The following is a 60,156-nucleotide window of genomic DNA, read 5'->3' as shown; positions in this document are numbered from 1 at the left end:
AGCGGTAGATGGGACTAATACTAAATTATCAACAAAGCCAATTAAAAGCGATGCTTAAGAACTGAAGTAGCAAATATATTAGCCAAAGAGATAATAAATAATGACATGTTCGTCAAGTAAAACTTGTATATCATTATACAGTACCATATATAGGAATCTTATATACCATTTTTTGCCACCAATATGAATAACGAAATCAAATCTAAGCCAAACTTAGTTGCCACAAAATGTGCCGGTCAAGCACTCAGGCCTTAAAGAAAGTTGTTGTTTACAAATTACTATTGATCGACCCTGAGACTTTTTAATTTTCTACATCTGCAACAATGGTATATTTGGTATTACTGAAAGAAACACTTGGATGTCTCAAGCAGCAGCTCCAGCCTAATTAAATTGAGATCCGGTTATCTTGGTTGTCAGTTTGAACACAGACCCCCCCTGATCTAATGTGTCGAAAGGCATATTCTGATTTGTTCTCTCCAACAACAAATCATCATTTTGCAAGCTCTTTTCATCTTGCTTGGAGCTTCCAAGGCAGTACATGCCAGATTGCTTGCATATTAATTTGTCTCAATACTACATTACAATGTTTCTCCCTTTGTTGCTTGCATCATCCATCCATTTCTAAGTGAACACGCCACTATCCTCAATATGTTTTCTCAAATGCCTGTAGCAATTTGGTATGGCTACGCTACTTTACTCTCTCAACTATCTAATGCTAATGCTAATGCAACAATTATCTAATGCTAATGCAAGTCATAGTATAAACGCAAAACCAAAAATATAAGCAAAGAGTCTTAATAAATAAATAAATAAATAAATAATAAAATAAAAAATAAAATAAAAAAATAAAAAAACTGGAAACAGTAGCTTGTCTAAGAAGTTGTGAGTGAATAAATATTCATACTTCCTTTTCAAGTACAAAAAGATAACTAACCGTTTGTTGAACAACATTTGTTATGGCAACAATTTCATCTCATGGCATACGTAGAACACACAGATTGTTCTTTTGTGACTGCAGCATCAATGTTTTAGGCTAACAACCAACCTTTGGATGTCACAAAGCCAATTTTTCCGTTGCTCCAATTTATAAATCCCCATATCGAATCTAATAAAGCATATTCAGTCGATCAATGATAGTTGATGTATGTTGCAAATGGTGTTATTACGAATTTGGGAAGTGTTTTTTATGAAGGATTCTTAAAAGAAAGTGATTTGTGGCCGGCAAGATCTCAGCCCAAAGCAAAACTGCTTTTTCCTTCAATATAAATTTGGGAACGTCTAATCTAAATTTGGGAAGATTTTTTGGGGTTTTTTCTAGCCGTGAAAGTCTATTTTGTTTTCGGCAAGTTTTTTTTATAGTAAGTAGGTCTCTCAGAAGAAAGTGATTTGATCACCGTAGGATCTCCCAAAACTGTTTTCTCCACAACCACTTGATATATAATTACCATTTTTTTTTCTTTGACATTTAAATTGAACTTGTTAGTGTCATTGTAATACCCTTAACTGAATATGCCTTAGAAACCCATCTTAGCCGAGTATGTATTGAGAACAATTTGTTCATCCATAAACAGAGTGTACGTAGACAACTTTAACTGTTCATTCCTTGTGTAATCCATATTCAATTTATACACGTTTCTCAAATAGTAGGAGAAGCTATAGGGGTATTTAAACAATGAAACAATTATATATATAATTTAATATGTGAAATAATTACACCTGTTTGTGTGAAGAAAATGGGTTTTGGAGGTTTTTAGTCGGAGTTTTGGAGGTTTAGTATGTTTTAGAGTATTATGTAAATATGACTCTTTAAGCAGATACTTTAGTATTAGGTAAATAGGTTTTGGAGGTTTTTGTCTATTTTAGAGTATTAGGTAAATAGGACTTTTCAAGCAGACTCTTTAGTATTAGGTAAATAGGACTCTTCAAGCATTAGCACAGATCCCGAGGAAATCAGGACCACCACTTAATCCCTTTTAACTTGTTTAAAAACTGAACTGTTTTATTATATAGATATGTAATTGTATAAATAGCAAAATAAATGGTATGTTTTACATAAGTTAGTACTTTGTGTATGCTCCTCTAACATTACATAAAAAATTTAGTTCAAAAAAACAAACTATTCCATTGTCGGGATATGAACCCGGGTCACTTCTCTATGTATAAGCAAAAATAAAATATAAATCAGAGTGATGTGATATGATCATTTATTATTTATTATTTTTTTTTCATTGGTATATGATAATGAAGTTTTTAATCAATTTCAACTAATCAAACACAAGGTATTCTACAACCTACAACACCACATCATATTTTTTTATATCATATACATTTCTTATTGATTCATGGAATACATCGTACATAAAACTTAATAATGAAACTATTGAATTTTATTATCTTACAAATTTTAGCAAAATTATTAATTAAGTACATTAACCAAAATCAGATTGAGAAAACCTATTATTTAAACGTGATAATTAATTTATCACGTAATAATTTAGCAAAAGTATACTGTAAATAAAGAGTTTAAGAGAGTAATCAAACTTGGCCCTCAAACCCGACCCTCAATTCTCTAAAGAGAGGGCTGATATGAGAGTTAGGACTTCACAATTTTAGCATTGGCCCTCATAGGCCCGCCTCTCACTACATACCCATCCCTCAAGTTATACGGGATTAATGGTTGCCCGCCCTGACCTATTTTACACCCCTACTCTTAAGGGTGGAATTTGAGCCGAGGGCTCGGAGCTCGGCTTGGGCTTGGCTCGTTTAAGCTCGGCTCGAGCTCGCTCGTTTACTATATGAGCCGAGCTCGAGCTCAAATAAAAGCTCGTGTAACAAATGAGTTTGATGAAGCTCGGCTCGTTTAGTTCAAATAGCATATTTATAGTGTAAAATAACCGAGGGCTCGGAGCTCGGCTTGGGCTTGGCTCGTTTAAGCTCGGCTCGAGCTCGCTCGTTTACTATATGAGCCGAGCTCGAGCTCAATTTAAAGCTCGTGTAATTAGCAAGCTGAGCTTGAGCATGGTAAAGCTCGGCTTGTTTAGCTCGAATTCCACCCTTACCTACTCTAGCCCCCTCAAACTTCACCATTGGGCATTGGCGTCCAAGCTAGCCTACATGTTGAGTAGTGAAACAAGAAAATGTCCAAAGTAAGTGTGTATACATTTCGTGCCACAATTCAACCGAAAATTCCAAAGTATGAAGTTTCACGAAATTTTGTATTCGTACCAATTCCCCCGGAAAGCCAAACGTTTCCCGATATTTCAGACTTCTCCCACGAAATTTGGATCTATGTTTGTTCTCACCCACAACAAGGGTTTAAGGAAAAACCAACTTTTGAGGCTACAACTAAAACACAACAACAAGAAATGAGTTAAACCCTGCCAACAACACCACAACCCACCTTTCTCCCCATGAACATCAGAAGAACTCTTCTTCTCATCATCAACAACAACAACAACCTTAAAAAAAACTATACTACTTCAATACCCAATAACCATAATCATCAAAACAAACTAATCTCAATTCTTTCTAAACCAGTTTTCAACCATACCCAATGCAAAGAAACTTTATTTAAATTAACACCAAGTCAATTTGATTCACTGTTTTTAGATATTTTTAACCATTCTAATCATATTAATCCAAAGACTACATTAAATTTATTTTCTTTTGCTTCTAATACATTGAACTATAAGTTTAGTGTTAAGTCTTATTGTTTATTAATTCGTTTCCTTATTGGTTCGAACCTCGTTTCCCCAGCTCGGTTGGTTTTAATTCGAGTAATTGACGATAGGGGTTTAGTTATTTTTTATAATAGTTTGGAGAATAGGCATTTGGAGATTGTGAATGCAGTTGCGGAGATTGGTGGTGGGAGAGATGGCGGCGTTGGGAATGCGGTATGTGATTTATTGGTTCATGTTTATTGTACTCAGTTTAAGATATTAGGATTACATTTAGCCTTTGATGTTTTTAAGTTTTTGACTAGTCAAGATTTGTTTCCGTCTTTGAAGACTTGTAATTTTTTGTTGAATTCTTTGGTGAGAGGGGGTGAACTTGAGAGGAGTTATGAGGTTTTTGATACAATGTGTCGTGGTGGTGTTGAACCGGATGTTTATACTTTTGGTACTGCAATTAATGCATTTTGTAAAGGAGGGAAGGTTGGGGATGCGGCGCGTTTGTTTTTGAAAATGGAGGAAATGGGAATTGCTCCTAGCATCGTAACTTATAATACACTTATTGATGGGTATTTTAGAAGTGGGGATTCAGTAGAACCTTACAGGCTTAAAGACAAAATGATAAAAAATGGTTTGATACCTAGTGTTGTTACATATAGTATTCTTATAAATGGTTTGGTGAAATTGGGAAAATTCGACGATGCAGATTGTGTTTTGAAGGAAATGCTTGATAAGGGGATTGTTCCAAATGTAGTCATTTATAACACACTGATTGATGGTTACTGTAAAGTAGGAGAAATTGGCAATGCGACCAGAATGAGGGACTGCATGGTGTCCGAGGGAGTCAATCCCAATTCAGTTACTTACAATTCACTTGTCCAGGGATTTTGCAAGGTTGGTCAGATGGAAGAAGCTCAGTATCTCTTGGAAGAGATGTTATCAAGAGGTTTTTCTATAAATCCCTGGACGTTTAATTCAATAATTCAGTGGCTATGTACGAAACTTAAGTTTGATTCCGCTGTTAGACTCTTTAGGGAAATGATGTTAAGAAACTTAAGGCCCAATGATGGGGTTTTGACCACGCTAGTGTGTGGTCTCTGCAAGGCGGAACATCATTCAGAGGCAATGGATATATGGTTTAGGCTGTTGGAGAAAGGTTTTGCAGCTAATATGATAACTTCAAATGCACTAATACATGGGCTTTGTGAGTCTGGAAATAGGCCGGAGGCATTTAGGATTCTCGAGGTGATGGTTCAGAAAGGGTTACAACTGGATCGTATCACATACAACACACTTATATCTAGATTCTGCAAAGATGGTAAAGTGGAAGAAGGATTTAAGTTGAGAAATAAAATGATTAGCCAGGGACTTAAACCGGACATCTTCACGTACAATGCACTAATGCATGGATTGTGTAGTGTATGTAAAATGGAGGAAGCTGTTGGTCTGTGGAATGAGTTGAAAAGAGAGGGTCTGATTCCTGATGTTTTTACCTATAGTGTGATGATAGATGGATATTGCAAGGATAAAAGACTTGAAGAGGGAGTGAATCTTTTCAATGAGATGGTCAGCCATGGAATGGAGCCAAATATAGTTCTCTATAATGCCCTCATTGGAGGGTACTGTAGACAGGGCAATCTGCCAAAAGCATTCTCGCTCTGTGATGAAATGAGAACCAAGGGTATTGCACCAACTGTTGTTACATATTCTACACTGATACATGGCATGTGTGGCATTGGCCATGCTGAGGAGGCAAATAACCTCTTGGGAACAATGAGAAGGGAGGGCTTGGTCCCGAATGTTGTTTGTTATACTTCTATAGTTGGTGGGTTCTGTAAGCTAGGTTTAATGGAGGAAGCAAGACGTATCTTGCAGGAAATGATTGAGCAAGTTGTGGCTCCAAATAAATTTACATACACCATCATGATAGATGGGTACTGTAAAATGGGTCATGTGAAAGAAGCGGAAGAGCTGCTAAAAGAAATGTTGGAGGAAGGTATTGCACCTGATGTTGTTACCTACAATGCTTTGACATATGGGTTATGCAAGGAAGGGAAGATGGAAAAAGCTTTTAAGCTTTGTGATCAAATGTCTCAAAGAGGTTTGGTATTTGATGAAATTACATACACAACATTGGTTGATGGATTGACTAGTTCAGGCTTTTCAAGAGAAGCTACTTTATTATCAGAATGCATTGTCAAGAGTGGTATGGTTACTCCTCGTGTTAAGGCAGTGGATTCGTTGGTTGATCCCTCCAAGGCTAAACTGGAGTGTTTGGAGAAAAGCTAGGATCGCTGGTGAAATCATAGCACTGTGCCTGTTTTCCTTATGGCCCGGTGGTTTCCTAATGAAACCAACGCTATGACCTGAATTGGAACCTCGCAGGAAGCAGTGGTGAAGCTGGTTGCTTGAAACAAGTTTAGCTATGGTAAGACAGCTAATCGTTATATATATAATTATCTATCCAATAGATCATTGAACATTGAAAAGTTTCTCATCTTAGGTTGCTCGCACATGGAAGCCGAGGACTGCATTGGATGATTGATGAACATCTTCTGACAGGTTGGACTCTTCAATGTATGTTTTCTTTTACTGCATTTCTGGTACTTGACATTGCGTGTGGTATTTTTCATTACTTATTTTATTTGATATTCATGCTACTGTCAATGGCTATCATATCTAGCTACTGGATTTCCTTGAAGATAACATTATCACATGCAGAAATCTTAAGCTTCTCACTTCAGGCAATTTTAGTGCCGTCCCAAAATATATATAAAGCTTGCATTAGTTAGTGACTTTTTAGCTAATAAATTATTGCTGTTGTAGAAATTTGTGACGCTTTTGTCTGTCTCCCATGATTGTGAACTGGTCCACCGTTTTTTTTCCCTTATATCTTCATATATATAAAGCTTGGCCTTGAGACCCTTTCTTCGTTTTTTTTCAGACTGTGCGGTTTAAGCATGAGCTGGAGCGCAACATTACTATCAAACTTGGATATGCCAATGCAAAAATATACAAATGTGAAGATGAACGGTGCCCTAGACCAGCATGCTACAAGTATAGTCATATGCAATCTCAATAACTTACTGGTGAGATCTTTGTTTCACTTCAAATCATCATAATTTCTGTTGGAAAATTTGTTTAGGGCATATGGTAGTGGAAAAGAAGATAGCCCTCTTTGCGATGTTCCAGGATTCGAGAATGCAAGAATGAAGCTGCTGAGACATGTCTCTTTTGTTGATTGCCCGGTAAGGTCACTGACTTTCATGTTCTAAAATTTGCTACATGGACAAATATTTTTGTTTATGTTGCTCGTAAGTGGTTCTTAGATTAAAACTTAAATCCTTCTTGTTTGTATTTGAATACAAAATTATAGCGAGAGTAATCTGCCTGAGATGCATTTATAATAATTTGTTATTATTTGAAAAAGGTTGGTGTTTGGATTGTTATATTCTTTATAGTTTTTCCAAATTCAGAATAGGCACCATTGGAATACCCTTTTTACGTATTTTCTTTTTAGGCAGTCGAAATTAAATGACTTGGTTGAGAACTCAAGTCAATGGTGTGTAAACTGACAATTTTATCCCCATGAAAAGACATTTTCTGTTTTTTTCTGTTTGCTACTGGTTTGGTAGTGCTAAAGTAGGAAAAACCTGTGACAACCAATACGAACAGCACTACTGTAGGTCGCATGTGCCTTTCAAAAATAGTTAAGATGAAAACTTTTGTGATTACTTGTGCATGGGTGGGTGTTGATTAGTGCTAATGCTAATGGTTTGGATATAAACAGCAAGTCTGTTATTTGCAACAATACGTGAAGAGTGTGTATCATTGTGAAATTCCCGCTATTTAATCGGGTTTGGGAGCTATTCTTTTCATTCTTCAACAAGTCTTTGTGACCATCTGACAACAATGAGTAGGAACTTTGTATATATCATATTATCATAGCTTTTATATCACCTTCCTAACCTGTCATCAAAGAGTATTCCGTGCGGACTTAGGGACTCCATGTCATCAGAGAGTATTCCGTATGGACTAGATTCATAAAACTTAATTACCTGTGTCCTATTCGTATAACCGATTTGAAAAGGAGGATGCATTCTACATTTTCTTTGCGTAAGCTGCAGATTTGCTCCTTACTGTTTCTTTTTGTTTTTTGGTTAACAGGGCCACGATATTCTCATGGCTACAATGCTCAATGGGGCAGCCATCATGGATGGAGCGTTGCTTCTTATTGCTGCCAATGAGAGCTGTCCCCAACCTCAGACTTCTGAGCATTTGGCTGCTTTTGAAATTATGCGCCTCCAGCACATTATAATTCTTCAAAATAAAGTTGATCTTATTCAGGAGAATGTTGCCATCAATCAGCATGAAGCTATTCAGAAATTTATTCAGGTCACTTAATTGAAATCAATTTCTGATTCAAATCCTTGTTTACAAACTCTCAGTCCAGTGGGTTAAATGTCAAATTTCTATTTTGCAGAAAACTGTTGCTGATGGTGCTCCAGTAATACCAATTTCTGCACAGTTGAAGTACAATATTGACGTTGTCTGCGAGAACATTGTGAAAATGATCCCCATCCCAGAAAGGAACTTTATCTCACCACCGAATACGATTGTAATAAGATCCTTTGACGTGAATAAGCCTGGGTATGAGGTCGGTGATATAAGAGGTGGTGTTGCTGGTGGAAGCATCCTGAGAGTAAGTCATATTCTTAATTCTCTCTATAGAAGAATGAGGTTGCATGATAAGTACATCCTTCCCAAATGCATATCGGTGGGAATGATGCATGTCCATATTTAAAGTATATGTGATTGGGGCATTTGTGAGATATTTTGACCTGAGCAATTTTCTAGCTTATCATCTTAACCATATGTGGAGTCAACATTTCTCTAAACTATTTGCTATTTCCTTTGATGATACACGAAATTGCAAATGGCATGTCACGTGGTTTTAACGTTTCAGTGTTGGATGCCTATGTTGTTCCACCAAAATACTTCCGTGGCACATCTGCAAACTAGATAGCATATGTAGGTCCCACCAACATAAACTTGTGGCATGTTTAGTCGTTTACAACACACTAATGAATTCTGAGCCTTATGATTTATTCTGCTCTGCGGGTTATAGTTTCTGTTCTATATGTAACAAGTTGTTTGCATCTCACTTTGTGCCTGATAAATCTTTTCTCCATTGTGTTTTAAAGGTCAATCAATTTATTGAAGTCCGCCCGGGCATAGTAGTAAAGGATGAAAATGGCAACATCAAGTGCACCCCAATATATTCTAGAATCGTTTCACTATATGCAGAGCAGAATGAACTGCAGTTTGCTGTGCCTGGTGGTCTCATTGGAGTTGGAACCACAATGGACCCCACGTTGACACGTGCTGATAGGCTTGTCGGTCAGGTTCTTGGGGAAGTGGGTTCGCTTCCTGAAGTATTTGTTGAACTTGAGGTATGTAGCCTGAACCACCTGAATTTGCCTACAGCCTAGAATGGGCATCATGCTTGAAATTGGATATGAAGTTTCTGATTAACCATTTCTTTTAACTGTAGATTCTTTACACCATGAGATCTTGGGTTTCATGTTAGGAATGTGGATTTGGATATTAAGTGTCCGAATAACCATTTTGTTTTACTATACTTTACACCTATGAGTTCTTGGGTTTCATGTTTGGAATTTGGATAGTAACTGCTGGGAACCACTTTATTGTAGATCCTTTATACATAGGAGATTAAATCCATATGCAATATAGAGCTTATTCTATCACTCACTGCTTTGATTATTAACTAAGATACATTGACAGGGATACATGTGTCCGCATCTCCGCATCTGACACGGATACGAAGTGTCGGACACGGAAAAATGCCAAAAATTAAGTATATCATGTACAATATGTGCGTGTCGTGTCCGATATGGAAGCATCCGACACAGATTATTTTTAAAATATGGCGTGTCCATGGAACATAGATTATTAACTTCTTTCTCCCATGTTTTTAGGTGAATTTTTTCCTTCTTCATCTGCTCTTGGGAGTCAGAACAAAGGATACAGAGAGGCAAGGGAAAGTTGCAAAGCTGACAAAGGGTGAGATATTGATGCTGAATATTGGATCTATGTCTACTGGGGCCTGAGTGATTGCAGTTAAGAATGATCTTGCTAAGCTACAACTTACCTCTCCTGTGTGCACTAGCAAAGGGGAGAAGGTTGCCCTCAGTAGGAGAGTCGAGAAGCACTGGCGACTCATAGGTTGGGGCCAGATTCAAGCTGGAAGCACTCTTGAAGTCCCACAATCCCCTATCTGAATACACCCCACATAAAAGAAGAAGACAACAGTAACACAGCAGAAAGAATTTGGGAAAAAATGGGGGGGAGGCAATTGTTAGGTACTATTTTTGTGCGGTGGAGAAGAAAACATCACCTGTCTTTTATTTTGTGCTTTTTCCTGTTTGATATACCTGTTTTTAATTGTACTTTCTTCTTTTCGATATTTTTCACTACTAAATTCAATGATCCTTTATTTTGGAGTTTGCAATTCATTTTTTCAGAATGGGGCATACTTGTGATATGTTTGACAGCCCAGACCTATGTGTAATTTGCATTCTTATTTGTTTCTCAGCCTAGGTTGTTTTGTTTATTGTCAAACATGCATTCTACCGAGGGTACCGTCTTATGGGGATATCGGTGTGTGGTCAAGAAATTGTTCATTTTCTATTATTGTGAATTCCGCAACATGCACAATCTATCCTTGAGTTTCATTTTTAGTTCAGTGTGCAGAAATTGTACTTTCTGAAAATTCTAGTTTTCCCCTATCTTTTGTAAGTTATGTCGGGTCTCAGTATCTTAGAGCAAGTCCAATGGAGGACTATATAGGCTGTTAAAGGAATGTCATTCCAATGGGGTTGCTAAAAGGATTTTAAATTTGGAAGGAGTCAAAAACTCAGCCAAAGTAAGACTTGGTAGCAGCTGTTATAATAAGTTCAGGAGAGGGACGGTATAGTTTCTGCCGTTCGTGTGTTAAATTTCAACGGACGGCAAAAACTATGTCGTCCGTCTAAAAAAAATTCAACTTTAAGTTACAAAATAATAGACGAATGACAGAAACTATGTCATCCGTATCATTTAGCACTTCAAAACAGAAAATGCGATTGGATTGGTTTTTTGATTTTGGGGTGCCAAATTTGGCTAAGCAAATTAAAATGCTTATATGGCACCTTTTAAGAGCCCAATTTAACAACTCTCTATTGGACTTTGTCTTATGAAGTTTAGCAATGGGTCTTAAAAAATAGAAAGATCGCCATAATACATAGTGAAAAAATCTTTTTCGGAAGGTTAGAGTCGTTTTCTTTTGGGCATGGTGGTATCCGTCCGGCGATCAATTTCTTTTCCAAAATTCACAAGGTTGTAAATTGAGTCAGCATAGGTTCACGGGAGCTTGCTTTTCACTTCGATCTGATTGGCGAGCTTATTACCGTATTGTATGTCTAGTGTTGCTGTATGCAATAAATTTAGAAGCAGATCGTCATCAGTAAAATACGTAAATATCATTTTGTGATTTCTAGAAACTAGTCTTTCTTAATTATTGTCTATGATTTCGATGATTAGAATGGACGCCACGATTCTGCATACGGCAACTTTCTTTGCCGACACAACCTGACAATATATAATTTGTTATATATTTATTAAACAAGACATGATCACATGAAATTTGTATTGTACATCATATAATATGAAATTTATTAAGTTTTAAACGAATAAACTGAGAATTACTTAATCAGTGTAGCAATCTTCCCTTGCAAGTAGGAACAAATACAAGTGACATGTACATAACAATCACCCTACAAATTCCAATTGTCACTCTTAGAGAGTTCAGTTATTAATTAATAATTGGTTGGGTTGTTCTTATGTACCCTAAAATTTCCTGTATATATACTGTGATTCCATACCATTGCCGTCAACAAATAGACATTCATGTAGGTGGTCGTCAATGAGTGAGTCATATATCATCATCCAATAATTGAGCACAGATTCTTTAGAAACAAAAAATCAATTTTGTACATTAGTCATTTTATTATGTAGATAGATGTCTGGTTTTAAAATCTTTAGGTGAAGATGGCTTAATAATCATTCTTGCTATTCTGGACAACCTTTAAAATAGGCCATGTAACTATGTAAGTGCAACTCATTATAGATTGATATGAAACTGTGTTGGCAGGTACGAGACTGTGACATTCTCCCACTGGAGTTTATTTTGTCTTTGAAATTAGATCTATAATTGGCATCAATGAGAGTACCGGAGACTCTAATTAAGAAAAAGAGAAAGTGACCCAAATGTTGTGGCAGATCACCAAACTAATTGAGGTAGCAACAAAAGTTTACACCATGTGAGTCACTAACTTAATTGCAATCATACTTTGTTACCCCGTCAAGCAAGACTTTGTGTCGGAAAACCAAGGAGGATAAGCTGACATTTTTCCCTATCAGGAAGCTATAGTTATATATATATACACACACACGGGAAGAATAGACCCACTCTATTCATGGGCCGTTGATCTCACTAGATCTAACCATCAGATTTTGCTCTAAATTTAAAACCAAGTGGGAGAGGTAAATTCGTCATTTTGAATTAAACAAAACAAAAATCCAATACAAAAAAATATATCTTCTACAAAATCCAAAATTTGGATCGACTCTCCAGCTCCAACAACCCAACCCTTCTTATCCAATCAATTAGTACGACTCTCTCTCTCTACCCAAATAATTGGGTTAAGGTGACTTTATTATTATTATGTAGTTGTAATTAATTGGTGAAAAGGGAAGGGTTGTGTTTGGATCTAAATGCAAAAGGGTTTAATTTTTAGTGGGGATATTTTAAGGTGGAGATGATGCTGCATTGTTTTGTCAGTAAAGGACAGGCTTTTTTGCCTTGTAGATGGTAGCATAGTACAAAATATCCTGATATATCGTGATATTTGGGGATATCTATCCAGATTTCAGAGAAAGATATATAAATATCACGATATGTTTAGAGATATATACAACTGCAAATATCGGTGATATTTTTATGATATTTGCGATATTTTGTGATATTTGGAGATATTTAACGATATTTTGTATATATAACAATTTTATTTAATATTTACTATTATATTTTAAATAAATATAAATAATGTATCATGATATATCAAGAAATATCAACGATATTTGTCGATATTTTGAATATATACACGATATTTGTATGTGAAACAATATCAAATATCCCCAAAGAGAGGAATATATCCACGATACATATCCAGAAATTGAGTATCGATAAATACCTATATCCTGATATTTTGTACTATGGATGGTAGTAAGCGGGGATAAGTGGATATAATATTGGTAGTGACTTCCAATGGTTGGACACAATGCGCACCAACGTGATCGAATGAAATTTCAACCCCAGCTCTTCTTCGGCATCAAGTTCTTCCTCTTCAAAAAAATTCAAAATTACGATTGGTTGAATGTGCTGATGATAATGACACCGTGTCGAAGGAATTCGAACTTCAATGTAAAAAGTAGTGCTATGTGATGAATTTCTATGTAGTTCAGTGTACTCACTTTTCTAATGTAGTCCAATGAATTTCTATGTAATGAAGTTTTAGTAGTAGTCTTGGTTCTATTTAGTTCATGAATTTTATGTATGCAATTTTAGTTTAATGTACTAGAAATGGAATAGGTGAATTAGTCACTTTATAATCTAACTTTAACACTGTGCTTATATGGACGAAGCAACATCTCATTTGAATATAAAGAGTAGAGGTTGTACCATAAAGAGTAGTTCAGGTCGCGGTGACCCGCCTGAGAAAAAAAGAAGAAGGGGAATGTCGGCATGTTTATTGGTGGACGTTACCGTCGTGTCTAAAGTTTGAGCTTTGAAGTTGGATTAGGGTTTGGTTAGGGATTAGGGTTTGAAGTTGGAATTTGAAGTTTGAATTTATATGTTTGAAGTTATTTTAAATGAATTTCGAATTTGAAGTAATGTATATGAATTTGAATATGAAAATGTGCGTTTGAATTTCATTGAATTTCACGTTGAATTTGAACGTGAATTTGAGTTTGGATTTGGTTGGATATGAAATGAACTTGGTTTGAAGTTGGATTAGGGTTTGGTTGGATGTGAAATGAATTTGAGTTTGAATTTGGTTGGATATGTGTGTATATGAATTTGGTTTGGATATGAAATGAACTAAATCAAATAAAAAAATTTGTTTGGATTTTGGTCCAGACGACCAAGCCAGGTCGTACAAAAGCATCCAAAATGATCTCCAAATATCGTTCACAAACAAATCTAGCCTTAACGACCTGTGCAGATCGCTTGCCTATAGACCTAAACTACCTCACCAGATCGTTTAGGTATACACCTGAACGAACGACCCAGCCATGTCATTTAGGTATATACCTGAACGATCTGATGAGGTAGTTTAGGTCCATAGGCAAGCAATCTGCACAGATCGTTAAGGCCAGATTTGTTTGGGAACGATATTTGGAGATCGTTTTGGATGCTTTTATGCGACCTGAATGGGTCTTCTGGACCAAAATCCAAGCAAATTTTTTATTTGATTTTGTTCATTTCACATCCAAACCAAATTTATATACGCACATAACTTCAACTTGATATTCATATACATACAACCATATTCAAATTCAAATTCATATACAAATGATTCTAACTTCAAATTCCAAATTAAAACGCAGCTATACATAACTTCAAATTCTAAAACAATTCAAATTACATTAAAAACCTCTTCAAACATTTATGTATACACCTGATTCAAACACCACTATATATAACTTCAACTTCTTCAACTATGGGTAATCCTTCAGTCAGTGTCTTCATCACCATCTCTATCTTTGTCGTCGTCGTCATTATCTCTATCACTGTCCACATCCTCCATCCCCTCAAGTATAGGAATACCACAGGCAGCAGGGGCATGTTTCCCCTCTTTGTACATGAGGTTCCCTCTCACGAAGGTTGCCAAAACTTTTCCATATAGTCTTGTTCTCATGTAAGCCGAAATAATCTACATAAAGTAAAAAGGGCGGACGTTAATAAGAGAAGAATTGTGCGTAGAAATTAAGCCCCAAGTACCAGATCACTAGCTTATAAACATGTTTGACAGGCAAAAGTTTATCACTAGCTTATAAACATGTTTGACAGGCAAAAGAAAACTGACGTAAGTCCAAAACATTTCAGTAACATCAACATTTACGGTCAATAGACAGCTAAACCGTGGTTCATAAGTATTGTAGACTCCCGAGCCAATGGCCATCATAAATAATATTAGCACAAAGCAAATTAAGCTAAAGACCATCCACCTGGCCCAATATTTGTGAAACTAAACTACTCATGCCAAGTGATATTCTTAAAGTAAACTGAAAGTTTTTGTTTCCTTCCTCCTTTTAATTAGGGTGGTTGAGGAGTTGAAACTGAAGTAAAATGTTAAGTTAAGCCGACTTATTCCTAAAACGATCATTTCAAATTCAATTCAAATTCAAGTGAAATAAGTCCAAATCATGGAATAAAAGCCAAGCAATAAATTAGGATAGTGATTAACAGCCAAAACTAAATACATACATACAGGATTTTTATGATATGTAGTCTAAATTTGCAAGTTTAGCAGGCCTTTCACTCCACCATGAAGCCAATTGATTCAGAGTGATGCCATATTTTTTCCCATATGACCATGTCACCGGAAAGGCATACTGCAGACAACGAGGCATAACATTGTGTTAAATAATCAAGAGTGATTCAACAAATAATACATGAAGGAACAAAAAGGTTCTTCTCATTATTATACGAATGCGAACAAGCAGACTACGGAAATGAGCTATTTATCGAACATATAACAAATCGCCATTTTTAAGTGAAAAATAGGTTTTTTAAGAGACATACTTCAGGCAACGAGGCATAACATTGTTGTTATCTGCATATACAACTTTAGTTGGTTCATTCAACATGTTATCTTCAAAACCCATTACAATGAGGCACAAAAATTGAGTTTCAAGAAGAGAAAGAAGATTCACGAATTGGCTACCCTATGCGATGTCGACACTTGTTTCATCATCTTTCCACCAAAACAATATGGTAAAACTAGTAGTAGTGATAATTCAAGTGGAGGAGCAGAGGTTTGGCCATAAGATAGGTGTGAGTTCCAAAGAATTATATATAGGTACTCGAGTGGCACGAAAGAGGAACAGCGAAGAGAACCCAATTGTCCAAAAAGTAAAAAGAAGAAAGTGATTGTAGAAGAGGTCCCTGACTTGCACATTGTTGCTGCCAATGACACATTCACAGAGGAGCAACTTCGTATGGTCTTGATTCTGTCAACTCAAAAATTGAAGTTGTGGGGTTGCAATCATGGTTGAACAAAGACGAACCGTACCTTGTGTTATAAATTTAGAATCTATTTTTTTGTTTAAATTCAGAACCGAGAGAGGGGGGAGAGTTTTGGAGAAGAAGAAGGTGGAGCTGAGAGAGAATTGGATTTTTGTTTTGTTTAATTCAAAATGACGAATTTACCCCTCCCACTTAGTTTTAAATTTAGAGCAAAATCTGATGGTTAGATCTAGTGAGATCAACGACCCGTGAATGGAGTGGGCATGGAGTGGGTCTATCCCTCCCCATTATATATATATATGTATGATTCTCCTAGACGACATCTATTTTATTTGTTTGGACATGCGGGTCCATAACTATATGTCTAAAGTCTAAACAAACGCAATTACGCAATAACTCCTAATATAAATTAAAACATTGGTTTCCTATAACCACATCTCATTTCTAACTACCTAAGGTCCAATTTTCCGAAGTAGAACCGATCAACTTAGACCCAAATCAATCTTTTTCAATCTGTGGGTATTTCTAATTCTAAAATTGAAGACTTAATTTATTTTACTACAGAAATTTTAAAATCTTGGTTGCACGATTATACCAAGTATAAAATTTATTAGAAGCTTGTGTATTTGGGGTTTTCATGGGGTGTTCTTCGTTTATTTATAATTATTTAGGGATTTTTTTATACTAATATTGGGTGATGATTCGATGGGTTTGAGGGAAATCCAAGTTTGTGGGATGGGTCGAATTCATTGGGGTCATTAGTTTTAATGAGATATGGGAGCTTGTTAGAAGAAATGGTAAAGTGGGAGAAAAAGGAAAAATCTGAAACGAATAGTAAATCATTACTGTGAAGAATCATAGATTGACTAGTTGATTATCTAATTTGTAGTTGTTTTTTTTTTTTTAATGCTTAGAAATTATCATGACATATTTGTTTGATGGAACATATATACATCTTTCCGTGTAATTTTGTTCATGGTTGTTTTTGGATATTTGAGGAGAAGGTTGTTACATAATAGAAATTAGAAACGAGGTGATCGAAAAGAATAAGATAATGGCATAATGGCTAGATTAGTGCATGTACAGATGTTGGGCGAAGGATAGAATAAGTGTGAGTTGCCAAATCATTGAAACTTCATTCAAAAGCTAGACAAACTATGGGGGGTTTCTCTAAAATATTGTGCAAATTACACTACACCATAACAGCTTATTTGTAACGGATATATATCCGTTACAAAAAATATTAGTAACGGTTATCTTGCGTTGACACAAAAGCATGACAAATATTAGTAACAGATATATGTAATGCTTATTATCCGTTACAAAAATTACTAACGGTTATAAAGTGTCACTAAAATTAATTTCAGTAACGGATATGTAACCGTTAGAAATTATTAGTAACGGTTACCAAATTTGTTTATTCTATTTTGATTTTTTGTTGCTAACGGTTCTGTATCCGTTACTAACGAATTTTCTTTGTATAAATTTTTTTTATTGCTAACGGTTCCTTATCCATTACTAACGAATTTTCTTTGTATAATTTTTTTTTATTGCTAACGGTTTTGTATCCGTTACTAATGAATTTTCATTATATAAAAAAAAATGTTTTCTCTGGCCCTTTTATATGTGGACCACTTGTACAAAAGAGTTTTTTCACCGCGTCCAAACATATACAGAAGTAAGAACACCAAACTCCAAACATATACCAATTTGTTTATGCAAGTCTGCAACACCAAACTCTATCATTTCACACAGCATAACACTAAACTCCATCACATAGCATAACACCCAGCTCCATCACACAACATCACAGTTTGCAACACCAAGTCTGGAAATCTGAATCCAAGTCCTTGGGAATTGGAGCGCTGCATGGGTTCAATGAGTCCATGGCTTTTGTCAAAACTTTCATTAAGTGATGAGAGCGTAGTATATGAGATGAAACTGCAATATGGTATCCAATGAAAAGAGCACGCCTTGCTGGTATACGGGCTAAAACAGGGAAGGTTGTAATATAAAGAGCTACGCCAATGAAGACAAGAAATGAAGCTTGGTCCACACCAATGGAAATAATTTTACGGAGAGCAAAAGAATCTCTGATTCCTAAAGCAAATGGTACGTTGATCCCTGCAACAGCAATGGCAAGGGCTTTCTTTCCAGTTTGACATAAGGACTTTGGGTCTAATTCTATGCCGACCATGAAGAGAAACAAGAGAAGACCGATGTTGGCTAAAGTATCTACGACTGTGAGGCTCTTGGCAGGAAAACCATGATGAAGATAAGATTTATTGCAACCCAGAGCTGATGGTCTGGCATTATCCATGCATATAAAGGCCATTGTTCACTATCAATGAATCTCCCCTTAAATGATATCTCTCCACATCCTGAATTGGAATTAGAGAATTTGTGTTACCTATCTGTGGGACCAACATCTTCTGAAAGTTATAACATTTGTATGGTTAAGCCGTGAATGTGCATTGATCTTAATACTGGCCAAGTCAGAAAACTCATTCTCCGGTATAACAAAGTAATAGTACCTTGATCAAACGCCGCAAACTATTTGGAGAGCCAACAACTCCATTCGATACCCAACCGGCAAAAAAGAAAACGAAAATTAAAAAAGTTTCATAAGACATAATATTTAACATCAGAAAGAAGTATTTTTATGGAACAGAACGATCAATGACAGCCTAGCATTGTGCATTGAAACAAGTTTTGTCGTTTTAACATAATTGGTAGAAAGCAACTGTATGAGCCAGTTGGCCCAAAATAATACCTATGCTATTAACTGATATATATAGTAAAGAATATACGTTCTCCAAATCGGCTCAATCTCTAGTTGCTTAGGCCTTTACTATGTAATATTGCAATTACATCATTAATTTATTCTCTCGAGTCTTTTTCCAATTATTATCTTGTAATTTCTTTTTCGTTTATTTAATAAAACGATAAGGGTTTTTTGCCCCAAACCATACCTAAAAAAACATAACAAGAAAATGATACAAAGAAAATGCAATCAGGAAATAAAAATAGAATAGAAACTCACCCCATCGATGAATCCATTATTCCGTGTTGTAAGTAGACAACTTTCCTTGCATCACGCCTACACCATGTGGTGACGAGTGTCAGGCAATAATGTATGTAAGGAAATTTTGCTATCGAAATTTCAGTATGAAACTCAAAGAGAAATACTTTTGGAGTTTAACGGCTAATGAGGGGAAAGAGGAATTAGTTTTTTTTTCTTATCATACCGTGGAATTCTTTCCAAAAGAAGAACATATCCATTAGAAGTAACCACACTAATAGCTTCATATGGATACCTGAGATAGGGTTCATATTAGAAACTTGTAAGAGATACAGAAAATCATAAGGAAATGATAAAAAATACACCATTAATAATGCAACTAAATCACTCTAAACTGTTGCATGGGGCTTCCAAGCAATCCAAAAAAACCATCCGGATAGTAACAAATTTCGACAAGATCGAAAAAAATCATCACCTCCACTCCAAACTTGTTCTCCCAGAGCAAGATATACATACTATAGTTATCATTTCTATTTTTCAGTGACAAGAAATATCATTTGATCAATCGTCTCTCCTACAACAAAACCTGTTCACTTAACATTACTTTGGTGTAGGTTCACACACATAAAAAACTCATTTTCAGTTTTCTGAAATTCAAAAAATTCATACCATAACCAATGTGATACGAGTATACCACATCAGAGCAAGGTATGTTAAGTACCTTAAATAAATTTTCCAACATAATGATTTATCTCTTACCCAAGCTCAGTGATTACGTCTTGGCATGTTCGTGCATCTGTGTTCAGAGACTGATGAAAAGTGGTTTGCCTCTCAGTGGGAGTAGGATCATTGTCTCCAAGTGTAGCCGTAGGCACAAATGTATCAATACTATCATTAGGAATGCCTTTATTTTGGCTGTCATGAGAGGAAAACAATCTAAACAATGCTCTGAAAGCTTCTGATGGGGAAAGCGTAAAATGTGTTGCCTTGTGAACAACATCAAATATTGCCTCAATGAAGATTTCAATTGCCAGCTGAAGGTCCTGGTTAAATCAATAATGACAAGCATGAGAAGAAACAAACATAACCACTACTGCACCTGTCCAAGATAGTAGGTGAAGGAATTTGTGGTGATCATGATTCTTACGTTTGTAAATCAAAGAGCAAAATAAGAGTCCAAGACAGAAAAGGAATTAGAAAGAAACCTCGACAACGCCACTCCTTCTATCAGTTGTGTGGTGAATAATGTGATCCTTGATGAAGTTGAACTTCATGGAAAAGTGTACATGTGGAGGCTGGGTGCTTCCCGAGGTACTGGGGGCTGTTGAACTCCTGTACCCAGATGAATGAAGAAGACGGAATGGTATTCTCAAGAGCAATGTTATAGGCCACATTATCCACGAGAAAATGCATTTGAACCATCGAGACTGACGTCTATCATACTTAGAGAAACTGCTAGCCCTGGATACACGTGAATCTTGAGATTGTGGAGTAGAAGACATGCTCTCATCATAATATTCTTCATCAGACGTGTAATCTATGCTTGAAGTATCAGAATCCACAGAAAGCTCATGAATGAACTCATTGAATGAAGACACCCCGCTGTGACCAGGAAAGGAAATGTGATCAACATTAAGAAACTAACTAAATAAATAAATAAATAAGTGTCTTGCAATCAAGTATAACTGAGGCGAGAAATGAGATGCAAAGACCAGTAACTGAAGTAAACAAGAATCACGTCTATGTTATGGACCTAATGGCCCCTTGAAGTAACATACTCGAGCACAAGTACAAGCTTCACTACATTCACTAAAGAGATTATAACTAAAAAAACTAACATACTCTTGAACTAAAAACTTATTTTCTCCATCCACCGTGGAAGCCGAGGTCCAGCAAAAGTAGGCCTAAGTTCCCATCCATGCATATTTTCAAGAATTGTAGCCTTCCCCGGTAAATATAAAGGCCATTGTTCACTATTAATGAATCTCCCCTTAAATGGTATCTCTCCACATCCTAAATTGGAATTTAGAGAATTTGTGTTACCTATCTGTGGGACCAACATCTTCTGAAAGTTATAACATTCAGAATAATCGTCCTATTGCTTATCTTAGATGGCACCCTTACCTACATAAACATGTTATCAATTGTAAAACTTACCAATATTAATGTGAGGCTCCACCACCAACAACATTGAACAATAGGAAACATGGGAGCACAATTATCACCAATATTCCTTGATAAGTTAACAACCAGTCCTCATTCACAAGTTGTACAAGTTAAGAGAGAGACTAATTAGCAAAATTAAGTTCTTAACTTCTGACAACATGTTTTAATGATTGTGGCAGCATTTACACATACAAAACCCATTTAAAAAACAATTGCAATTCTACTCTAATATGCACAACAAACATTTGTAGAGTTTACTATATATAAAAGAGCTTACTTTAATAAGTTAGAAGAGTCAGACCAGGTCTATCGAAGCCACAGTTTCACTTGTTTTCCCCCTAGTAGTGGTAGTCTAGGATCATGATCCTCATAGCTTCCCTGAATCAAGAAGTCACAGATCAGTAACCCCATAACCCCAACCAACCGGCCTCATCATAAGATGGTACAATTGCTCCCCAAACACTTGTCTTTCTCCTGCATAACAAATTAAAAGCACTGGAAAAATTCCCAATAAAATTTAAGATGCCATGTACTTGTTGTTCGGTGCTCTATCAGACAAGAGTACGTTTTGTTACTACATAAACTATTTGAAATTTAAAAATGCCCAATAAAAAAATTCTATACCTCATTAACACCATAAATTTGTAATGTGAAGACAAAATGGCTTCTAGAGGACTGTTCATTCATTTGGGTTTTCCCGACAAACCTGAAATACAAATACATAATTTGTTTTATAAATATTTTTCTGGTCTTATACAGATGACTTAGCCAACCTTATTAGAATAAAAAGGTTGCGGTTTTGAACAAGATAGATGCTAATACAAATATAACATTTTCATTTGAAGAAATTTTCATCTATCATAAAATGCAAAAAAATACCTGCTTTGTGCAGCTTGGTGGAGAAGAGAGGAAACCTCTTTCAAACTGCAAACATCTACCACAGTCAGATCAGAAACATGTGTATTTCCATTCACATCATGTTTGATTGTATATTACCTACCGGCTATGCTATTGTCCACACTACCAGCTCAATTTGTTGATAACAAATCACAAATTGTTTCATTATATATTTCCAACATTGAGGCCTAAGAAAATTTAGGCAAGACATTTAGATTAGTTAAAAGAGTAATACACAGTAAGACTTTAAACTTGAAGAGTGGAAATGTAACCTGCATTTTGTACTTCCAACCCTGGGATACAAGAGATTGACTACATTGAAATATCTGGAAAAAAAATAGACAAATGTTAATCACCTCAAAATGAACATTTATATAAGCTCAGAACACTCTTTGACAGCAAAGAATGAATCCAAACAAGGTGTAAAGCGTACATAAAGTAATCATTGTTAACATAGATAAGACCAAGTAACAAAGCATGTACTCACCTTATAACCATCCAGGGCACTCTGAACAAGCTATGAGATTTCTACAAAAACATCTTGCTGTGAAGACTCGTGTGTAACGACTTTATCAAAAATAAACCGGTGTTTTGCCCCTGCAGACAATAAAATATGACATGTTCATACAAAGTTTCAATCACGATAAGACCCCATTCAATAAACATACAGTATAGTTGAACTGCAGTAAGACCAGATTTGTCTATACCTAAATTACCATTTTGTAACAAGTCTATGCCCCGACCCAGAGACTCCGTTGATGTAGGATAACAAATAATTGAGGCTTCTGCACTAGCACCATCATCAGGCAATAGGGCTCGTGACTTTCTCTGCGAGAAGACGCGAATGTTACCTTTAAGCTCCTGCAGTTTGAAGCAAGGTTATCACTATATGAAACAAAGAAAATTAAAGAAGTGTTGAGGGGAAAAACTACCAATATAGTGTTGTGTAGTTTCTTGGCACCAAGTATCTATGAAAAATAAGATTCAGCACATAATCTATCACCTTGGACCTAAAAAAGACGAATGATCCAAATTACAAAAACAGAGGACTTAGAAGACTAAACTAAGGTAGATAGGTAAAAAGAAATAGAAAGGATCCAAATTACTACCACGTACCACAAGAAGGGATCGTCTTCCAGCTTTATCGACTAAACTTGCACCAATTGCAGTTACTACGACCTGTGAATCAAGATGATTAGGCGATACATCAACTTTGAAGATAAAGAATGGTATGGGTATTACAATAAAGGGATCTACTTATAACAAAGTTTAGGAGGTATATATTTACCTGTAGTAGCAAAAATTCCGCTCGTATAGAAACATACTCCATTTATTCCTCCAAATTGTTAGCAAACCATCAATCTGATCATAAAAGAGTACTTTCAATTTAAAAACTAAATCGTAATAAGAAATGATAAAGGAGTACAAAAGTCTATATACTGAACAAATACCAATAAAACCAGACAACATGTTTACCTTTGAAATGGATCACCAACCCTAGACTTCCAAGAGAGACTTCTTTCCTCCTCCTTTATTCGGGCTGGGAACTGGCAATGCAAAAACTTAATTTCATAAGTTTGCATTGGCGGAGTTAAAAAGGGGTTAGAAAACTCACAAACCTGTAAAACAAACAAACATACATATAATACAATCAACAATAATGAAAATTATAGACATATATCCAAAAAATGTTCAACAAGTTGCAGCTAGAACCCTTATCCAATATGTCCAAAAAGATTACATAATTACAACTAGAACATTAACCATACTTAATTCTTCTATCAGCCCAAATGTCCAAAAGGATTGTTAAATTATAACTAGAACATTACCCATACTTAATGTTTCTGTCAGCCCATATGTCCAAAAAGATTTGCTAAACAATATGTCCAAAAAGATTAGCACTAATCAACCATTCTTAATCATATTTCAACCGCCCATCAACCCAAATCAACCACCCTCCAGCAACATAACCATGAAGGGTTTTATTTCCATCCTGGGGACCATCATAGAGTAACGCATCACCTATAAACACTTCCTCAATATTGATCTTTTTTTCACCTCTAAGCACTCTTCTGCCATGACAAACATTTTTGTGTATAGGATCGGTCACCACAAACCCCTTGGCTACTTCATTACCTTCTCTATCCAATAGGGTAACTCTAGGCTGGTCAGACAATCCTACACGAGCACTTGTCGCATCAAAATGAGAAGCTAAATTTTGAGGAGACATTGGAGATGGATGATGCGGTGAGTTTGAACCATGAGGTGTATTCATCGCAAACTGTGGGGGGACAATTCCCGGTGTAATATTCCCGGTGTAATGTAAGCCTGTGATAATAGAAAACACATGTAAGGGAAAAATACAAGTTATATGTATGACTAATTGTAGAAGTTACAAACTCACCAACAATAAGTTAGTCAAACTGGCAATGGAAGCTTTAACCTTAGCCAACTCTTTCTTGACGTTGGGACTAGCACTAGCAGATGATGCCAATGCTTTTTCAAGTAAGTACTCACCAACCGCAGCATGTTCAACTTGTGTAGGTGAGATTTGAGAGCCAACAGCACGAGTACGCCCTTTTTTGTCCTTCCCAAAGACTTCAACTAGTACATCACCATCAAGGTCTATGACCTCGTCAGTATCTTCCTCTCCCCTAATGCTTGCTTCAATAGCTTTCCTTTCTTTAACAGACTTCACTTGTTCCTGAAACAACAAGCACAACCAAATAAGGACACCCATGTATATTTACTTACATAACAACAAGCTCAGCACATTTAAATGTAGAAAAGATAAATACTTACATATGCTACACGAGCACTTTCCAAAACAGATCCATCACGACGTTAGTGACCGGTTAGCCAATCGTCCTCTCGACGTACTTTGACATTAGGGTTCTTTTGTTTCTACACAAAAATATATAAAATGATACTACAGACCACTTCTAATAATAAAGACATTGAGAGATAGGACGGTACCTTCTTGTAACGTATTTGGGCATATTTTTGTCGCCCAAGAGTATGACCAATGGCGTTCATTTTCCTATTTGATGTATTCTTTGCATTCCTTTGTACGACTTCAAGTCTAAATTCACGGGTCACAAACTCGGCCCAAATTGTTGGATTCATATCATCTAGACAAGTGGCAATAACAGCTTCCTTGCATAAGGCTTTCTTTATGATCTCTTTTCGATAGTTGCTTTTTGCAGTCCTGAATTTAGAGGAAAACTCCCTCTGAAGTTGTTTGTAAGCCAAAGCCATGGGCACATCATATTCAAACTCACCCTATCAAGAATTTTAATAGTTAAAAATTCATTTTTGGTCAAGTTAAAATGATAACATTATTAACAAGAATTGAATGTTACCGCCAAAGGTTCCCACAATGCATCCTTAAAGGATTGTTTCACAAGCCTCCAATCCTTGTAATTCAATGGGATGGTTACTCGAATAAAATGCCCTAAGCGGGTTGCCCATTTTGCCGCATAAGGACCAACAGCAGTGCCTTTACTAGACACCAAGACAAGTATCTTAGCCTTAACTGATGAAGGTGCTCCAGATGATTCAGATGTTACTGGGGGTGTTGCTTGACTTGATGGTGGTGGCTGCAAGGCACTAGGATCTGACGATTGACCACTTGATTCCATTAAAATATCCTGCAAATAGTGACAATTATAATGGATGCATATATTGGGTACTGCATATGTTAATCTTTAAGTGAAATCAATACACTTCAAAACGTAAAATAAATCACATTCAATTTTGAGGTACAACCATCAAATAAATTTCAGTGTACAATCATCAAACTTGTAGCACAAAATCATGACTCACCCAATATAAAACTAAATACAAATGGATACATCCATATCAAAAAGTTATATTAACATATTAGACAATTAATTAACGTCGTCTTTCTAGCAAGGGTTTCAAATTGGGCTGGTTTTCAAGAGTAGATTGGAAGTCAGTTGGTACATCTAGCTCATCCACTTGACAAGTCAACTGCTTTGGAGAATGTATAACCACTGACCAATCAGGATGTTTCAAATCTTGTGAATAAAACACTTGATATGCCTCTCTAGCAAGAATGGTTGGCTCATCCAAAAAGTTACTTGAACTTTTCAGTTTGTTGAGGTTAACCATCACCAAGCTTGAGTCTGGATAGATTTTACAGCCATTAGTCTTGTCCTCCACCCTCACCCAATCACAATAAAAGACCACCTCTTGAAAGTCGGTATAGTCTACCTCGATTATCTGTTTAATGACCCCATACCACATCGTTGTCGCATCAATGGGATTCTTATCTTTCCTACTTGCAGTAAAAGAAGTAACAGCCCTCATGAAAACACCACTGTCTTGGGTGGTAACAGTATCATCATGAGACTTGGGAGAGAAGACAAAACCATTGACGTGGTACTTCTTGTATGTCTTAGCTTTAGTTGGCCCTTTGACTAACTGCCACAACATAGAATTCGTGGCATCGTCCTCCAACAACTATAACAATACACAAGAAAACAATTTAAAAACATGACTAGTAAGAGAACTATCTTGGTACTTTTAAATTATATTGTTTTTGTAAGAATTAATACCTTCTTATATAACCAGTCAATGAAATTTGTCTGTATCTGTATCTCTATTTTTGCAATCCCTTTTCCTTTAGCACGTGAACCGGATTGTAATGACTCACAATACTCGCTGCATTTTATTCATTCATGCTTTAATAGAAGTATCTACATAATAACAAAACATGTTCCAGGCCTACATAGTGAAGGACTAAAGAATTTAAACATGTAGAATGTATCACGCTCTTCGACTTCAAGTCGAAACAGCACCCATCGATGTATCTGTACAAATTGATGAGGGGATAATAACACATCCTTACCATCTAGGATAGGCCCTTCATCACTGTACTCACCATTTTCATCTAAAAAGACTTCTTGACTATATTTGTGATTACTGGCTCGTGGATTAGACATGTACTCCATGGCATACCTAATAGATTCAGCAACAAGATAGGATTCTGCAATAGAACCTTCAACATATCGTTTGTTGCTAGGAATATCTTTACACTTTTTCATCGACCTATTGGAATCAAATATTCCAAACTTACATATGTAAATTTTAAGTTCAAAAACACGTCAAATGAAGTCAAACAATTGAAATAAAAGTGAATTACCATTCGAACGGATACATCCACCGATCTTGGGTAGGTCCACAACGCAAAGCCTCATCTGCCAAATGCACCACAAGGTGGATGCTTATATCAAAAAAAGATGGTGGAAAGTGTTTCTCTAACACACACAATGCCTCCACAACCATCAACTTGGCTTCTTGAATGTCTTTTCTGATCAAGACCTTCGAACACAATAAATTAAAGAATAAGCTTATCTGGTGAATAGCTTTCCGTAAGTCCCGATGTTTCGGAAAGGCATGTTGAAGCAAAACAGGCAATAAGTACTCCATGATGACATGATAGTCATGCGACTTCATTGTTAGCAAACCAGGTGGATTGAGACTAACAATGTTGCTCAAGTTAGAAGAAAAACCTGAAGGGAGCTTTAAGTACTTCAAAGTTTTTAAGAAATCCATTTTCTCATTCTTATCCAAAACAAAATAAGCATGTGGCTTAACTGTTTTCCCGGCCCATGTTTGAATCAATTTGCATCCACTGCCCACTGTGTATGCCAAGAAGCCCCATATCCTCTCGTGCATTTACAGTATCTTTTGTTTTACTCAAGCAAAGGATCGTATTTAGTAAATGTTCTACAACATTCTTCTCGGTATGCATCACATCAACAACATGGCGGACTTCATGGTCTATCCAGTACCCCATACCAAAAAAGATTGACTTCTTATACCATGCCCCAGTAAGTTCACCACCATCATCATTATCATCAACATTTACCTCAGCTCTTTTTCGCTTGCCCTCGCTGTCTTTCCAAGTTACAAAGTCGATACGATCTAGATGTTTTAGAAGTTCTTCCCCTCTTAGTGGTTATGGAGGAAGACTATCTTCCACTGTCTTGAGCCCCAAATACTTCCCATCTCTAAAAGGGTGATCACTACTAAGAAACTGCCTATAGTTTGTGTAAACAATTTTCTTGCAAATAGGTAGATGAAGAGATGGAGTATTGTCACCACACCTTGGACAAGCTTTATATCCATGGGTTACACAATCGGACAAGTTCCCGAAAGCCGGGAAGTCGTGAATCCCCCACATCAACATAGCTCTCACTGTGAAATGTTCATTTTTATACATGTCATAAGCGGGCACTCCATGATCCCACAACTGCTTCAACTCTTCATATAGTGGCTCAAGAAAAACATCAATGTCTTGACTCGGTGCCTTCGGCCTAGGAATTAACAGAGACAACATTTGGAATTATGCTTTCATACACAAGGATGGTGGGAGATTATAAGGCATAGTGATGACAGCCAACATCAGAATAACGATGATCTGAACTCCACGTGGATTAAATCCATCCGTTGCAATAGCAAGCCAAACATTGCGCTCCTCCTCTGCAAATTCTTCATACTTCTCTTTACATACTTTCCATTGGCCAGAATCAGTTGGATGCCTCATATAATCCCACGAAGATTTTAATCTAGCATGCCAAGTCATGTCACGTGCTATCCATGGTATTGTATACAACCTTTTGAGTCTCGGAATGGGAGGAAAGTGTCTCAACACTTTGTTAGGCTCTTTTGAAACCTTCCTTCCTTTGCCCGCTATGACTTTATATCTAGGTTTTTTACAATGACGACATTCCTCCAAATTTTCGTCAAGTTTCCAGTATAGCATACAATTATTTTCGCACACATGAATGCACTTGGCTTTCATCCCTAGGTCTTTCAACATTTGCTTCATTACAGGATATTTCACTGGCAATGTGTTTTCTTTGGGTAACCATCTCCTCAACATGGACAACAATCTTTGTCACGCTTATTCCAGACCACCCAAACTGTTTCTTCAAATTGTGAAGTTCAACAATTGCTGAAAGTGTTGTCTCGGGTCGTTCACAAGAAGGATACAATTTTTCTTTTCCTTTTTTTTTGTAGTCAAGATACCTCTTACCCAAGTCTGGTTCAGGAACAAACGGTGGTTCATTATCTCCTATTTCAATACCATGGCCCATATAAGCATCAACAAAGTTCCCTATTCCAAGCCCTTCTTCCTTGGTGTTTATTTCATCCATGTTTCCCACCACCGGATGCTCCATCGAAGTCTGCAAGAGTCTTTCACCATGTAAAACCCATACACAGTATGAAAGATCTATACCATTTAGGTTCAAATGATCTTCGACCACATCATATTCTAGTCGGAACCTATTCTTACAGTTTTTACATGGGCAAGGACAAACAGACCCGCCTAACTTTGTTTTGGCAAATGAAACAAAATCCCTAACCCCGTCTTCATAAAGTGTGGACCTCTTGTTTTTTTTGTCCATCCAAACTTTCTGAATTTGCTCACTCATTCTACAATAAAACATGTTTATATATAGTTAAGGAATTTAAGACTAAATAAGCAAATAAGTTCCAATCATCTGATTATATGCAAACGTACAGGTAACACTTAAACACTCATATGTACTGTCAACGACAATACTGTACTATGTAACCACAAAAAAATGTGGTTTTCTTATTTTTTTTTCCTGTAATACTTAACAGTTAAAAACTTTAAACATCAAGTGAGACCAAAGGGGTACTACTGCAATTGAGAAAACTTCGGAGTTTGGTTGACTCCGGATTAGACGACAGGGTACACGACTACGTTGTTTGGTAGTGTTAATTTATGTTGTATTTGCTTGTACAAGGAAATCATTGACTTGGCTAAATCACCTTCAAGTGCAGAATTTTCAAGAGAAAAGAAGCATATAAATATTCCTCTCAAGAATGATGGGATTTTAAGCAAAAATCTCCAAAGGAAATTGATCGAGCAAGTGCAAAGGTAGACAAAAACTTCCTATCTAACCAAAAATGAGTGTAATTTTGAATTCCCTAACTCGTCGATGAGGTCTGTGAACACAAAGTGTAACATATAGAGTCCATTTTTATTGAAGGTTGGGAGGTTTCAGAAGTTCAGCAGAGTGTGACATAGAGAGTCCATTTTTATTCACCCAAGCTTTTCATTTTAGTCATATTTAACTTGACAAACGAAAATACTACACTAGTTAAACATTTAGCAGATTGAACACTTAGTAAGAAGAGACCATCAACGACAACAGGCACCTTCAAAATCTTAAAATATTGAACCCCATATCATAAATTCGACAAAGAACGATTAAAAGTAAGCCATTGGTTCAAACCAAACTACTAAAAAACTATAAAATAACAGTCAAAAAAGGTAATCAATACTTTGTGAGCAGAGAAATCATAAAGCTCTCAGCTTGATTGATATCTGAATTAGAACCATTATAAATAGAGATAAACTTGTTAATTAGAAAACTCATAAATCATTCTTTAGCAAATTTACCATCAAAATCCACTCTTTTACATATTAAAAACAATCTTGTACTGATCCATTGAAAATCAGCATAATAAACAACAATCAACTAATAAAATTTAATATGTTCAGCAGATAATAAAACCCTAAACATCAACTACTCACCTCGGTTAAAGAGAATCTTTTCTTCAATAGATCGAAAAAATTAAAATCTCGAAACCCTAGACATACAAAACCAAAACCAAAACCAAAATCAAAACCTTAAATAATTTGTAGGAGGAAGAAGAGAAGATGAACGAGAAGGAAGACGAGGATAGAGCAACTCACCGAGTAAAGAAGAAGTCCACAAAAGATGGGCAAGCACCACTTCGTCGATTGTTTTAGCTTATCTGTTTTTTTTTTTTTTTTTTTCTATTTTTTAGATGATGTTTTAAGTGAAATACTCCCACTTCAGTTTATCTATTTTTTTTCCAATGTAATATTCTTTTTCTTGTTTTTTTTTTCTAAGTTTATAACTTATGTGTAAACGTTGCTAAATATCTAAAGAAATGTTACATAATAATTCAACTATTTAAGCAACGGTTGATTGTATTGCCAACGGATAATATGTGTGACTAATTTCCTAACGGCTGTATAAGTGTTACTAATGGAAAATCCCAATTGTTGCAAATTCACCCAAATGGTGTAGTGTTACCTAGCGAACAATATAGTAAAAAAAAATGGTACAACATGAGATAGGTAACATGCATATTGTATAGATAACTGATTACTACAAGATTACTAGACAATCCTAGTCAAATTTGTAATATGTCCTAAAAGCCCACACATTAATTCATGGATATTATAAAATCAAACCTTGATGAACTCCATAGATTGAATTACTCCTTGGTTGGTGAAACACTCCTCTTAGCAACTACATCAGTCCCACATTAGCTTCTCTAAAAGTGAGTGTAATGCTCCAATGATCTATCAATGGCCGAGCTTAATGCTATGCGGGTTTGAGTTGCCAAGGCATCTTTTCACCTTTGAGATAAGCTAGAAAAGTTGCTAGGAAATCATTTCTATCCATAGCTATCTCATAAGCAAACACCAAATTAGAACATTTAACTTAAACATTTGTAGTAATCATCCTAATACCATTTGCTAAAAACTCCCATTTCTTGAGCTCCACTATACCTAAAATGTACACCAGTTCCACCATTAACGTAACAGTTGCCTGTGGCTAAGCCATATGTGTTGGCTTCAACCATGTCACTCCATGGTTAGGTTGAATTTGTTAGGAACCACAACCCAATTATATTTACACTTTACCAATTACCACAATAGTACAAACATTTCTCTCTTATGTACCAAGTACGAAAATTTCAATCCGAACCTAGTGAAGATTCACTATGTCCTTAAGACAGATTTTCCCCCTCACGGTGCTTCAAGGTTGAATGAGAAACTGTCTCCCAAGATATAGAATGAATTTTTCCTTTTATGGAAATTAACACTTCAATTCTACAGAATTAGCAAACGCAACGTTGTGTTTTGACTAAGAACAGAGAGGAGAAAAAAGGTTTTTCAAGAGATTTTTTTTTTCTTTATGCAAAACCATCAGATATTTATATGAGAGTGGTGTCTTTTCGAAACAACACAGTGACTGTTCGAACCAACACAATGTTTTTTCGAACCAATGCAGTGTCTTTTCAAAACAACATAGTGACTTTTCGAAAGGATGCACATTTTCGGCATAAAACAACGTTTCGAACCATTACCTCTTTCCAAAGGTTGCACATTTTCGGCATAATAATGCAATGTTTCAAACCGTTGCACTGTTTCGGAAATGTTTTTCTCTCTTTACTGTTTCAAGTGAAACTCATTTCATCTAAAGTGAGGTAACTTGGGAGACAAATTACTCATTCATATCTCAATGGATTTGTGCGAATCCAAGTTTTATGTGTTCACTACACTTTAAACTTTCAATTGCACATCCATTTTTCTAACATAATTCATGTGAAGCACATTTCTAATTTTGGTTGCAGGTCCTACTCTTCTTTTGATTTTTAGTTTTCAGGAAACTAAGGTCTCCAATTGTGTTAAACATGGTACCCTGAGTTACACATGCATGCTCTAAATGCCTAGAATGATGTCCTTAATTTGAGCCATGTCCGTTGTATTATCTTCAAAGAGCACATTGTTTTTAGTTTTCCAGACACGAACCACAAGATTTATTGTTGTTGAACTCCATTAATTGCATTATTTTCCTAATAGGATTTTTTTTACTAGCAAGCTCTCATGACATGTAAGAGGTCAAGAGATAATTCGAGGATTACAACCATCCCGTACCAAGTTGTATACTTGTAATACTATGGGTGGGGTTTAGTTACACGTCTAATACGAAGTCGTCTTAGAGGTCTTGATGTTCTGGATTGCTTCAATTCTCACTTACTAATGTCGAGGTATTTTGAGTTAAAAAACCTACACCAAAGGATGAGCATGCTATAAAACTGGAAATTTAGATGGTGTAATAAGTGGAGACAGTATCGACATGTCGTTAGCTTAGTGGTGTGACTAGTGTAGTTAAGGCATTAAGGCGCACCTAAGGCGTATCACTCTCTTTGTGCCTTAGGCGCAAGACACACGCCTTATTGAAGTGAGACGTGCAATAATTAAAAAAAAAATAAAGAAAAAAAATAAAATATGATATGAATTATCATTGATTTACACAGCTAAACAATAAAATAAATTCTATAGGATTGTAAATTTGTCAACTATTAAGCAACATCCATAAAAATCACGAATCGTTTAGGTAGTCAGTCACTTACAAGAAAAAAAAATGTAAGCAACAATTAAATAGGAAAATGAAAATTGTATCTCTCAAAACAATTTAGTTCAACTTCAATAAACTAAATGAGCAAACAAATTGAACTGAGCCAAAGAGACTTCACAAAATAAAACACATGATTCAAATTTTGGAAACCCATAAAATAAAACTTCATTTAATTCATCTTTGTGTCTTTCTCTCAATCCATTCATCTTAACAAAAACTTGTAAATACAAATTTTAGAGTGTACCATAATATAAAACTTATAAAAATTGTATGATTTTTTATACCATACAACTATTGGATCGAGTGTGAATGTGTCACATGTAGCAAAAAGTATATAAAAAACAAGAAAAATTACAAATGATGATAAAGTGCGTGCCTTGTGCGCCTCAACAACATGCACAAAATGCACACGCCTTATGTGTACACCCGCGTCTTGGTTGAGACGAGACACTAAAATGCGCCTCGCGCCTTAGTCACGTGCCTCTTTGTGCTTTAACTACACTGGGTAGGACGTTAAAGGTTAAACTTTTGAAAATTTAGTTTATTGAAACACACCCTTAAAGAAAGGAGGAGAATAGAGAAAAGTGGAGAGGTGTGTGGTTGTAGGGGTGTTCATGGGTCGGTTCTTATCGGTTTCAGTTCTGGGTCTATTTTTAACGGTTCATATCGGGTTTGGTTCTTTCGGTTTTTTTCTTATATTTTGAAAACTTAGACCCATACCTATTAATTAAGTCGGTTCCGGTTTGGGTTTTGATTCCTTCTCGGATTATACATTTTTATTGCTAAAATTATTATTTTTAGTTATATAACCGATATAAAAGTTGGTTTACGGCGACTATAACACTTGTCATCGATATTTTTGTCATTTCATAAGAAATAATGGTCCTAAATTCAATAATAGTATTTGAAAGTTATCTAAAAACTTTAAATACATTATCATATATTATATGTATGTGTATATTTTAAATCAAACATGTATATATTATACTATACATAATACGTCATATATAGAATAAATACCACATGTACCACAATTGTTAGTTAGCATTGCACGTATTCCTTATCCAATATATATATATATACATGTAATATATCAAGCACGTACACGTACGTTCATGCATTAGTTAATATAGACAATGCATTAGTTAATTCATAGTATACGACTATACATGTAGACATAAACATGTAAACATTATTATTAATATTTATAATACACATATTTAATGTAATATTATAAAAAATGTATTTAATAACACACATTCACAGATTCACTATTATGCTAAATGTTATATATATTTAATATAATTTTACACATAACAAATATAGACTATATATATAATAATAATGTTTGGGTTTGTCTTTATTTAGTGTAATATAATACTAAATTCTATATATCAAAATCATACTAATCGGTTCCAGTTTCGGTGGGGTACCCATCGGTTTTTTATTATTCAGTTATAACTGTTTCGGTTCTTTATCGGTTCGGTTCTTGAAGACCCATTTTAAATGAGTCTAATATTTTAAGACCCATAACCGCTATAAATGATTTTGGTTCGGGTTCGGGTAATTGGGTACCCATGCACACGCTAGGTGGTTGTTGCAATATGAGTCAATAAAGCACATTGTTGATTTATAAGCGGAGAGGTATGCGGTCGTTTTCTTAAAAGTTTTACGGAAAATAAGAAAAGGGCGGCACTGTAAATTAATTATTTCCTGGAGGACAATCTAGTGAGAGACTAAATTTACGAGTCCGCCCGCACTTCCGCCAGATCCCATTTCAAAAAAATTCGAAAATCCGCTCTCTCAACGCCTCTTCCAAACCTGCCCACATTCCAACCGAAATTTACGTCAAAAAACCTGAACTCAGAAAAAACACACTGCAACACTCAAAGCCGAGAGAGCGAAAGAAATTTAAAAAAACAAAAAAAAATCGAACCTTTTAATTAAAGCAACGGCTGCGATTCTTTAATTACTTCAAACACAATTCATCCTGGCCCCACATTGTTAGCCTCTCATCATCACTTTACTCTCCCCCCTCTCTCTCTTTCTCTCTCACTCTCTCACTTCAAAATGTCTTCAAGAAATCAGAACAAACCTCCCATCACTCCTTCAAATGTAAGGTCTCTACATCTCTTCTCTCTTTCTCTCTCTCTCTCTTCATTTATTAATTCATTTATTTTATTATTAATTATTAATTATTTGTGTAGAAGAAAGAGGGTTTATTAGATGAAATACCATTAGACAAACGGCGGAAAATTGGACCAGGAAAAATGGTTGGTCAGACTGGCGGTGGTACGCGTAGTAATCGACAAGCATTTGCTGACGTGTCAATGAGAAGCGATCCGAATAATAATAATAATAATAACAACGGGAGTTCTGATTGTGGTGGTGATGGAATTATTCAGTTTACTAAAGAAGATGTTGAATCTCTTTTGAATGAGAAAATGAAAGGCAAAAATAAGTTTGATTACAAGGTTAGTATTCTTTATGAAAGTTAATTTTATTATTAATTGATTAGTTTTGAGTTATGGGGTTTTTTTTTTCAGGGAAAGTGTGAGCAAATGACGGAGTATATAAAAAGGTTGAGGCTTTGTATGAAATGGTTTCAGGAATTGGAAGAGAGATATGTGGTTGAGCAGGAGAAGCTTCGAAATTTGTTGGAATCGGCAGATAGGAAATGTATTGATTTGGGTAAATTTTGATACTGTCTGGTCCCCTTTTTTATTAGTCTTGTAATTGATTTATTGGTAACAATATGTTATATGATTAGAGGTGCAAATGAAGAACAAGATTGATGAGTTGGAGACATTGATTGGAGAGTTAAGGAGAAACTCAGTTTCTTTAGAAGAAAGACTTGCAAAAGTTGAATCGGAAAAGATGGTAAGATAGATAATGCGAATGTGATTTTGTAATTCTGTTGGTTAAATGTAATGTATTGATTGGGGGGAAAAACATTGCAGGTTGCAGTTGATTCTTACAATAGTGAAAAAGAAGCTAAAGAGGTTGTTGAGAAAATGCATGCTTCTTTAGCCGATGAGTTTGAAAGAGCTCAACAGGACTTACAGAGTGCAAATCATAGGGTACTGCTAACTTGAGCAAAACTCTATTGATAAGAAATATATATGAGTTACAATCAAGTTTTTTTTTTTGCAATTTTCCTCTGGGACACCATAATTTTCTGACTTTTGCTTAACTGGGTTTTTGTCAAATGTGCAAAACTATGCAGATAGAGTCACTTAATGCTACTTACCGGAATTCACAAGAGTATAACACAAGCTTACAACAGTATAATAGTAGACTTCAGATGGATTGTGAGACATATAAGAGGAACCTTGAACGTCTAGAACAGGAGAAATCTGTAATTTTGGAGGACCGTGCGACGTTAAGGGGCCGGTATAATTTGCTACAGGATGAAATTTCTTCATTTCGAGTAAGTTTGTAAAATATATGTTGTTTTGTTATATGTTGGTTGAGTTAATAATCTTTTAGTACCCTGAAGTTGCCAGGAGTTTAAAAAATGGTTCTGAACTATTTTTTCTAGCCTAATAGTACCTCGAACTTCCAATTTTGTACGATTGATTACCTTTAGACATTTTCTTGACCAAAATGTCCATGCTTATTCTATTTCTTAAGTGCTGCCACTAAGTTCTAGTTTATTACACTTAAGTTAGTTGAGATGTGTTGTCATCTAACTTGTCCCAATAGAATGAATGCGATGGTGGTTATTTAACTTCTGTATCCACCCTGCTACCACCCCTATGGTAGATGATAACACATGTCCGCTAAAGTGTGATGGACTGGAACTTAGTGGCAATTTTAAAACATAATAGCTAGGGACATTTTGGTCAGGAAGATGTCCAAAGGTACTCAATCGTAAGAAATCGGGTACAACTAGGCAAGAAAAAAAAGTTTGGGTACCATTTTGTAAACTTTTGGTAAGTTTAGGGTACTAATAAGTTATTAACTCTATGTTCGTTGGGAGTGTGGGTTCCTTCCTCCTATATATATATATATATATATATATATATATATATGTTAATTATGTAAATACATACATACATTTACGTTATTGAATTTGCATTTTGAAAATGTCCCATTTTGTGTGATTGTCATGTCAATTCACTTTGTTTAATGGGCAGTTTGGATTTTGGTCTATGGAAAACCTTTGATGGAAATCTGATGTTGTTCGCAAGAATGGTTTGAATTGTCTGAATGCTTCTTCGTTGTTTTATTTATGTTCTCCAAAGGGAAATCTTTATAAACAAGGATTTTAAATGAATGGTTTTTAAGTATTAGAATCTACACTTAATCCGACTGACATGAGGAGATCTCTCTTGAGAATAACAAATGTCTTGGTAAACAACAGTGTCTGTCCCCCTCTCTGTATTCCCCATATTTTCTAAGTTTCCCTCCATTCTCCATTTTTCAAACCCACTACTCAATTCTTCAACTTACCACTCAATTCTCCATCTTTTCCTGTTTCGCCTTCATCTCTTTCCTCTTCACACTCCTTCATCCCCACCTCTCGCACATCTCTCCTCCTCCTTGCTGTCGGTTCTCACCACTGTGGTATTCTAGTTATTATAATGCTGACAACTAAATTGCATTCACTTGGGAATGTTATTTAGTTGGATGGATCTACTTTAAAAGATGTTTGGTGGGATGTCATTATAGGTCTCTGGTTGGTTGAACCGGAAAGTACTTGCCGTCCTTCATCTTATAGATCGTGGTATAACAAGACTCAAACGAGAAGAGATTGTGGAATGAAACATTGCACCTCAAAAGAAATGTTCATTTGACCCAATATAATTGTAAGAAATAAGATAATAGCATTGCAATCTGTTGCAAGGCGATTTTGCCTATTTCTTAATTGGTCAAAACATGAATTTCTGAAAGTCGTGGAAATACTTAGAAAGTCAGCATTATTCATTTGAACTGAGGCATCGTCCCTTGCCGGCTGGCATGCCTCCTTACCTCACTACCTACAGAGAGCTTATGAGTCCCATTCTTTAATAATGATGAGGGGAGTGGGTCAATTTAGGGAAAAAAGAGGTTTCCTTTCGTAGCGTTTCACTACTTTAAGCAATGTTGTTTTAGTGCCAAAGTACCCTCCCTTTTCAGCTTTGTATTTGATGATAGAAACTTATTTATATGCTTGGATACATGAGACCTACTAGCTTCTCTTCTTTCCATGATTTCTTTTAAGAGTTCACAAGACCTAAGGGCTAAGACACCTAACACGATGAGGCTTTGACATTCCCAAATGGTGAAGCCCTTGTATTTCAGATGTGTTTATCTTTGCTGCTACCTAAGTTACATTAACACGGGTATGTGTGTCCATATCCAACACAGATATGAAGTGGCCGATTCAGCGACTACCACCATCGAGGTATATCACATACAATATGTGTGTCGGTCCTGACAAAGATACGTGGACACGTATCTGACACGGATTAACTTTAAAATATGGTGTGTCCATGTAAGTATGTGGCATAGGACGCTATGCATTTAGTGTGGTTGATGGTACAATGCCTTTGGCCATGTTTCGATTTTAAACTGCATTCCTGCAATTGTGGTTTTTGTGATGCAAGAGTGAATGGTAACACATTAGTAAAGGAGGGAGAGTACCATTTTAGCAACTATTTTCTTTGTGATAGCTTCACTATATTGCACCCATTCTCTAAGCAATGTTTTTTTGTGCCAATGTATCCTCCTTTCTTCAAATTTGTATTGGATTTTGGAAAATGTATTTACATACTCAGATATCGGAATGCCTGCTGCTATAGCATTTGTTCTTGCTATCATTCACCTTAAGTGTTGAACACGTATGACACCTGAGGTGATGAGGCTTTGAATTTATTAAAGGGCTAATTACTGGTGTTGTTGGAATGCATCAAACTTTGACCTTTTAAGTGGTTGTGGTTGAGTGTAGAATGATCTGACCTATGTAGGAGTGAAGTGTAGGACCCCTAGATTATAAAATTTATCCTTTTCTTTCAACAGTATGTCTGTTAAATACGTACACTATAGTTGTAAAAGTTTATGTTATTCTGAGCTGTAAGCATAAACTATTTATCCAATTTGTCTTTATTACTGTGTGAGACAAACATTTTATTGCTTCTTACATTCTTTTAGCATTTCAGTTTAACAGTTTAGGCACCATTCAAAATTAGCACAGGTAGTATGATGTTCAAAAGAGGGCTAGGTTTTGTTTTATTTTATTGTGTCCATATTACCCACTTGATAGCTACTTAGCTTTGTTTTATACGTTTATTTCATCTGTAGGACTCTCGCGATGAGGCTTTGAAGCAGAGAGATTTATTAAATAGTGAATTGGGTTCCTTAAGAATGGAGGTGGAACAAGCAAAAGATGTTCGCGACCGCCAGCAACTGCAAGTGCAAAATTTAAAAGCTGAGTTGGATAAGTACAAAGAATTCACAGGAAAGTCTTCTACCGAGTTGGGAAATCTTACTGTTAAATCAAATGCTCTTGAGGTTTGTCTTGTAACACTGGCTTTCTACGAGTTTTCCTTTGGCCCGTGTCATTAATTGTTTTGAGATATGGTTGCCTTTTGTAGGAGACCTGTTCTTCTCAGAGGGAGGAAATTCGGATACTACAGCACCAGTTGGCAGCTGCAACTGAGAAGCTGAAGGTAATGTGCTTGCTAAGTATTTTGATGCATGAATATGTACAGAAGTGTACTAATGGTCTCAACTGAAAAATACTGTTACATGTACACATAGATGGCTGATTTAACTACTCTGGAGACAAGGACAGAGTATGAAAGCCAAAATAGGCTTGTGGAGGATTTACAAAATCGCCTTGCAGACGCAGAGTTTCAAATTGTTGAGGCCGAAAAGCTGCGCAAGAAACTACACAACACTATATTGGTAGTTTTTCCCCTGAACACTTTCTTCTTTAATTTTCTTTGTTTCACATAGTGATAACCTTGCTTCAAACTGCAGGAGCTTAAAGGTAACATTCGCGTCTTCTGCAGAGTGCGACCCATGTTGCCTGATGATGGTGCTAGTGCAGAAGCCTCAGTTATTTGTTATCCTACATCAATGGAGTCCCTGGGTCGGGGCATAGACTTGTTACAAAATGGTAATTTAGGTATAGACAAATCTGGTCTTACTGCAGTTCAACTACACTGTATGTTTATTGAATGGGATCTTATCGTGATTGAAACTTTTTATGAACATGTCATATTTTATTGTCTGCAGGGCAAAAACACCAGTTTACTTTTGATAAAGTCTTTACACACGAGTCTTCACAGCAAAATGTTTTTGTTGAAATCTCACAGCTTGTTCAGAGTGCCCTGGATGGTTATAAGGTGAGTACTTGCTTTGTTACTTAGTCCTATCTATGTTAACAATGATTACCTTACGTACGCTTCACACCTTGTTTGGATTCATTCTTTGCTGTCAAAGAGTGTTCTGAGCTTATATAAATGTTCATTTTGAGGTGATTAACATTTGTCTATTTTTTTCTGATATTACCTATGTTGCCTATTTTGATTTGTGCTGAGTACTTGATCTGATATTTTAATTATTCTATTTTTCTCTCTTTCATAAAAATTGACTTTTTGGATGAAACTGTTAGAAGATGCTTCTTTAACATAATTTGTGATCAGTCCGGTTCTGCAGTAACTGGTTACTGGGTTTACAATATCACAGTAATTGTGTTGATGTACATGCCACCTGTTTATCTACTTCACAGAATATATGCCAGTTAACTCTTTGACTCTTCATTTTTGTTTTTCCTTCAAATTGATTAATCCCACGGACGTAAAATAAAACCTGTCTCAAACCTCTTCATTTTATCACTTCACTTCATGTTCCTCCTCACGAAACGACACAGAATTTTCTTGTCACTTTCCTTCTTCATTTCCAGCTATTCAAAATTCATTTTCTAGTGAAGAGCATGTTGATTTTGCTCTTTGTTGTGAAGAATCAAAGATAACAAAACTTTTGTTTGCTAAGAATTCCTTTTCTTTTCACTTTATTAATTGTAATTTGTCTAACACTCTTCCTAACTCTTTGACTCTTCGTTTTTGTTTTTCCTTCAAATTGATTAATCCCACGGACGTAAAATAAAACCTGTCTCAAACCTCTTCATTTTATCACTTCACTTCATGTTCCTCCTCATTTAAACGACACAGAATTTTCTTGTCACTTTCCTTCTTCATTTCCAGCTATTCAAAATTCATTTTCTAGTGAAGAGCATGTTGATTTTGCTCTTTGTTGTGAAGAATCAAAGATAACAAAACTTTTGTTTGCTAAGAATTCCTTTTCTTTTCACTTTATTAATTGTAATTTGTCTAACACTCTTCCTAACTCTTTGACTCTTCGTTTTTGTTTTTCCTTCAAATTGATTAATCCCACGGACGTAAAATAAAACCTGTCTCAAACCTCTTCATTTTATCACTTCACTTCATGTTCCTCCTCACGAAACGACTCAGAATTTTCTTGTCACTTTCCTTCTTCATTTCCAGCTATTCAAAATTCATTTTCTAGTGAAGAGCATGTTGATTTTGCCCTTTGTTGTGAAGAATCAAAGATAACAAAACTTATGTTTGCTAAGAATTCCTTTTCTTTTCACTTTATTAATTGTAATTTGTCTAACACTCTTCCTAAATTCTTTGATCTATTAAATGGACTTTGAAAAAGTTCCAATTAGCAAATACTATGTCAGTTTTCTTGTTAAATGAGCACTAGTGGTGGAACAGAAAAAGTGGGTTTGAATTAACATTTAAATGGATGCTGATTAAGTGGCCTGGAGTTGTGGTTTTCTTCGTTGGTTACTTTTAATTGTTTGAAGATAATTAAATAAAAACAAAGAAAAGAGAAACGGAGAGTTAACTGAAAAAATTTGTGTTAGAAAACTAGACAGGTCGCTTGTATCTCTACATGGTTACTGAGATGTAAACCCAGTAACTGTTTACTGCAGAATCGGGCTCATTCTTAATAGCTATCGGGATAAGCTTTTGCAAAATTCATTTATGGGAGGTTACTGTTCTTATTTTTCTAAAATTTGTAAGCTAAGCAGGGATTTCATTACTTTTAAGCAGCAGACGCCAGATGTTAGAAAGTGACCCTGGAGTCCTGTAAATTATATTTTTTAACTGTATGAAAAAAAGATCCATTCTCACCAAGGACAGATCCCCCCTGGAAGCAGACGCACGAGGCAAAATATTTTGATAGTTGGATAAATGAAAGATTCTTATAGCTTCAAATGACCATAGCAGTATAGTGGACAGACACACTACGTAGAAGTATTTTAACAATGTTTTCAGTGATATTAGTAGATTCTTTTCGAACCATTCCTTTTTTATCCATGCCAGCATTTCGTATAGAAGTTATTATTTCGGCAATAGTGTCCCTGCCCATGTTGAACTATAATTATTGGTGCCTCCGAGTTTTTATATAATCAACGTAGGTCTAAGGAAATTGCTCCTTCATTATATCTCAAAACATGTTGACAACAAGCACAAAGGAATAGTTCTGTCCTGTTTTTTAGGTTCAAAGAGCTTTAACAAGGCTGTTTGGATTAATTTGTCTCTGGTTTGTTTGAGAATAAGAACATTAAATGGAATTTTCTTTTTCCACTTGAATATTGTTTGGTCTTTGGAGAAGAAAATTTTATTCAATCATTGTATGCTGTGGTTTTAATCTTTGCCTATTTTGATTAATGAATATAAACTATTCGTTTTCATTATCATTAGAAATTGCTTTTCCTATGCTTATTTTCAAATTGACAAATCATTCTTTTTGTTTTTCTTTTTAGGTCTGTATTTTTGCTTATGGACAAACTGGTTCAGGTAAAACCTTTACCATGATGGGTAGGCCAGAAACTCCGGAGCAAAAAGGGCTGATACCGCGATCATTAGAACAGATATTTCAATGTAGTCAATCTCTTGTATCCCAGGGTTGGAAGTACAAAATGCAGGTTACATTTCCACTCTTCAAGTTTAAAGTCTTACTTGTGTATTATTCTTTTAACTAATCTAAATGTCTTGCCTAATTTTTCTTAGGCCTCAATGCTGGAAATATATAATGAAACAATTCGTGATTTGTTATCAACAAATCGAGCTGGTAGTGTGGACAATAGCACAGCCGGTAGGCAATATACAATCAAACATGACGTGAATGGAAATACACATGTTTCTGATCTGACTGTGGTAGATGTCTGCAGTTTGAAAGAGGTTTCCTCTCTTCTCCACCAAGCTGCACAAAGCAGGTATTTTCTTGCATTTTATGATAGATGAAAATCTTCAAATGAAAAAGTTATATTTGTATTGGCATCTATCTTGTCAAAAGCGCAACCTTTTTATTCTAATAAGATTGGTTAAGTAATCTGTATAAGACCAGAAAAATATTGTAAAACAAATTATGTATTTGTATTTCAGGTCTGTCGGGAAAACCCAAATGAATGAACAGTCCTCCAGAAGCCATTTTGTCTTCACGTTACGAATTTATGGTGTTAATGAGGTATAGGTTTTTTTTATTGGGCATTTTTAAATTTCAAATAGTTTGTAGTAACAACGTACTCTTGTCTGATAGAGCACCGAACAACAAGTACATGGCATCTTAAATCTTATTGACCTTGCCGGTAGTGAGCGTCTATCAAAGAGTGGGTCTACTGGAGACCGCCTAAAAGAAACTCAGGTATGTATTCTCAATTTTGCCTTGACTTTTAGGTTTGTTGTTTTGTTTTTTAGCGGATACAAAATCTAAATTCTATTAAAACAACTATAACCAGGCTATAAACAAAAGTTTGTCGTCATTGAGTGATGTTATATTTTCTCTGGCAAAGAAAGAGGACCATGTTCCCTTTAGGAACTCAAAGCTCACATATCTTCTCCAGGTAATTATTTCATACAAGTTGGAATCTCCTTGTACTTTTGTATTTTATGTTTTATTGCCACACGACCACGAGGTTGAATTAATTTGGAAATTGCTTGGAGAAATAATTTATATAGTTATCATAAGTTGGGCTTAAAAGAAGGGACAGACAACCCACAAGGCCAGTAACGGCCGATGCTATGCTGTCAAAGGTGGCATATTTTAGCTAAAACTGAACAATTTTTGCTGATTGTCGCAAAAGCGTCGCTTGAGCGGGACATGGGAAACCTAGCACCTCGCTCCTGAGAACATAGCTTCCTTGCGAGGGAACATGGGATGATAGAATAAATCCCTCAAGAGGAATGTATCTGCTTGATATAAATGAAAATGAACAAAGTTAGCTCTGTCTTACTTTCTATTTGCAAGATATCCAGAAAAAGGACCAAAGAATCTTATCAGTCATAAATCTAATGTATTCTGGGAACATCATAATGTATGTATAGGGCCAAGTGAACCACTACAACTAGGCTAGTTAGGCATCCACCTAGGGACCCATGTCACTCTTCTTGGAGTAAAAGTCTCTCAATTTGCACCCTCGAGAGAAATGGCCCCAAAATCAATTTTTATTTTTTATGGGTAGAGGCTTGGATTGACTGATTAGTTTTCTTCTTTGTTAATTTGACTATTTCCATGTTGTGGTGTATCATTTGCGATTAATTTGATTTCGATTGTAAAACACCTCATTTATATATATATCCCCTTGGGCCTTGATTATGAGGGAAAGAGATGACACTCTGCTATATAACATTTTCTAAAGCTTTTGCATGCTTGATCAAGTAAAATCTTGTACTTGAAATCTTGAGGCAGTTAATACGGTGTTCACTTGTAGTACATGCAGCTTTGGACACAACTTACAGAAATACTGCACCTTAATAGACTGGATACTATTTGCATAATCACAGTAATTTTCACATATTTTACTTGCGTCATATACAGTTGTCTCGGCCTGTGAGCCATTGAAAACGTTCTAATTTCATCTCTACCCCGCATACCAGTGTAGTAATATAGTTCAGTAGGAAGAAACTTGTTTACAAAAAAAGCTATTGGAATGGTTTTCGCACTTACACACGGGGTAACATCTTCGCCTCTCAAAACAAAACTTATGGTTTGAAAAACTTGTACACTTAACAATTGGGAACTTTTTTGTTTAAGCGAGTGTGAAATGGTTAGATATCAGAGATTTGTAATTGAATTTGAATATTAAGATGTTAACGAATATCGGATAATATCAGATCCAACAAAGTTGCTTGAACTCCATCTTGATGTTGTCAGTTGATCTGCCAAAAAGAAAAAATGTTTTCAGCTTAGCGGGTAGCCAAACTTTTATCTCCGAAGGAGAGGTTCATCTGTCCACGTTTAACTTTTGGTTCTTGATATATCAATGATGAATTAAATTTGGTAGTTCTTTTGCTAGATCTGGGACTTGAATTCGTTTGAGCTTTGATTTTATGTGTCAAGATATGATTAAGTCTCAGTCTCTAGTCTCTGTACTTTGTGGACTCTGGAGGTGTTATCTTTTTGTCAATCAAGAAACATAAGAGTTAATCCACATAGCAGGGAGGGAGAAGGAAGGAAACACAAGACTTTTAAATCCGGTCCCACTTGTAAGTCATTTATACACAATGAAGATTGAGTTTATGCGGAAGAAATAGAACAAAAGCTGGTGAGATATCCACTGTTGAAACAAGTAATGAAGGATGTTTTATAAGTTGCTAGGTAGAAGAGTTTCGTTGAAATGGAGAATGAAGGGTTTTGCTAAAGAATTGTGTTGTAACTTGTTGGTGGAAGCTTAACAATGGTTAAACATCAATCAAGTTTGATGAAAGAAACATTGAAAACTAGGGTTTAAACCTTCATCAAGAAGACCAATTCTCTTAAAATTAATATTCAATGAAAACCAATCTAACAATGAAGTCCTAGATATATGATAAACCATGTTCCTAATTCTAATTGGAAACCTAAATAGAAACCTTACTAATTAACCTAGATCTAATACAAAGTGGAACCTCTAATAACTTATTGCTAAAGGCAAAGAAGAAACTAATAAAATAGAAAGTAGTTACTATTTTTTAATCTAATAACTAAATAGGATGTGAGACTTCCATCTTGATTTCATGATGGCATCAACATGTTGTCAGTATGCTCTTGCATCAATCTCCTTGGCTTGAAGAAACTTGTCCTCGAGTTTGGTTGCATATAGACCCGCCAAATTTAGTAAAATTCTTGTACTTTACCATTACGGCATTACCCTCCTGCGGTTAAAGAAAATTTGGCTTCGAATTTTTCCTTTATATCGGTTTAACTTGAGATTGTAAAGCTGCAAGTAGGCATTGTAATTCAATGTTTCCTCTTAGAGGAAGATCCTTTTCAAAATTAAATAGAAAAGGATCCAAACATCTTCTAGGAGCTGCATATCAACAAAGCGAAATTGTCCCGACATTTTATCAGATGGCAAGCAGGTTTTGGTCATGAAGGAAACAGATAAAGCCTTTTGATGAGCTGAGCATGCGACGACGGCACAAATCTAATTAGTGTCAGGAACATTGCAAGGAAAGCCAAGTATCATTTTGGCACACATGACACCACATACCGTTTTGTCAAAAGTCAAAACCGAAAGCTAGGGTAGTACACATTAATCCCTTGGTGGTTTGATTAGATGAATCATTTAGGAAATCTGAACCAAGATAGTGCCCTGGTGAATTAATTTTTGGAGGTTCCGAACTGGATTTAGGCATAAATGGGTTGTCTACAGGAGCTGAAATTTGAAGAATAAAATCTTGCTTAATTGCTTCCAAATTATTGGCTCCATTAACATAAGTTAACTTACTGCTATGCATAGAGACCTGTTTGTGTACATCCTAACAGGACCATCTCTTCCACTCTCGGCAGTTTGGGGAGATTAATAGGCGACCAATTCTTGTTGAAGGTTTAACACTACTTTACATGTTTACAACAATTTAAACATTAAACATATATGTTAATATAGATATTAAACACAAACAAAAATAATTTATTAAAAGGAGCATAGGAGTTGAAGATGGCAAGTGACCTCGAGTTGAATATAGAGAAGATAGAACATAGGAGGCATAGGCCTGAAGAATATGATCTGTTTTGAGAGGGATGAAGTGAAACATACTCTCTTTTGATATACAGTTATAGCTAATCAGTTGATGGCACAATTATTATGGTCCTTCAACATACAATGGTGCTTGTCTATCGATATAGTTGGATATCAAATTAGATAGTGTCTGATTAGATTGTGTTATGTAAGCATTTCAAATAGGAACTCATATCAGATAGAAAAACTTACCTAAGTTCCAACTTGATATCCAAAACTTTTAGCTGACATCCTTTTTTTAGAGGTGTGCATGGTTTTTGAGGGTGCTTTGACTGGGCGCCAATCGGAGTGGGCTGCAGCATATTAGGCTCTGTTTGGCTGCAGTAATTTATGTAGTAGTTACACACGTTTGGAGTATCCACTTCCAGTGGTGAATGTCCTGAAGATGATTGCTATAGAAGTTGTTTTGTTCTCTCTTGTGCTGTAGGGCTTGTTCTGTAGGAGGTTTAGCTTTCCCAGCATCACAATGTTGTTTTCCTTTTTGATAGTAAAATTCCTTTCGTTTTGTTGTATAATTGGAAAAAGATTGAGATTGAAACCAAAATAAGTGAACACAATAACGCCCACTCCCAAATCAATAAAAAATATAATGCCCAAATTAAAATCAACAAAAAGAAAGAAAAAAAACAAAATATAATTAGAAAAACTAATCCAAGGTGCTTAGCCTGAGCTTTTCCCTTTTATAATGACTATTTCTTAGTTTGATTGGTTGATCTGGCTGTGCCCTGCTCGTGTAGACCTGAAGTAAAACTACACGCCTTTTGTTTTAGGTGATAGCTACATACAATGTGCTTTTTGTTTTTTATATCCTATGCCCTGACTTTGTGGATCTTATGAGTTCATTTCTAGATATTATAGTTAAAACGCTGAAGCCATTGAAACTTGATCAGTAGCCTTCGATTTTTAAACTATACTAGTTAGTTATTATTATTATTTTTTTATTTCATTGTAAAAATTTACACATTATATCACTGACCTCTCCCATTTGGCAATATGGTTTTAATCAGCCTTGTCTTGGTGGTGATTCAAAGACGCTGATGTTTGTCAACATCTCTCCGGATCCGTCATCTATGGGTGAATCACTTTGTTCACTCCGCTTTGCAGCAAGAGTCAATGCATGTGAGATAGGGGTTCCACGGCGACAGACTAGTTTGCGGCCCTCTGATTCTCGTCTCAGCTATGGTTAATTCAAAGTGTAGTATCCCTTTGAGGCCTTTTCTGTTCCAGTGTGCTTTAGTAGCTGTAAGACATTTACTATTTATATGTAGTTTGGAAAGTGTCTAACTTCATGTGCCTGTAATTCTAATAATGTTGTATTTCTAAAGTTGTGGTCCGAACGATAATTGTATTGGTTTCCTTCAAGCTCTTTTCTCAGTGCCTGTGTTTTCATTTAACCTTGAGATTGATTTAGCTGTTGCAAATACTTACTTTGTACGTATGTTATCACTTCCTTATACCTTTTACAGTGGTTTTTGTTTACAGTTTTTACATTTTTTAAAGAGACTTAAGGATTTAAGGGCATAATCAATGGGCCTTTTACAGTTGTTTACAGCTCTATACAGGTCTTTATCTTCAAATTTGACGGGCCTTAAAAAAAACAGCCTCCAATGCAGCCCCTATATGGGCCTCCAATTTTATCATTCTGGATATATATTTTCATTTCTAATGATGATTTTAAGCTAAGTCTAAAGCCTTTGAGAGAAATTTCACATGTCTTCACTTAAGCAAGCACGTGACTTCCATTTATTCTTTTTGGTCTTACGGTTAAAGAGCAATTTTACTTTATGCTCTACCATGATAATTCGTTATTCAAGATTTTTTCTCAAATAACTCTATGCTCCAATCTTTTAATCATACAAATTTTATCCTTATTCCTAAAGTTCCACACCCAAATCAGGTGAAAAACTTTAGGCCTATTAGTTTATGCAATATCATATATAGGCTTTTAACTAAGATTTTAGCCAATCGACTTAAACCTCTCCTTCCTGATTTAATTTCTCCTCATCAATCTGCTTTTGTAAAACATAGACAAATATCTGATAATACAATCATTTTACAAGAGATTCTTCAAAAGCTAAAAACAAAAAAAAGTGTGCAAGGTTGTATGACTATGAAGTTAGACATGCATAAAACTTTTGATCAAATTGAATGACCTTTTCTTTTCAAAGTTTTGCAGCACTTTGGGTTTTGTCAAAAATGGATTGATTGGATTGTTATTTGTATTACTACCTCTTCTTTCTCTATTAACCTGAATGGTTCCCCCTTTGGTAAGTTTTCTGCATTAAGGGGATTACGACAGGGTGATCCCCTCTCCCCTTTTCTTTTCATTCTTTGTTCTGAATATTTTTCTAGGCATATTTCTCATCTTCAAGCTAATAATAATCTGCATGGTATCTGTATAGCTAGGCATGCTCTTCCTGTACCACATCTCATGCTTGCTGATGATTGTTTCTTATTTATTAGAGCTAATATTAATGAACCCATATTCTTTTAAAATGCATGAATGAGTATTGTTTGATGTCCGATCAGCAGGTTAATTTTAATAAGTCTTCCCTTCTTTTTAGTCAAAATGTTCACCATCGTCATAAGAAACTCTTGTCTAGAATTATGAAAATCCCCCTTTCTAATTTTAATAATATTTATTTAGGTATTGATTTTAATCCTAATAAACCAAATATAGTTAGTACTCATAAAGTCATTAGAAATATCTCTGTTAAAATATCTTCTTGGAATTCGGAGCTTCTTTCTTTTGTTGGTAGAGGTACTTTAATTAAAAGTGTTACTTTTGTTATTTCTATTTATTCTATGCAGACTAACTTTTTTTCTAAATCTATTTGCCATCATTTGGACATGCTTAATGCAAAATTCTGGTGGGGAACAAATGAGGTTGATCATAATAAAATACATATGATAAATTGGAACTAGTGTTGTAATAAGAAAAGCAATGGGGGCTATGGGTTTAAACATTTTTATTCCCAAAATAAAGCCCTTTTATTCAAAATATGTTGGAAAATTATTACTGAACCAGACCTTTTCTAGGTTCGGCTTCTCCAAGCCAAATACTTTAGGAATGTTCTTTTTCTGAAAGCTACAGCAAAAAAATCGGCTTCCACTTGGTGGAAAAATGTGACCAAAATAAAAAATGAGATATCTTGATCAATACCTTGTTGGAGTATATCTACAGGGGATAACATCAAAATATGGGAGGATAATTGGATTCCATCTCTTCCGTATAAAAAAGTCTTTTGGTTCCCAACCTTGTAATTCTGACTTTGTTTTTGTGTCTGATCTGATTGATCATGAAACTTTTCTTGGAAATATGATATTATTGATAGTATTTTTATACCTCATATTAGAGATGCGATTATTCATACTAAGATTCATCCCCATGCTAATTCTCAAAAGATGTTTTGGTCTCTTGAAAAAAATGGTTGTTTCTCGGTAAAATCTGCTTATCATTGGTTTCTTAATAAGGATAGAATTATTTTGCTTAATACTAGTAATCATTATGGTTATCTTAAACAAGCATGGAATCTGATTTGGAAAATTCACTCACCTCTTAGAATTGAAACTTTTTTTATGGAAAATGATGCGGAATATTTTCCCTACTCGTAAAATTTTATTTGATCAGCATAGCTGTACTTCTGACAGGTGCCCACGATGCGATTCTTCCATTGAAACTATAGATCATGCTATATTTACTTGTCCTAAGATTACTAAAATTTGGTTTGCTTCACCTCTAGCTTTTTGTTTTGACTCCTGGAATACACTGAGCTTTTGCACAAACCTTGCGTTGGACAAACAACCAAAATTCTACATAACGTCCACTACAGGCTGGGATAGCATAGGCATCACATTCAAATTTGTATGTACTTTAAGTTTGCTCTGAAGTTGCGCATCATAAGTTTTTAAGACTGTCTTTGAAATTTTTTCTCTACGCGATTTCCTTTCATGTTTTTTGCTAGATCGAACAATTGTAATATTTACATGATTATGTACATCACCTTCTGTGCTGGAATGCTTGGTCAGTTCCGTGTGAGAGTTTAGAGTAGTTGGTATAGCTAGGGCCTTGGTTAGGCACGCATGGAATAACTTGAGAGCTCTGAGCTTTTCTAATTGTATATAAATCTCTCTCAAGCTCTTCCAAATCTTCATCTACAAAAATTCTTTCAATCTCTTCAATATTTTTACATAATAGATAAAAGCTTGATTTCTCCTTTTCTCGCAAGCCTTTGCTGGAAATTGATGTATATTCTTGCATAGGCATTCTGATATCATCAATTTGGTCATACCAAGTTCTATGCAATCCCTTGCCAAGGCTCATATGAAATATCAATACATTTCAATCAAATTCATTTCCAATTAAAAAGTAAAGATGAATAAGAATTTTATAAAAACTATAGCACTTGCAGAAATATCCTAACAATATGCTAACCAACCTTAATTTCTTTTGATCCACTCTCCACGACTTGCAATGTCCCAAATGAACTTGTATAAGATTTTAAAGGAACCTTACACTGAGTCACACTGTCTTCAGGAGTAACAGAAAGGATAAATGCCCTTGCCGACTCATAAGAAGCCTCCCTGGTGGTAACTGTATGATTTAAAAACCAAGGGTACAATTAGTTGCAACCCAGTAATTTCAGGCTGTAAACACATAAATTGTCATGCATGACGAAATAGGCAAGGCTAATATGCAATTCAAAAACATGACCACCTCCAGATGCCCAACATTAGAACATGCAGTTCAAGATGATTTCAATTAATTTCAGCATAGCTATATCTACATGAGTGGGGGGAAATCATAGGAATTAGAAAGAGAATGAGATAAATGACTTTATTGGGGATTGATATAGTTATTCAGTCATCATATGCAATTATCTAAACCCTTATCCAAACCACCACCAAAAGTACCTTCATAGCATTAACTCTGCATGTATATCTTTTCTTCAAACCCTTTTATAAAGCATATTGGAAGATTTTGCAGTTCTCAAAATAGGACTATGCAAACGGAACTCTATAAACAATTTTCTGAGTGTAACTTCCTATGTAACATTCTGAAATGCATGCAGCTAAAATGACGAATATTAGAATGTGGGGTAGATTTGTGCATCAAGGCCATCTGGAGTAACTATAGCTCTGCCCAAGTATAAGGATCACCTTTTTACTAATTTATGCTCTGTTGCAATCCACTCTATATTAGTTTGACTACTCTAACACAGGAGAAAAGTGGGTGTAATATGAAGGGCTGTGGTTTTTAAAAGTTGTCTTTGAATTATAAAGCCCACATATCATGCAGTTTTAGTGCATACTAACCGTTCGTTCAAACCGCTCGTTCGGCTTGAATAATGATGTGATGTCATCTTGCTATTGCGAACTTTGGAAGTACGTGCAAAGAGTACCAAAATTCTTGCAGTGTATTAGGATACCAAGAAATAAACTTCCACAAACAACCCAAAGAAGTTAGTACTTCAGCTCGGACAATAATCCATTGCAATGAAGTATAAAAAAATTGGTCCAGAATGGAAACAAAATTACACAAACCAAGATCTTTAAGAGAAAAAAAAAATCAGAAGTTTAGGACTATATAGTTGTTGCAAATCTTGTCGTTTTCCTTTAAAAACAAAATAAATATAATGGTCTAGCATGATATTTTATGCTGGATTCTCCACTCTACAGAATTGAAAGCTTAGCGAGAATATAAAGCAAATAATAAGTACAAATATGTAGAAAATAGAATCTCTATTTAACGTACATTGAAAATTTTCATTAGAGATTGCAAGACTATTTAAAATGATGACTTCAAGCAACAACATAAGCATCTCCGCTTATTCTCAGCACTATTTAGGCAATAAATTAAATCTAACCCTCTTTCTTATAGGTGCATGCTTAACTATCCCTAACTACAAACTCCATTCAAAGGTAAGAGATCAGGTGTAACCAATATGAAAGATCAGTACACTACACAATTTCAACTCCAGGAAAAAAAAATGTCGAACAAAATTAGCATATAACTTGATGCCTTGACCATAACGAATTCACATTTGACAAAGCAGCATATTCAAAAAGGAGGGAAAATTACGATAAAGGGAATCAAAACCACGATTAAATAGCAAACTTTGTGAAAAATATGATTTTAGAATTAAGTTATGCAGGCATGCCATAATAGTGAATATCAATGATTGAAGCAGTAACCTGTTGTAAAACTAAGATGATATGCACGCATGACTTCAAACAACAAACTCAATCAAGAACTATCATATAGTTATATGAAAAAATGCAACACCAAACTTGAATAATCGTTTTACCACAATTTTCTCTAAATTCACTCAACTAAACTCATAAGAGCACTGGTATAGTGTCATTTAAAGCTAAAACGTTATCATCACTTAATAGAAAGAAAAAATAATAATCAAAGTCCATACGTGAAATTAATGATGATCAGTGAGATTCAAATGATAACACGACACATGTTAAGGAAGACATATGGCAAGAGAAGATACCTGGGTGGAACCAAGAGACGGAGAGTTATGACTTCTCCATAGTTCACCATACCCTGTAAAAAGTTCAAGAGTACAAAGTCGATCAACATGAAACACTGAAACTGGTCAAACTCAATTGACCATTGGGCATAGAGAACTAAAATAACCATGCTAAAATTTTCATTGCGATGAAGACTTCATTGCAGAAGAAGTAAATCTAAAGTCGCTATCAAGAGCAAACCTTCATGCAGATATGCAACTGATCATCATAATGTATGTGCAATTTGAGAACTAAAATAAAACATTGCATCTTCAGTGTAATGAGTATAAGCTTCACACCACTCTGGTACTCGAAGGCAATACGCTAATAATAAAGTAACACCATTGAAAAAAACTGGAATCATACATGAAATAGAGAAAATAAAAAAGTACATTAGATGCCAAAAACCAAATAAGATCCATATCAAATGAATATGGAAAACTCATCAGTTGCTTGCCTACTTGGAACAAAACTCCTATTTGCAATCTCCGTTTTCTGTAAAAAAAAAATGGGATGAGAATAGAGAGGCTGCGCAGTTGTAGTAATTTAAGAGAGAGTGAACATGAACGTTTGAATCAGAAGGAATCTTGAGGGTTTCAAAACAAATTAGTTTTGGTCGCACAATCATTAACAATCGAATAGGTTTTTTACTGGAATGGAAATGAAAGAGAACTTATAACAGTCTCAGCAACCTGAATTGCAATGGTGCAAATCTCACATCAATTGTCAGTATGAAGCAACCTAAGAAAGAAACCTTCTATGAAGATTGATGAGCTTTTTAGGGAATTCTTAGAACCATGAAGTGAAATTAGTCACGGATTGGAAGAAGATGGATAGTTCCTACATAGAAGATAAGGGTAGAAATTGATGAATGACCATGAATTATCTTAATGGTGAGTGAGAAGTTTTGGGAGTTACAAATTCATTCAAGAAGGGAGCTAAGGGGGAAGTGATAGAGATTGAGAGAGGATGGTTAACGTGTTTTTTTTACAGCGAAGACATTTATTTATGGACTAATAAGAATTAAATAAGTCGAGCAGTTTTTTTCACAAATTTCATCCAAGCAACAAAGATCATTTTCAACCGTTAGCTAGGAAATATTAGAAAATTTAAATTGTTTAATAATAATTAAATTTATAATGCTAGACTAAACAGATTATCACATTTGTCATTGTTATAGTATTTTCATAATAAACTGATCATAGTTATGATTGCAAACATGGTATGATTCAAAGCTCTCATCCAAAAATAGGCAATAATATGACTAAAGGCTAAAGGAAAAACGATCAAACCTTAATACAACGAAAGCTAGCTATGACAACGTCTAAGAGCTCAAGAATATGCTAAGCATTCAACAGCTTCATGTAACTGACTTGCAAACATCTTACGTAGTACACTAAACTTTAAATTTGTAACCAAAGGAAGAGAAGGAACATAATGCTACAATCATAGAAGGATCAAAAGTAAAAAGCTAACTGTCAAACAACCATGATCAGATATTTGTGTCCTCCAATCAATATCAACTGAACATGGAAATTGAAAAAAAAAAAAAAAAAAAATACGATAACTACAAAGCAAATCTTCCTCAACGAAAAAAAATAGAAGATACAATCTCTCGCATTAAAAGAATTCGAAATAGCTAAATAGTCACTTAAAAAAAATACCTACTACAGATAGTGCTGGAATTGAGAGCGAGAAGAGTGTCCTGATTCGAATCATCAACAACTTTAGAGCTTTGATAGAACTTTGAATAATGGTATTGCAAGCAACTTGAATGAACCAAAAGCCCTATTAATAACTCTGAAGATAGATTCAAGTCCTCAAATTTCTTCGCAGATGAATACCATGTATTTCCCGAGGTAATTTGTACACTATTCATTAAGAAACTAAAAACTTAATCATTGCAATTAGCTAATTAAACTTACACTGGAAACAATAAAAGGAAAAAAATGAAAAGAGGAAGGGAATTATTGCTTCAACATTCATAAATTCTGGGTTGTTTTTTCTATCTTGAATTGGATTGTTAAGGAATAAAAATTTAGCATATTAGTTACTGATGAGACCGACTCTTTTGATTCACGTTTGTTTCCTTCATCACCATTAATGATTCTACATTCACTACTATCAGCATAGAATAAACGTTAAAACAAAATATCTTACCTTTTGAAATAGAGAGATTTTTGTTTCTTTACTTCTAATAAGAATCAGTAGTAAAGAGAATTAGGGATCTCTTATTCTTTTTATTTATTTATTTATTTTTGGCTTGTACTTTTGGGAGAGACAAATGAGGGGAGAGTTAAGAGAGAGAAAGGATATTGGGAGTCAGGTAACAAAGAACTGATAATTTCTCCTCAAGCTCGGGAGATGAAGTGCTCCACCCCCATTGAGCTACACGTAGACAAAACCCCAACAATCGTAGAGCATCCTTCCTTTGTATGTGGACACAGCCAAAACACACAATCAAAACTATATTGCCATCTAAAGAATACTATTGTCTGTGACCCCCATTTTTCGAATGTTTTTCTCTTCCTTTATCTTTCTGGTTAAAAGCTTTCAATGATTTGTTACAAGTAATTTCAACAAATCCCGGCACTTAGGATGGCATAAAAAACAAAGAGTAAACTTGAAGAGAAAAAAATAGACAAACCTGAGCAATGTGCATCTAAACCTATCGTGGCAGTAGGTTCAATTCCTCAAGCAGTTTTCATATCCTTCGTTAATACATTCTTCATCAATACTCACCACATTTTGATAGATATGAACCTTTGGTTTAACCTTCTTTAGTATTGGGACCTGTTTTTCAAGAAGACATTGAGGTTAAAATAGACATACATAACGGGCTGTAGTATATCCAATTAATCCCCTTGTCCTAATTCAAATATCCTATCTTGCAGCAAGAACTATGAAGACACTATTGATGTACAAAGAGAAGGCCACATAGACAATCCAAAAAGTAAAAACAAAAAAATGTTTTGAGTAGTAATATACAGATGCAGTTCACAACTTGAAAGTAAGTGTCCAAAATGTATCCACCAATCCACCATACCAACACCTATCACCAAACTTTGCCAAGTTAGTGAAATTTGAAGGCTCCATATCATCGACAACTTTGCAACTCACTCACCAAACAAATTGAAGACAAACAAAGGTTATATTATATTAGAGCATACATATCTTACTCTAGTGGGTGTAACTTGTCAATTTTTCGATTGTGTGTTCATCAGTTCAACTTCAACCGAATTATTTATTAGTTGAAGAAATAACCAACAATCAGTTTGCACCACAATTTTCTGAATGAGTCTAAATGCATTATATTTTTTTAAACCAACACACTTGATTCTATAAAAGTTATGTTTCATTCTGACTCAATTGTATTCATAGACTTGAAAAAATAGTAATTTGGGCACGTGTAATTTAGAGCTTAGTGCTTTATACCAATCACAAGGACATATTATTCATTGTGCTCATTATATTAGAATAGCTTATTGACCCAGAAAAACACGCCAAAACAAAGGCATAAGCTAGAAGCACTGGGATTGCAAGGGACCATTTCTCTTGTTTAAGGAATGGATTGTATATCACGTGCTCAATCAATGGTTTAAATCCCAAAGGCCGAAATCAGCAGGTAATATATAAAGATGTGGTTTATTGAAACATTATAAGCAAATATGACAATACAAAAGCAGTGAAGTATTCAGAGCTTTGGGGAAGAAGAAACTCACTTTATAAGCATGTCATATTACTCAAGATTCATAGAAGAGATCAACCCATCAACCCATCAACATCTTTAATCTCATTATCGCCAGTTGCACCAGTATGACAATCTATTTCAGAACAAAACTCAAACCTCAATTTCATTTATGTCACCCCTCAATTTTATTTCAGGCATTAACCGTGTCCTTAAGCCAATTTTATACCTTAAAACACAAATCAACGTTGTAATAAGACTTAGGTGTATTTTCTAGACTTGGATCACACAAATGAAATTTTATACTTGATTAATCAGTTGTTTATTCATACCTTTAAGCTAATTTTATTTCAAATATATAGAGTACTGCGGGTTTTTTTTGTCTGATTTCCCACATCCGATATCTCATTTCCAAGGGTTATCTCCTCTAAATAGTTATAACTAATCCAATAGAAGTAGAAATAGTAAAAACCAATTAAACAAACCACAATATCAAAACTCAATACAACCTAATTAAGAATTCATAAGCAAAACCATACCCGACAAAAAAAAAAAAAAAAAAAAAAAAAAAAAAAAACCAAAGCCCACACACTATATAAAAACTTAATACAAACTCAATATTTTACCTGGGTTGAGAATTTTTGATCCCCAGCAGAAGAAAATGAGAGCATGGTGAGTAAATTCATTAAACACAGAATCCAATAGAAAAAGCATTCAAAGCTCATGAAGCTCTTTCTCTTCAATTTGTGAAGAGGAACTTTCACAGTCCAACAAAAGTAATGCCATAAATACTGAAAATCTTAGCGAGATTTCTCTCCACCTATATGGAAAACCACGAGGTACTAACTACTAAGTAGCTACACCCAAAATTACAAAACCAATCACTACTCCCTCATGCAGTGGGTTTTCTATAAGCTGGTGTATAATATCACTGAATATCAGCACTATTTTCGATATACGCCCAAAACCGAACTTTGCATAACCGTTAATATTGTTGATATATAGCCAAACAAAACAGTGTAAATTGGCATAATTGTCAGAATCATGGTCGTAGGCATTTCATCAGTTATTTCATGGGCACGTCGATATATCATGTGATGAACTAATAAGTTATATCGATCAAGAAAAAATTGTTTCGTAAAAAGCATAGACTTGGCCTAAATACATACCTTTTCGAGAGACAGGTAACAGCCACATCCAAGAAATTGGTTTTGAGTAGTGGGGAGTTATTTTCTGATGGAGTGCTCCAAGTGGGACTGAAATTCGGTGCCCAACCACAAGTACTCGAGAAGTTCTGATCATACTCCATAATGTTAGTATCCCAACCGAGAAACTTAGCGCCTCTGTCATTATCAGAGGTGAGCTCTTTTGGACAACAAAGACCATCCAACTCTTTGAAGCTTGATTTGCTACTCACACCAAAAAAGGTATATGGGGACTCATAGTTAAACAATAAGTTTTTGTGGGTTAAGCAAAGCAATCTCGATGGCACTGGCGTGTAGTCCAATGCCGCATACCTATCTCTTTCAAATGAAAACTCCTCGTTTGGGTGAAGAACAAAAGCAGAGTCCCCTTCAGGATGTACACTTAAAGCACCCTCACTACCTACATCTTCAGGTTGCCGTCTTTCATAGTCAAGGTGGATTTTGTTGGGGTGCCAAGTCAATAGAGAGCCCAAATCCACGTCAACCTCTTGTTGCAGAATGCACTCTCTGGACTTACTGGACCACGACTCCAACAAACTATTCCTGAAGTTTTTCCCATCAAAATCAGATATATCATTCATACTTAGGGTTTTAGGAACCTCATCGAAGTGCATGTCCGCTCGGAGAAACACGAGTCGAGACTTCGATGTTGAATCTTGCGTCACTCTGAGAACAACAGTTTTTTGTTTCAAATACCATCAGTTTAGAATGTTATAATAACATGTTGCTACAAGTTTACATAGATAACTAAGAGGTCAAGGATCATACAGTTTCTGCAACCACATTGCCTTCAGGGACCAAACACTCAAGAAGAATTGAGACCAAATCATACCTGAAAATTTTCAATCCAATCAATAACTGAAATCAAACAAATAGAAAGGAGTTCATTTCTAGGAAAGTATCTGACCCCTTTGTACATATCTCGTTAATGTCAAGAGATGCAGTCTTAGTAGCCAAACGAACTAAATTTTGTCTCTTTACAGAAAATATGTCTTTCTGTTGGTGTTAAGGTCCTGTGGTATTAATATTAGAACAAAGTGACTCAATTGGCTATATCAATTGGGAGAGATAGATGTAGAAGCCCTAGTTATATTAGTTGAGAAGGAGAAGTGGGGTTTTGCAGAAAATGCAGACCGAACAGTTTTCCTCCGAGAATTGGGATTGTTTTGAAGATTTGGAATTTTTTTTGGTTGTAGTAGTTTCATTGTGAGCAAAAAAAATTATGAGAAACAGAAGAGATGGGAGAGAAGGGAAATGAATCAGTTCGTATTCTCCGATTAAATGAACCTCTTATTAAATAACCCAATTATTACTAATAATTAATAAATGGCATTTATAGTAAT

At 35.3% G+C, this 60,156-nt stretch overlaps 3 protein-coding genes and 3 long non-coding RNA genes across 14 annotated transcripts; 2 read left to right on the top strand and 4 right to left on the bottom strand.

Annotated features, from left to right (window-relative positions):
- Window positions 1-3,325: 3,325 nt before the first annotated feature.
- LOC147504452 (uncharacterized) lies at window positions 3,326-10,203 on the top strand. 6 transcript variants are annotated; one of them, XM_086557336.1, is made up of 8 exons: window positions 5,732-6,099; window positions 6,175-6,233; window positions 6,616-6,728; window positions 6,817-6,919; window positions 7,839-8,066; window positions 8,155-8,373; window positions 8,876-9,124; window positions 9,671-10,203. In XM_086557336.1, the coding sequence occupies exons 4-8, from the start codon at window positions 6,881-6,883 to the stop codon at window positions 9,800-9,802; spliced, it is 867 nt and encodes a 288-aa protein (XP_086413462.1). In that variant the 5' UTR covers window positions 5,732-6,099; window positions 6,175-6,233; window positions 6,616-6,728; window positions 6,817-6,880; the 3' UTR covers window positions 9,803-10,203. The 6 variants fall into 6 exon arrangements, 2 of the variants coding, with proteins under 2 accessions (XP_086413462.1, XP_086413461.1); XM_086557335.1 differs by having other exon boundaries at window positions 5,956-6,099; window positions 6,175-6,248; window positions 6,864-6,919; XR_015193050.1 differs by lacking the exons at window positions 8,155-8,373; window positions 8,876-9,124; window positions 9,671-10,203 and having other exon boundaries at window positions 3,326-6,099; window positions 6,175-6,248; window positions 6,616-6,760; window positions 6,864-6,919; window positions 7,839-7,902.
- Window positions 10,204-19,078: 8,875 nt separating this feature from the next.
- On the bottom strand, window positions 19,079-20,143 carry LOC147504451 (uncharacterized). The gene is made up of 3 exons (XR_015220402.1): window positions 19,826-20,143; window positions 19,293-19,361; window positions 19,079-19,144 (listed from the first exon to the last, which is right to left on the bottom strand). It is a non-coding gene; the product is annotated as an uncharacterized LOC147504451 (long non-coding RNA).
- Window positions 20,144-22,115: 1,972 nt separating this feature from the next.
- Window positions 22,116-30,788, bottom strand: LOC147504449 (uncharacterized). Its single transcript, XR_015220860.1, has 3 exons — window positions 30,729-30,788; window positions 22,402-22,455; window positions 22,116-22,317 (listed from the first exon to the last, which is right to left on the bottom strand). It is a non-coding gene; the product is annotated as an uncharacterized LOC147504449 (long non-coding RNA).
- On the bottom strand, window positions 25,471-28,742 carry LOC147504450 (uncharacterized). Its single transcript, XM_086603702.1, is given in 8 exon segments — window positions 25,471-25,779; window positions 26,096-26,614; window positions 26,710-26,815; window positions 26,909-27,202; window positions 27,297-27,784; window positions 27,786-28,107; window positions 28,159-28,473; window positions 28,561-28,742. Coding segments are annotated over 8 exon segments (2,535 nt in total).
- Window positions 30,789-35,234: 4,446 nt separating the features above from the next.
- Window positions 35,235-48,772, top strand: LOC147504448 (kinesin-like protein KIN-14C). 4 transcript variants are annotated; one of them, XM_086557331.1, is made up of 17 exons: window positions 35,235-35,490; window positions 35,583-35,849; window positions 35,922-36,066; window positions 36,146-36,255; window positions 36,336-36,455; window positions 36,602-36,805; window positions 39,661-39,870; window positions 39,954-40,028; window positions 40,120-40,266; window positions 40,342-40,489; window positions 40,600-40,709; window positions 43,163-43,324; window positions 43,410-43,615; window positions 43,785-43,866; window positions 43,939-44,043; window positions 44,138-44,242; window positions 48,406-48,772. In XM_086557331.1, the coding sequence occupies exons 1-17, from the start codon at window positions 35,446-35,448 to the stop codon at window positions 48,583-48,585; spliced, it is 2,421 nt and encodes an 806-aa protein (XP_086413457.1). In that variant the 5' UTR covers window positions 35,235-35,445; the 3' UTR covers window positions 48,586-48,772. The 4 variants fall into 4 exon arrangements, with proteins under 4 accessions (XP_086413457.1, XP_086413458.1, XP_086413460.1 ...); XM_086557332.1 differs by having other exon boundaries at window positions 35,332-35,490; window positions 40,342-40,480; XM_086557334.1 differs by having other exon boundaries at window positions 35,343-35,495.
- A 2,378-nt stretch (window positions 48,773-51,150) lies between these two features.
- Window positions 51,151-54,390, bottom strand: LOC147504447 (uncharacterized). Its single transcript, XR_015220401.1, has 3 exons — window positions 53,902-54,390; window positions 52,715-52,775; window positions 51,151-51,992 (listed from the first exon to the last, which is right to left on the bottom strand). It is a non-coding gene; the product is annotated as an uncharacterized LOC147504447 (long non-coding RNA).
- Window positions 54,391-60,156: the final 5,766 nt, after the last annotated feature.

The sequence above is a fragment of the Coptis chinensis genome, chromosome 4 (assembly GCF_015680905.1).
Source record: "Coptis chinensis isolate HL-2020 chromosome 4, ASM1568090v1, whole genome shotgun sequence".
NCBI lineage: Eukaryota > Viridiplantae > Streptophyta > Magnoliopsida > Ranunculales > Ranunculaceae > Coptis > Coptis chinensis.
The sequence above is the reverse complement of the archived record's forward strand: the minus strand, read 5'-3'. Positions and strand labels throughout refer to the sequence as shown.

Excerpts from the sequence above, each read along its gene's own strand:
- LOC147504452 (XM_086557335.1), top strand. The coding sequence starts at position 6,632 with ATGAGCTGGAGCGCAACATTACTATCAAACTTGGATATGCCAATGCAA. Across the intron at positions 6,729-6,863 it reads CCTAGACCAGCATGCTACAA|GATTCGAGAATGCAAGAATG; the intron begins GTATAGTCATAT and ends GCGATGTTCCAG. Across the intron at positions 8,374-8,875 it reads CTGGTGGAAGCATCCTGAGA|GTCAATCAATTTATTGAAGT; the intron begins GTAAGTCATATT and ends TGTGTTTTAAAG.
- LOC147504448 (XM_086557331.1), top strand. The coding sequence starts at position 35,446 with ATGTCTTCAAGAAATCAGAACAAACCTCCCATCACTCCTTCAAAT. Across the intron at positions 35,850-35,921 it reads AAAATAAGTTTGATTACAAG|GGAAAGTGTGAGCAAATGAC; the intron begins GTTAGTATTCTT and ends TTTTTTTTTCAG. Across the intron at positions 43,616-43,784 it reads CACCAAGCTGCACAAAGCAG|GTCTGTCGGGAAAACCCAAA; the intron begins GTATTTTCTTGC and ends TTTGTATTTCAG.